Genomic DNA, 72,089 nt, shown 5'->3' on the forward strand with positions numbered 1-72,089 from the left:
TCAGTTTCAACAATTTCAAAAGTGACAGCATAACAGACCTTATCCCTTGCCTGTCAGTGAATAGGTTAAATATGGTTGGCTGTGAACGCCACAAACTGGAAGTGACCAATCACATAATTAAATTCTTTACACTCATGAGAATGCGTTTTCTCGTTGCTGGAGAAATTGAAGTTCTTGAAGGTGAGACGTATGACTTAGCTGCCATAATATTAACACAGCGAACAAGGTTTTATTTTATGTTATTGTGTACTACTCACACTGTGTTGTTTCTTGTGATTTTAGTATTGTCTTGTTCACATTCTTACAAAACCTCCATTAACAAATGTGATGTCACTGTCTGGCTGTGTTTCACATATGCAGAAACCATTTTTTTTTTGTTAACTGGTTTGTGGCTGTATCCATGTTTGCCAATCAAATCTCAATTTCATGTGTGTGTGTATGTCCATTGTATCATCGTATATTTACTGTTCTTTTTAGTTGCCTTGTTCACTTGCTTTAGCTGAGTTTTGTATAACTTACAGTTTTTTCCAACTTTAATGCATGTGTTGTGTTTCTTTTTTTTATGTTGTCGTTCGCTTTCGTGAAAATATATGTCTTGCTTGTAAAATTATACTTTGATTGCGCAAGTCATAGAAATAACGGTTGCCGATACCTTCACCTGCATTGAGACTTCATGTAGAACACTGCGGCATCAAAGTGAAAACTGCACGGATTTGCGAGGAAGGTCTCGCTCACTGGATTCCCTGCCGACCGCTTGTGCCCTCGCAATCTCTGACGTCAGCGTAGCTCTGGCCGACTGGGCTCGCCCTACGTCATCTCCTGACGCCGACGACCTTCGACGACAGTGTAGCTCTGACCAACCGGACTTGCTCTGCGCCATCTACTGAGGCCGACAAGAGCTCTAGCAAGTGGTGCCTCGTCCCCGGACTCCTGTGACCGTGTTTCCATCTTTCCTATCTCTCCGATCCCCTCGATATGTCGTCGCTCTCTGGCATACTGTTTCTCTATCTCTCTACACTTTTATTCCTATCCTTTTAATCCCTTCTCACCCCAATCCCTTGTGAGCTACCATTGAAGTGTCGCTCCCTGAAACAGAAAGTTACAGGGCTCACTTTTCTCTTCCTTTCTATCTTAGAACCACTTTGTGTGTGAGAAAAAACGACTGCTACACGCGCGCGGGCACGAGGAGGGGCATCTTGAATGCGATCGCAGCGCCGCCGCATCCGGATGAATTCTCACTCGCTCTCCGGCGCGTCGATGTGACACCTCTCCTTCTAGCCACCATAACACCGTACGTCGTGGGGATGCGCCTGCAGGCAGATCATCCGCGGATTAGCCGTCCGCGTCCACAACAAATCCGGATTCGGTCCGTCGTCTGAATGCACCATAAACGTTCAAAATATACGAACATGACTGTATACGAGGGCATGGACGGGGGCTGTGCAGCATGTTCTGACACGTTTGTAACTCCAGGCCAACTTTATTACGGGACTTCATGATTCACAATGAGCTTGGTCTACAGTTATGTACCCAATCAATGAAGAATGAATACAAGGCCATGGCTTCATCGTTCATGTAGCTTAAAAGGCGACAAAGCAGCATGATTCGCGAACACGCAGCATCCCTTCTCTATCTGTTGCATTGATATGTTTGTGTCCTCAAATGCCGCTTCGTGTTTTCCATGAATAAATGTGGTTTGTGGGAGAGTTGTGAACGCTAAACAACTTATTCAGAAGAACGAGAGAGACAAGACGGGCGATTGTAAACGTCTTGTGAGGGCATTGTTCTGTGCTGAAAATTTCCGATAGCTATGCACCATATTGCCAAATTTTGTTCTGTTAATTATAGAATCGAAAAAAAAACCTCACATTTTGTGATGTCCTTCGCTTCAATTTAAACAGTAGTTGCGTTATTTACGGTACCTTCAAAGTTGTAGCGGCCAGGTTTCACGAAGGAATGAGGTATAGAAACGCAGAGTTTATGCCATACGCGACGTTTTTGATCACTCGCAAAAACAAATTTCTTCAAGCTTCAATGTGGTAAAAAAAATCGGTTACTTTCGGCAATTAGAAGGGTGTTTAAACTTTAATGACTTGTTGAAATTCTTGAGTCACCGTCTGAGATATTCCCTAATTTCCCAACACGTCTGCAGTTCAGTCATACCGACACAACATAGCAATGACCGTGTTTTTGTATTTTTTAATTTTTAAACCCTTTTTATTTATAGTTAGCTTTGAAGTGCCAAAGCACTTTCGATGGTCCGTCACCCATGATTATGTTCATGCAGTCCACCCTGCAAAAAGCTTGGCGGCACAGTCGTTTCCCAGGGTCAAGTTTCTCGTACCTGTTTTCGTGCTCTTTGTGCATCCCAAGAAATACAGGAAGCGTACAAAACAAAACAAAGAGCTCGACACCGCACCGTCGGGACTGGTAGGTTAGTCGTACTGCTCACAGGGTTATGCCATTGCGCTCTGTACGCTGTTGCATTGACGGAGGTCATTTTTTACTGCCGCATTCCTTCATGGAAGTTCGCGGTTTCTTCAACGTACGAAACGGGGCACTCGGCGCATGGGATTTGTCACACTATGCTTTGCGCTTTTTCCGCAGGTGCATGGTCTCTGGGCCGACGGACGAAGCTGCCGATGGTCTCGATGGGCATTCCGTCTCGATGGACATTCAGTCCCGGTTGGACATTCAGGCTCGTTGGACATTCCGTCTCGATGGACATTCAGTATCGGTTGGACATTCAGGCTCGCTGGACACTCAGTCTCGCCCATCACATGACCCATTGGACATTCCGTCTTGTTGGACATTCAGGCTCTGAATCAATTTTTCGCTCTATGTCTTTGCTTCAAACGACCACGAAGTCAGCAATCTTGGGGGAGTCAACAATGCCCTCTCCGAGGCTTCCGCAGCGTCTGAATAGGCAGCTCGAGCACCCAGCGGAAGCCCCGCCGCAGTGGTCTAGTGGCTAAGGTACTCGGCTGCTGACCCGCAGGTCGCGGGCTCAATTCCCAGCTGCGGCGGCTGCATTTCCGATGAAGGCGGAAATGTTGTAGGCCCGTGTGCTCAGATTTGGGTGCACGTTAAAGAACCCCAAATGGTCGAAATCTCCGGAGCCCTCCGCTGCGGGGCGTCTCTCATAATCATATGGTGGTTTTGGGCCGTTTTGGGCCGTTTTGGGCCCCCATATCAAAAGCACCCAGCCGAAGTCTTTCCTTCGCTACCCTATTGTGTATCCCTAACCCCGTCCCTAGTTACCATGCATTATGGCGGGGGCTGCGCTGCTTAGCCGAAGGGGGACAATAGCAGAATAGGGAGCATGGCTGAAAATGAGGTGCAGGTGTGCAAGTTTAGTCGGTGTCGCTGAGTGTTCCTCCAATGTGACTACAAAATTGGCCAACGAAAAACTGTGAGCATGACAAGGCGCGAGCGGGGTCCTCGAGAGACCATTCAGGGACTCTTTGTGTCTTTGAAGTGTACATAGACCGACAACAAAAAAAGACACTCCTAAAGACAGCCCGCAGAGCAAAATTGGTGTCGTGTCTCTCTAATGGAAACGCGCCTTTACTGCTGCAGCCAACGCCAACGTTTCTAGAACTAGGTCTAGAAACGTTGACCAACGCGGTAAAAGAAAAATGGCGGTTAGGACGTCATCATAGCTTGTTTTATTGTGGTGACGTGAGGAAAGAAAGGGGGTCCCCGAGGGTTCCCTTTTGATGGTGTCAACACCTCCAAAATTCAAGCTTCAAAATGACTGTAAAATACTTGAAAAATTACAGGCCGATAAGCTTACTGTCCTTTCTCTACAAACTATTTACAAAAAATAATAGCTAATAAAATAATGTGACATTATAGTTCAATTAACAAAAGAACCAAGCAGGATTTCGTACAGGCTACTCCACAATAGACCATATTCACACTATTAATCAGGTAATAGAGAAATGTGCGGAATACAACCAGCAATCATAGATTACGAGAAACGTTTGACTCAGTTGAGACATCAACAGTATGCAGTTACTACGGAATTATGGGATCGACGAACCCTACATAAACAACACTACAGTACATCAACAGCCACGATAGTTCTCTGTAAAGAAAGCGACATAATCCCAATAATGAAGGGTGTAAGAAAGGGAAACACAATCTCTCCAATTCTGTTCATCGCGTGTTTACAGGAGGTTTTCAGGGAATCAGCGCTGGAGTTTCCTCGACCACCCTGGTGGTGAGAGTGTGCACTTCTCAGCTGCTCCCACAGACGAGAGTGGCGGCTTGTAGAGGCGGTGAGTGCGCGCATCGCCGTAACAAAACCAAAGGGCGTTGGCGGTACTGCTGCATATTCTAGTGCAACAATATATTAAAAGAGGGGGGACGTATAGAGTACAGAGACGACGTATAGGAACTGGAGGCGGCGTTGCATGGAAGTGGTCAAGCGAGTGAAATTCTGCTCTGGCTCTTCTGTCTAGTGCTACCAGGCTCGTTTTTAAACCGAATGGCACGTGTCTGTTACAGTTTTTCGATAGTGAAGACAGTCACCAGTGGAAACCAGGGCCAAACAGTCTACTCTAAACGGCGTTCAGCCAGAAATTAAATGAGCGTATTATGCAACATACAGCATATGGAAACTTTTTATCTGGCCCGCTGAGCATTCAGTCATGCACTTACGAACGAACAAAGTTTCCATGCGTCCATCCATCTGACCATGACTACCATCTGATGCCACCGCGTGAAGTGAATGATACAATAGGCTGGTAGTTGTTTTTTTTTGTAAACAGTTGCGTGTAAAGGGAAGCTGCCTTGTCCACAAGACTTGTGTGAAACCACGTTCAACTACGCCTCTGAGCTGTTATAAAAGATACTCTCGCTGTGAACACTCGATGCCAAGATGCCTCTGCTGAACCTAATTTGTGCAAAAGACGTGGTTATTGTTAAGAACAAAGAGGACTAGTCAAAGCTTAGCTTTCGGAAGTTAGCCGATGCGGTTAGCGTTTTTCTCACTGGCTGCCGTGGCTAAGTGACATCCGAATTTACGCCTTGCTAGAGAAGTATCAAATGTCTTCAATTTTTAATCATTGTTTAGTTGCCCAAACACACATTTTCAGTTTTTCCGCTTGCCTGTGTCGGCCTAAAATTAAGGTGTCTGTTCTGGGAAATGAGTATTCATACCCAGGCAGACATCTGTTGAATTTGTACATTAAGATGTCTGTTCAACATCGATAATTGCTAGGCTTTCATGTGCCAAACAAGATATCATTTTGAGGTACGCTGTAGTCTTCGTATCAAGATTGTGACCGCTTTGGGTTCTGCAATGCGCACATAAGTCTTGGTTCACGGGCGTTCTTTTCATAATTCAGCCCCATCGAAGGGCGGCCGCCGTGGTTGTTAATCTATTCTGCGCCCTCAAGATTAGCAGCGTGACACCACACGTGCTATGCTGCCACGGTGGCTTGCTTGATCAACGCCCCGGTGCATACATGACACGAACAGGGCGTACAAACGATGCCATAAAAAAGAAATGCAGCTACCACTTACTCTGCTTTTGTTTTGTTTTACTGCAGATATTGGCAGCGTGGTATCGTTGCAGCACGAACTTATGAATGACGGCATGTCAGCCAGTACTACCATTAGCCAAACACTCAGCACGCATCCAGAAAAGTTAGGACGATGGAGCGGCCATCACGGCCCAGAACTGTCCCTTTGATACTATATGCATAGACGCAGTCCACTTTGCAGGGCCTCTCTGTTTTTGGTGCTTTTTATGTCATATTAGCCTTCGGATAAAGGTATTTTTTCTAAACCACAGTGCATTATTTCTGGCGCAATGGCTTTTCGAGCTGCTAGTTCCAAAATGAAGCGCGCCTCTCAGAGCGGTACACTGCGGCCGGTCGTCTGTGCGCGAGCAGCTGAGTTGTTTCGCGACTCTCTACCAGGTGCTCTTTTTCAGCGCACCGCCTATTCAACGCTTGTTCGCCATATTGGGAAGAGTTAGGGATGAGAGTTCATAAAGCTTGTCTTACTAACCTGAAATTCGCGGATGACATTGCCTTGATGGGTAACTCAATGGACGAATTACAGCTCATGAATACTGATTTAGACACGGAAACAGAGGAGTTAGTCTAAAAATTTATATGCACAAAACTAAAGTAATGTGCAACAGTCTCAGCAGAAAACAGCGCTTTGCGACTAGTGGAAAGACGCTGGAAGTTGTAAAGGAATATCTCTTCTTAGAACAGGTAGTAACCGTGGAGCCGAACCATCAGAGTGATATAGCTATAAGAATAAGGATGAGTTGGATCACAGTCGGCAAGCATTCTCAAAGCATAAGTGGTAATCTGCCACTAACCCTCAAGAGGAAGGTACATAACAGCTGCATCTTGCCGAGCCTTACCTATGGAGCAGAAACATGGAGGCTTACAAAGAGAGCTCAGCATAAATTGCGGACAACACAGCGAGCAATGGAAAGTAAAATGATAGGTGTAACCTTAAGAGACAAGACTAGGGCAGAATGAGGGAACAAACAGGGGTTAGGGACATCATAGTTGATATAAAAAAGAAGAAATAGATATGGGCCGAGCACGTAGGCAGGATTAGCACTGGTCATAAAGGGTAACTGACCGGATTCTCAGAAAAGGCAAACGCACGAATGGGAGGCAAAACATTAGGTGGGCCAATGAGAACAAAAAGTTTAAAGACATAACATATTAGCAGAAAGCACAAAATGGGGTTGATTGGCAAATCGCGATAGAGGCCCTTGTCTTGCAGTGGGCGTAGTCAGGCTGATGATTATGACCTTTCAAGCTATATTAGCAATTGATATTGCTGATGATATAGCTGTTGATTTACAGACGTATACACATGTTCACGGGAATAGATACCCTAGTCTATCGCAGCTACGAAATTTTGTGTCAGTACTCCTTTAACATTCTTCTGTAAGTGCTTCAGTGTGTCATGCAGTGAGCGTGCCTTGTGCTCCGAATCGTGTCCCCCATACTACATCGTATCCCTTGTGTGTTCTTCCCCAGCATGTCGAGCCTGCACCAGGCGGCGCTGCAAGATTGGTGCACGTGATGGGGCTCCTCCTCAACCTAGAAGCACACGTGCACCTCAAGGATTCCAGGGGCGAGTCTCTTTCGCGCACTTTACTTCATAGCTAAGGTTTCTTCATGAACATCTCAGGGTTTTAACCTGGTTCAAAAATTCAAGGATTTGAGCCCCGACACAGTGGTTTAGTGGCTAAAGTACTCGGCTGCCGAACCACAGGTCGCAGGATCGAATTCCGGCTGCGAAATGGAGGCAAAAATGCTGTAGGCCCGTGTGCTCAGACTTTCGTGCACGTTAAACAACGTCAAAATTTCCAGCGCCCTTCACTACAGCATCTCATATTCATATGGCAGTTTTGGATCGTTAAGCCCCACATATCGTTATTAGGTTAAGGAACAGACTTTGAAAGAGTGTTTAGGAGCCACGAGTGGCAGACAGGAAATGACAGAGCTGCTGCTAGTACGGTATGTGGCAAGCTGAAGTCTTCCCGTGGTGTCAGACTTGTGTCGACCTGCCACTGCGAGGCCACCCTCTGTTTTAAGTTTGTGGTGATAAAAATATCAATGTATTCACAAGCACTACGACACTGCTTTTAGGGTGTGCCACATCAGTGTTTTTATTTAGTGTTACAAGTTGAAAATGTGGAAACTTCGCATCAGTACTCACTTAATTTGTATCCGGCAGATTTTGTCCGTTTTTTAAGTGCTACTTGTCTTTATGCACCACTGATTGGAATTCATGCATCTGATTAAACCTGCCCGAAATTCTGCGCTTATGAATGAAGTACTGTTCTGTCATTATAAGGTACTATCATACTCAATCCTCTTATGCCCGAAGGTAACTAACTATGCCTTGGCGAAATTGCGAAACTCACAATCTTTGCTTTCTCTTGTAAGGTTCATTTCAACAAAAAAATGAGTAAAATTTTATTTGATGCATAACTTAGTAAGCTTCCATTGAATTAGTTACATTGAATAAATATGTAACTAAGTGTAAACTATTTAAAAAAATGACAAATATGCAACAACTGCTTTTCCATGAACTTGTGAGAGCTTTATTACCTTTTCTTTGTGGGCATTACTGTATATTAAAAATATCAAATGTCACGCAGAGTGGGCATGGCAGCGCACGCATTTGGCACATTTAGTGTATCAGCATTCACAACACTGTCATCCGCTGTTTGCTTTTGCTTCACTTGTTCATCAACCTCGTCGCAAGACACCGGCCTCCGAGATTCGGCGTCGGAGATGCGATCATGCAGCACCTTGAGAATGTCGATCTGCGCTCTCGAATTGCTCTTGGCATCCAACTTGGACATCAGGCCTCTCAGTCCGAGCAGGAATAGTGTGTCGCTGTCTCCGGCATCCACTCTCAATTCAGATTTCACTGACGGTGGCTCACCGATAGCAGTTGATGAGGACGCCACCTTGCTGGCAACAGTCGTGAGGAACCTGCACCGTCAAATATGAGAGCGGTTAAGGCCTGAACACACGCACCCGTTGCAGCGCGTCAGCCCTTGAAATTTCGCCACGGCACCGCGCCTTCTCTCTATGGAGAAAGTGAGCGTGCAGCTTCGCCGAGCCAAGCATCCTTTCTCTATAGAGAGAGGGTGCGGCGCCACGTCAGAAAACCAAGGGCTGCATCGGATGCGTGTGGTCAGGCCTTTAGTGCTCCGTAAGATTGATATTGCTTAAGTGGGAGTAAGCTGGGATATATTTGGGCCACAGTTTTTTGTTCAATGTCAAGAACACAGCTTTGTGAGTTCCAATTAACCTAGGAAAAAAATTGGCCATGTATCTGCGTACTTCGCTGGAAATGTCATCGAAGGACGATAGTCTTCTGCCGGCCTTGTTTCGTGCATAGCACCCAATTTTCAGCTCACCTAAAAAAGACTAAGGTTCAAAGAATCGCCAATGTATCTATGTACTTTCTAGTAAAGGCACTCACCACCTATAGTACTTATGTATTGATTTTGTGCTTCAGATATGCGTACTATTCGTTTTTTATCAAAAATGTTCACGAGTATGAATGCAGCAGCAGTTCAGAATACCTGGGCGTTCAGCAAGTGTGTATACTTTAGCTGGGTGGCTGAATCATGTGACAGGCAGACAAACAGAGAGACAGACAGAATGAAATTCTTGTGTTCAAGTATCCTAAGAAAGACTTTTGTCTCTAATAAAAGCCTCGCAGATCCTTTACGCTTTGGCCTTATTGACGACTTGAAGGCGAGAGCCACCCGATGCAGATATTTATTCATGCATGTGAAAATATCACATGAATGCTTTTTTTTTTGCATTTTGTCTCTTCTATATATGCGTATATGCCACAAAGAGAATGTCGACGCGTATGTCACACACCTCTAAACTCGCTTGAGAGGAACGCCAGAGAGATTTTAATAGTTATGGCATAGTAAAGAATAAAAAAATGGGTGAAGAATCTACTTGGCACAGGTAAGCGACATTCGAATATATTCCTTTTCTTCCAGTAGGAAGTTGACTTTTCATCGATTTTAATGGCATTCCATTATAGTCACAATTACTCTACTATGTAAATGAAATGCCCTCTCTGGGTCGTGAGGTTGAACAGACTTGGGATCGAGCGGCGAGTGCTGGAAACTTTGCGGGGTGGATCGCTCCTTGCGTTGTCTGCTGGTCGCACCGTGTTCGCATCTGTGCGTATATGTCGTGCACGTCCTGAGAAGGAAGCTTATTCGGTTGTGCTAGCATGGTGTCAAATGATTGTACATTTGCCTATACAATATACATGAGCCTTCCGCTTTCTAACACTTGTGCACATTCTAATAAGGGAGTATGTGCAGGTATAGCCCTAGGTTTAATTGTCTTACCATCCGTTCGCCAAAATATTTTAATGCGGGTGCTGTTTTGTCCCTCATCGCCTAGTGCAATCGTCATCGTCCTAAAAGAAGAGTACTGAATTACGAGATGTAAATTCAGTTTTTAGCTACACCGTATTGTAAAGTTTTTGATGCTTTCGAAATTCTTGCGGTACCGCAAAGAACTAATAATTATCTGCAAAGCTCGTTCAGTGATAAGAAAGACCTCAAGCTACGTATTTCTAAAGTGGCACACTTATTAATGGAAACATAGTAGCAAAGTGCACAGAATTCATTCAATTACGCAGAAATAAAGACTTCCATCTTTACTATTTTATGTTTGTAGCCACAAGATGAAGAAGTAAATGAATAGTTGTCTCAGTAGTACAACACTATCTTTACTGTTGTGTATGCAGGAAAACACAAGTTAAACATGTGCAAATGAGGCAAAAAAAAAAGCATCGAGCCCTGTGTCATACACGACTATGACCAAAGGACAGTGGCCCATTGATTTGCAGATTGTGCTTCTCATGCACATGATAGGAAAGCTAGCCTGGTTTTGTGCATTAATAAAGCAGTGGAGGTTGTATATATAACCACCAGATTGCGGTCATTCCACTTTACTATTCGCCGACAGTTGACTCAAACCGTGTACAGCAAAGCGCCGCTGTGTATTCTAGCATACACGCCGCTGACTGCCTATCACAAATGCACAGTGGTGTTAACTTTTTTTTTTCGGCGAATAGCGAGGACGGTTTCAAAAGTTGCTAAATTTATCCAAAAGATGCAAAACAATGATGTTAATGATTACAATAACTTTTTTAGTCATTCTTTACTTGATAGAGCACGTGAGGAGAATGTTTTTTTTATGTAACCATTATTTTAAATCAGTTTCTGTACTGATGAATGAAGTTAGACTGCGCTGCTACTTCCTGGCTACACCACTTTGAACCGATGAGCAGCTGTAGTCTGCGTGTTTGCGGTGAAACTTGAGCGATTCACCGCTTTGCTTATCGCTAACTGAAACAAAGAGAGTGATAGAAACAGCCACACAGCACGCTAAAGATCGCAACTTCATAATGAGCTTGGTCCCACATGCTTTGGCTAAATTTAATTGAAGGCCATTCCGAGCAACGCACTGTTTTCACAGTTTTCCAATTTTCTACATCTGTTTTCGAAACACTTCATCTCAAAATATGAGTCTCCCAAAAAGTCGCTAAGACTCCAAAGAGATAGAGTTGTCGCTGGCATGACTGAGAACAGGCTAAATTTATCGACTTTCTCGCTAAATTAACCCACTGCAAACGCGAAGACGGCGCTGCTACTCATAGCCCCATCGTAGCGAACATACTTTCTCTAGCTTCATTATATGTTGGCCTTACCGGAATACTTGTGCAAAGCTTTGCAGTAAAGTTTTTCTAGTATTAGCAGCATTCTCGTCCTATGGTTCTATGTATGTAATATAACATTATCTTGTCATAGGCAAACAGTGGTCAGTAAAGCAATAATTCATCTAGTTACCTTCACAGCGCCACCTCGATAGCCGCTTCTTGGCGTTCTTGCTTGAATTCCTCGCTGTCGCATTGCTTAACTTCGACTTCATACTTCCCGACACCCTCTCCCTCGTCCTCTTCTTCTTCGTCGGAGGAAGATGACCCCTCGGCAGGCGACCTCCAGCGTCGCAGCAGTTGCAGCCCCTTTGGAGGTAGTCCACGCTGTCGCCCCTTGGTCCACGCGGTTAGTGACGCTACTGGCGGTGCTTTCCCGCGCTCGCCTCTCGAAATCATCTTGGATGCCGATCTGCCCCTTTTCTGCCTTCCCCTAGTGTTACTCCTGATGCTGTCAGCGCCGCATCGCCGTAGACCGCTCTTTCGGCGTTCAGACTTGGGCGGCTTTGAAATTGAGGCCTTCCTTCGCGGTTGCCCCACGGCTGCAAACTGCTCCGAGTTGGGGGCCGAAGATGGTGGAGCACCTGCTTCGTCTTCGTCCATGAAATAGTTGTTTTTCTTTTTTGAGTAGGCAGGGCAGAAGGTAGAGGTAGAGATAAAAGATAAGTGAATATAGAAAAATGCAATAGAAAAATTCAGCCAGTTACAGCCGTAATAGCGTCCAGTCGCAAAGCTCTGATGATGAGGAAGAATTTTGGTACAAAAATGTCGGTGTCAACATTTCGTTTTAAATAAGTGAAGAAAATCTCCATCGTTTCGCCGCCAAAATTTTTCGAACATCGTGATAATCATAACTTCATTTTATTTATTTCTTTACTCATTTACCCTTCTGGTCACAGAACTTATGTTGCGCTTACTACTACTACTACTACTACTACTACTACTACTACTACTACTACTACTACTACTACTACTACTACTACTACTACTACTGCTGCTTCTGCTGCTGCTGCTGCTTCGATGACGACAACACATGATAACACAGCTAGGACAGCTTCACTGCAAAACACTTTTTAGTTGGTATGATTCAATTATAAGCTACAGCGCGAGCGAGTCAAGCTCAACATTGAAGAAAACAGTTGAATCAGTGGGTTGTGCGATCACCAGAAAATTTCAAACATCCAATCGAGTTGTGTCCCATTCAATTTTCGTCTCATTTTAGGGACAAGAAACATTTGCACAAAAATTCTCGCTGAAGTCAACTTTCTGAGAAAAAAACTAAAAAGAGAAAGAAGAAAGAAAGAAAAACCTTGCCCGAACTTTGGCTTCAGCGACATTACCTGTGACCCGATGATCAGAGGTTAGATCACGTCTGCGCCGGTCGCATTTCGATTGAGGTGAAACGGCAGACGCTCGTGTACATTGCGATGCCGGTCCATGTTTAAGAACACTAGATGTGATATCGTGGTTGTGGGATGTAAAACCTTACATATTGTTAATACTCTAGGTGATGTTACCTGTCAAACAATTTCTCGTGACATTTATTGCACACTTCAACATGCGAGCTATTCTGATATTCAAAATTTCCCTCTGTTTGTAGATTACGTATCTTCTGAGCCTGAGCAGTAATCAGCGGCAAAATGCTACATAATATTTTTGTTGCTTGTCATTACGTGTGCGCTCTACCACCTGAAATGTTACTACAATAAGTAGCTGTGTTTGCTTCCTAAATCTCCTGAAGACTATATGTATATTTATAGATATATATACATAAAGGAAATAGGCGTATACCTAAGGGCTCGTTTTTCTGTGTTCTAACACAATATTAATGAGATCTAACAGACAATAACGCCAAAGAATGTATCGGGGAAATTATTAGAACCAATGTAATGTAAACAAAAACAAAGAAAAGTGGGTGAAAAAATGATAACTTGCAGTGAGCAGGAATCAAACCTATGACCTTGGAATAACGTGTTCGATGCTCTAACCATTGAGCTATCATGGTGGCTATCCCCCAGCCACTATATTGGGTTTATATGTGAATTGAAACGTCGGAGTGTCAGTCAGCGCTGTCTGTAGCCATGGCGGCGAGTGTGGAACACCCTTTTATGAGCCTGTGTGGCGTCACGTAGCACGTGAACTTATTACGAGCGGGTAACTGGCCAATAGTCCCTCGTATACAACCTAACGGCACCAAGTCTGCCAGCAGCCTCGCCGCGGTGGTCTAGTGGCTAAGGTACTCGGCTGCTGACCCGCAGGTCGCGGGATCAAATCCCGGTTGCGGCGGCTGCATTTCCGACGGAGGCGGAAATGTTGTAGGCCCGTGTGCTCAGATTTGGGCGCAGGTTAAAGAACCCCAGGTGGTCAAAATTTCCGGAGCCCTCCACTACGGCGTCTCTCATAATCATATGGTGGTTTTGGAACGTTAAACCCCACAAATCAATCAATCAAAGTATGCCAGCACGAGACCCTCGTTAATGAATAAAGGAAAGAACTCCCACGTTTAAATTCAAATATACACCCAATAAAGTGGCTGGGGGGATAGTCGCCGTGATTGCTCATCGGTTAGAGCATCGAACGCGTCATTCGAAGATCGTAGGTTCGATTCTTGCTCACAGCAAGTTATTTTTTCACCCACTTTCTTTTCTTCTTATTTACATTACATTGGTTCTAACAACGTCCCTGATACATTCTTTGGTATTATTGTCTGTTAGATCTTATATATTATATATATATGTATTATGACGACTCGGCTGTACCAGGTTTATTGGCGGTGAACTCGGGAACGAACAAGCGCAACGGACCCGAAGATGAGGCGCACGTTCAAAGACGATGATGATTGTCAGCCAGAACAGGTGAAGATTATTGACTGCTGTCCAGATGAGGATGAAGCGCATAGTATATGCCTACACTAATTCCCCCCACGTGGAAGCGGCCAGCCTGGCCACTGCAGGCGAGTAGTCAAGGTGACGAGGAACGTTGTGTAAAAAGCTTCATGCGGGAAATGTGTACAATTTCGGTGCTGTGGTAACTGCGTTCAGTTGGCACGACAAAAGGCGTCACACGATAGTTGAAAAGTGAAGTCTGCTCTAAAACTACATATGGGCCAATAAATTGAGACTGGAACTTGTCGCACAGACCAGGTGTATGAATTGGTGTTAATAGCAGCATCTCGTCACCCGGTCGGAATGATACCAAACAATGAGAGGCGTCGTAGACCACCTTTCTTGTTTGTTGCGTCGTTTCCGTGTTCATACGAGCGCGCTGGCGGCACTGGGCAAGGCGAAAAGTATATTCTTCGCAGGAAGACGGTGATGGAGGGCCATCGCTGGTGAAGAACGAAACGTCGATAAAGAAAGTAGATGAACGTCCGTAAACAAGATAAAATGGTGAGTAGCTGGTTGTGCGCTGAACAGCGGTGTTGTAGGCAAAAGTAAGGAACGGTAGAAGTTTATCCCAGTTTCTGTGATCCGGTTGAATATACACGGCGATCACGTCGGCAAGGGTTCGATGAAATCTCTCGGTCAGATTATTTGTTTGAGGGTGGTAGCTAGACACCATTTTATGTGTAGTACTAGAAACGCGAAGACCTTCATCTAAAAGCTGTGATAAGAACACTTTTCCACGGTCACTTAGAAGTACACGAGGAGCACCATGGCATAGAATTACGGCCTGAAGGACGAAGTCAGCAACGTCCTATGCTGAACCAGTAGCTACTGAAGTTGTCTCGGCGTAGCGTGTCAGATGGTCTAAGCCGGTGACTATCCATCTGTCTCCAGCGCCAGTAACAGGAAGGGGCCCATAAAGATCGACACCGACAACCTCGAAAGGTGTTGTAGGACACGTCATTGGCTGTATGTATTTGACCAGCAGGAGAAGATGTCGGAAGTTTGCGAAGTTGGCACGGAGAGCAGGAACCCACATTGCTACACTGGTGGAAAAACCAGGCCAATAAAAGCGGCTTCGAATGTGGTCGTAGGATTTTGTGAAAGCCGAGATGGCCAGCAGTCAAATCGTCATGAAATGCGTTAAGTACATGATGCCGAATAGCACGTGGCCGAACAGGTACCCAGCGTTGACCGTCAGGATGATAAATGTGACGATACAGCACACCGTCTTGAAGCTTGAAGTGCTCGAATTGTCGAAGGAGCCATGCATTGGGTGGACGCGTAGCTCCTGAGAGGTGGTCTATAATGCGCCGACAGTACGGGTCAGCTTGCTGGCGAAAACTGAAGGGTTGGTCATCGTCGATTGGTGGCTGGTACAGCAAGGCGAGCAAGGAAACAGAACTGGGAGTCACGTCCACACTGCTGCCGTCGGAGATGGCAGCTGGAGTGTCGAACGAAGCCGTAGGTATAGGGCAACGAGAAAGAGCGTCGGCGTCCTGATGTTTTTTGCGAGATTTATTAATAATCTCAAACTGATACTCCTGTAAGCGTAAAATCCGACCCAAGCGTCCGCACAAGTTCTTCATTATAGAAAGCCAGCATAAGGCATGATGGTCCGTTACGATGGTGAATTGACGGCTGTACAGATAAGGGCGGAACTTTTGTATGGAAAAAACTACAGCGTGGCACTCTTGCTCAGTGATGGTATCGTAGTTCTTTTCGGTAGACATAAGCACTTGGCTAGCGTATGCTACGAACCTTTCTCGTCCAGAGTTATTGCGTTGGAGGAGAACAGCACCTATGACGCAACCGCCGGCGTCAGTATGCAGGAGTGTCGGGGCAGTGTCATCAAATTGGCAGAGTACAGGCTCTGACGTGAAAGCTTCTTTCAATAGTTCAAACGCCGACTGACATTCTTCGGACCACACAAAGGGTGCATTAGAAGCAAGTAGTTTGTGAAGTGGCGCAGCTATTGAAGCAAAATTTAGCATGAAGCGACAAAAATAGGATGCGAGGCCAATAAAACTTCGCGAATCCTTAGGTCTTGTGGGGCGGGGAAATGGAAGAACGGCAGCAATCTTTTCAAGGTCAGGGCGAATACTTTTTTGCTCACGACATGACCGAGAACCTTGATGGATTTGGTGGCGAAACGGCATTTCTTGGTGTTCAGCTGCAGACCCGCACCGGTGAGGCAAGTTAGGACGTCATCCAAGTGCCTCAGGTGCTGAGAAAACGTTGATGAAAAGATGATAATGTCATCAAGGTAGCAGAGACACGTCTTCCATTTCAGACCACGCAAGACAGTGTCGATCATGCGTTCAAACATCGCGGGCGCATTACAGAGTCCGAAAGGCATCACGTTAAATGCGTATAAGCCATCGAGGGTTGCAAATGCCGTTTTTTCTTTGTCGTCGTCGTGCATGGGAATTTTTCAATATCCCGAACGCAAATCAAGGCTTGAAAAGTAGTCGGCGCCTTGTAGTGAATCAAGGGAATCGTCAATGCATGGCATGGGGTATACGTCTTTCCGTGTGTTGTTGTTAAGTGCCCAATAATCAATGCAAAAGCGCACGGAGCCATCTTTTTTTCGTACCAAACCAACAGGGAATGCAAGGGCTAGTTGATGGACGAATGATTTCTCGTTGGCGCAAGTCAGCGACGTTTTCCTCGATGATTTTTCGCTCAGCGTGAGACGCGGTACGGGCGGCGATGCACAATAGATGTTCCCTCAGTCTGAATGCGATGCGCTACAGTGGTAGTTCGGCCCAACGTCGAGGAGCAGATGTCGAAAGAATCGGCGTGTTTTGTTAACAAAGCAAGCAACTGCTTTGCCTGCGTAGCTGTTAGGTCATCACTGATAAGTGCTTTGAAGGGGGAGGAAAATCTAGGCTTAACTCATAGAAGGGTCATTGGTAGAGGCTGGTTTAAGTGGCGTGACGCTGACAGGCTCAGCATCCACAACACAGACTACTGCAGTGGCCTCTGGCAGGAGAACTTTCTCCTGTGTAACATTCATAGAAATGACGAGCGCGGAGCCATGGTGAAAATGTACGACACCTGATGCAAGGGCTATGCCTTTAGCAACGCAAGTCGACGAAGGGGACACCAAGACGTCACCGTGGTCGATGTCCTTAGAGGTCAGGGTCACAATGCGGTCTTGATGTGGCGGTAATTCCAGATCTTCGCTAGCGAACAGGCGTAGTGGCTTGTAAGGCCTTCGTCGAACATGGAGTCCGTATTAGTTAGGTGCAGAATCCGTTTACCACAAAATATATATATATATATATATATATATATATATATATATATATATATTTATATATCTATACGTGCTATATGCAACGTGATACCATGTCTAAATTCACATATATACCCAATAAAGTGGCTGGGAGGATAGCCGCCGGGGTAGCTCAGTGGTAGAGAATCGAACGCATTATTCGAAGGTCGCAGGTTCGGTTCCTGCCCCCGGCAAGTTATCTTTTCTCCCACTTTTCTTTATTCACATTTACATTACGATTCGGTCTAATAACTTCCCCTATACATTCCTTGGCATTTTTGTCTGTTAGATCTCATATATATATATATATATATATATATATATATATATATATATATATATATATATATATATATATATATATATATATATATATATATATATATATATATATATATATATATATATATATATATATATATATATATATATATATATATATTGCTTACATGCTTGCGGCAACAAAGACGGTGATAGTTGGGCATGTGCTTGAAGGTCTATGGAAAGGACGAAAAAGAACTGGCTTGCGTGTCCTAATAAAAAGAGAACAACCTGCTTGTGGTACCTCTGTCTCCACAGCAAGACCTCTGTTTTGATGTTGTGACACTGTTGTGGGTGCTAGATCCTACAAAATGATGCAGGGGAACCTTGCTCAGACTCGTTCACCTAAGCCAGAGACTCAACCCCTCATCATCACTCCGGTGCACCGATTCAATCGGTGCCTACTACAGCTCAGCCCGGAGTTCGCACCTGTTCCGCTTCTTACAAGCATGGCAGCTCCTACAACAACCGAGGTTATTCATCCATCGCAGACAGCTTTTCGCTCACGGGTGACTCTTGAACATCCTCGCGTTCCTAAAATTTTTTGTGGGAAAGAGTATGAGTATGTCGAGAACTGGCTCGAACAGTTCGAATTCGTCGTCACATCCAAGAACTGAAGTGAAGAACAGAAAATTGGTTGTGCATATTTCGCACTGAAAAATAGCACTTGCATGTGGTATGAGTACCACGAGGCTACTTTCCAATCTTGAGAAGATTTCCGTCGAAAGCTACTCGACACATTCCTGAACTCGGACCGACGGGATCGCGCACAGCAACTAATCAAAGCCCAAGTACAAAAACCCAATAAAACAGCCACCATGTATGCAGACGGTATGATCTGTCTGTTTCGAGGAGCCGACCTGACATGCCAAGGCGAAGAAGGTGCGCCACCTAATGCGGGGCACTAAGGAACCGGTGTTTGCGGGCCTCGTACGAAATCCGCCTACAACAGTAGACGAGTTCATAAGAGAGGCGACCATCATCGAGTGCGCACTGAAACAACGATGCCAACACTTTGACAGCCTGCCGAACCATACGGCAGTAAATGTGGCAGCTCAGAACTCTGCTGTCTGCGAAAGTTCGCTGCGACAAAAGAGCAGGAAAACACTGCGTGAGGAACTTCAAGCCCTCTGGGTTCCTCCTACACAAACGCCTATCGCATCTGTTGCCGAAATCGTCTGACAGGAGTCGAAGCAAAGCTTTACACAATCCGCGCCAAGTCCTGAGCAACATCCAGCGAGCTATGCTGATGTAGTTTATTGTCTTCCACTGCCATTTGAGGCGACGCCCTTCCAGCTACAACCCGCTGCCGCGGCTTGGTGGCAGCGGGATTTTATGACTACCACCAGTTCGCCGAACTGACTTATGGCGCACGGCCGACCGTCGACCTATTTGCTTTCACTGCGGAGAACCAGGTCACATTGCCCACTATTGTCGTCATGGTGATTCCGGGTTCATCAACTTTTCTCGTCCCGCTTCTTTCTGCTTTGAAGATCGTCGTGCCCACAACATTGATCAACTGAACAGCCAAGCAACTCCATCGCGTCGCTGACAATCTGCATCGCCTGCCCGCCACACTTCCCCAAACCATCGAAGCTACGTGGACATCACCAGAGGCCGTTCGCCTAGCCCACGCCGAGGAAACTAAATGCTGCAACCTCTGGTGGCGAGGTTGCCAATTGTCGAAACACTGCAAAGTCCCCCTACTCCTGCAAAAAGATCTAAGGAGACAAAGAAGACAAATACGATGACCAATACTAATGCCAATGAAGTGGTACGTGCCAATCTTGTTGTTCTCATAGATGGACATCAAGTCACAGCACTGGTTGACACTGGCGCGGATTTCTCGATCACGCAACAAGAGCTTGCCGACCACCTTAGAAAGGTTAAGACACCGTGGACAGGGCAGCGCATAAGGAGTGCTGGTCGTCAGCTGATGACTGCCATGGGTAAATGCACCACTCGACTTCACATAGGTGATTCGAGCTTCGTCGCCACATTTGTCCTGTTGCCAGACTGCTGTAAAGACCTAATTTTGGGCATGAATTTTCTTAAAAATCTTGGCGCTGTTATCAACATTTCTGAACGTATGGGGACATTTTGCCAACATTCGTATGTTGACAACAGCAGTGACGAACCACGCAGCTGTTTTCGAATAACAAAAGATGTGACGCTCCCACCGAGGTCCTGCTGTCTCGTGTCAGTGTCCTACGGGTGGCCTTGCTACAAGGATGTTATAGCGGAGCACATAGTTGCGCTTTCACTTACGCAAGACATTTCCATCGCGAGGGGCGTTCTGGCGCTTAACGATGGACAGGCAGAAGTGCTCCTCACTAACTTCAGAGATGAGCGCCGTCAAATCTAGAAAGGCACCGCAAGTGCTTGCTACGACGATGTGGACCAAGGCGGGGATTGTTTTGCCTTGCAACCGGATGACACGACTGTCCTCGCTTCGACAACTTTGTTGGCAGACATCTGCTCCTTGTTGCCGCCCTCTGATAGAAAGCGCCTGCTTGCACTGATACACTAATTTGAAGAATGTTTTTCGTCTACGTCAAAGGTCCAGCAAACACTATTGACCAAACACAGAATCATTACTAAAGACAACACGTGATCGATTCGGCAGAATGCCTACCGTGTAGCTCCGAAAAAACGGGAGGAGATTCAGAAACAGGTACAGAATATGCGAAAGCATTACGTCATACAACCTTCTAAATGTGTTTGGGCATCACTTGTGCTTTTGGTCAAGAAAAAAGATGGCAGCTTGCGCTTCTGCATATATTATTGCACGTTGAACCAAGCCACGAAAGAAGATGTCTATTCACTGCCTCGCATGGACAATTCACTTGATCGGCTTCGTCATGCGCGTTATTTTTCATCAATGGACCTACGAAGCGGCTACTGGTAGATAGAGGTCAACGAGTGAGACCGTGATAAAACAGATTTTGTGACGTCCAATGGCCATACAACTTTAATGTGCTTCTTTTTGGGTTGTGCTCGGCGCCAGCCACTTTTAGTGTCTCGTGGACACCGTGCTATTAGGCTTGAAGTGGCAAACGTGCTTGGTCTATCTGGACTATGTTATTGTATTCTCAGAAACATTTGAGGAATATCTAAGCTGTTTATTCACTGCCCTCCAAGCCATACGTTCGGCCAGCCTTGCTTTAAAACTGAAAAAATGTCATTCTGCTTTCAGTGAGTTCAACTGCCGAGGTCACGTTGTCAGTCGTGGGGGTGTTCGACCTGACCCGGCTAAAATAGACACCGTAGTGAAATTTCCTGCCCCACGCGACAAAAAGACCGTAAAGAGCTTCTTAGGGCTGTGTGCCTATTACCAACGATTTATTGAAGACTTTTCACCTACTGCGGCACCACTGACACCACTCATACGTGAGGACGTCTCCTTGCTTTGGGGCGAACAGGAGCAAATGACATTCAATGAAGTACGGCATCGCCTGCAAACACCTCTAGTTCTTGCACACTTCGGCCAGAAAGCCCCTACAGCACTTCACACTGACGCCAGCAATGTGGGTCTGGGTGCCGTTTGGCTGCAGTGGCAAGACGGCTGTGAAAATGTAATAGCCTATGCCAGCAGAACCCTCTCACGCGGAGGAGAACTACTCAACTATCGAGAAGTGTCTCGTCGTGGTGTGGGGGCTCATCGAATTCCGCGCATATATGTACGGCCGCCCATTCAAGCTTGTCAGTGATCACCACTCTCTGTGCTGACTCACTAACCTTAAAGATTCATCTGACCATTTGGTGCACTGGAGTCTAAGGCTTCAGGAGTTCGACATGACCATCATCTATAAATCTGGGAAGAGACACACAGACGCCGATTGTCTCTCACGGTCGCCTGTTGAGCCGGTCACTCCAGATGACGAGAACTTCGACGTGGCATTTTTGGGAGTTATCAACACGACCACTATTGCAAAAGAGTAGCGCAGTGACCCTGAGCTATTACCACTCATTGATTATTAAGAAGGACGACGTCAAGACGTGCCATGGTTATTTGCTAAAGGACTGCCATCTTTTTGCTTGTGGAACGATATTCTCTATAAAAAAAAACTTCTCTCCAACCAGCAGCATCCCCTTGCTCGTCGTGCCGGCATCCCTTCAAAAAGAAATTATGGAAGTGTGTCATGATGAAGCCACTTCTGGTCATCTAGGCTACACCCGAACATTGTGTCAACTGACACCCAAGTACTACTGGCCAAAGCTACCTGCTGCTGTTAAACGTCACAAGCAAACATGCACCGACTGCCAAAGATGCAAAGTGCCTTCCAGTAAGCCAGATGTCTCTTACATCCAGTCTAATCCCCAAAGCTGTTCGCCCAGATTGGGATGGATTTCCTGGGCCCATTGCAACTTCCACTGCAGGGAACAGATGGATTATTTTTCTTCTGATTGCCTCTCTCGTTATGCGGAGAATAAATCTATGCAGGGCGACACAGCAGCAAAAGCCACTTCAATTCTTCATCGAAAACATCGTCCTTCGACATAGTGCTCCAACAGCAGTGATCACAGACAGAGGACCTGCCATCACCACACAACTTTAGGAGTTGGCTTTCATACTCAGTGGTAAGGCTCACTGAAAAACAACTGCATACCATCCGCAGACAAACGGACTGACGAAGCACCTCAATAGGATCCTTACATAGATGCTCTACATGTACGTTGACACGGAACTTAAAAACACAGTCTGATTTATGGTCGCGAAGTGACGACAACATTGGACGCAACGTTGCCGCATGAGTGTGACGACATCCATACAAACGCCGATGAATTCACTCAGCGCGCCGAGGAAGCCAGACAGCTTGCGTGCGTGCACATATCTCATTAGCATCATAAAGATGCACAACGGTACGACCACCGACACAGGTTAATTAGCCACACACTAGATGACAAGGTATGGGTTCGAATTCCGATGCGTTGACGTGGACTGTCTGAAAAACTACTAAGATGGTACGTTGGGTCATACAGAGTCACCCGACGCCTCAATGACGTGAACTACAAGGTTGTTCCTGACAGTGATTATAGATCCAAGCACCGACAGCATTTACACGAAGTTGTGCACGTCATGCGTATGAAACTGTATTTATCCTTTCAGTTCCCAATGGCCATGTTGGTGCGACCACCCCAAACGCCTAGTAGAGAGGCTAAGTTGCATATCCGGATGATGCCTCTTTCAGAGAGAGGCAAATGTCATGTGCTTGCGGCAGGAAAGACGGTGATAGTTGTCCATGTGGTTGAAGGTCTACGGAAAGTACGAAGAACTCGCTTGCGCGTCCTGTTTAAAAAAGAGACCAACCTGCTTGTAATAGTTCTGTCTCCGCGACAAGACCTTTGTTTTGACGTCATTACAATATAATCACAGTTTAGACACAAGGATGAAGCAACGAATGCAATAGCCAGAAAGACATTGGACAGTTATACGAAGTAAGGCTAGTAAGAGATTTAGGAACGATATGAAATGTAGTGAACACGGTCGATTGTGTTTGAATTAGGTGTAATGCAGTTACCAAAATATAACACATATTTGATGCGAATAGTTGCCTTCATGACATCTGACTGAAGGCGAACTCCACGATCAGCACAAGGGAACGTGACAAGCCACTGTTTTTCGCACTGAAGTACATTACCGTTGATGTCTCCAGTGACTATCGCCAACACATCCTGTAGGCACAATGAATGGACTTCGTGCAGAAAGAAGTGCGTGACGTCAGTCCGCAAGATTCCTGGTGAGATATACACTGTTGTGACAATGAAGCCGTGAGATGTTTTAAAAGAGCACTGAAATTAAATTTCAGAATCGAGAAGTGGCCTTCATTCGATTGCTTGGTGTGTATAGGTCCTCCTAGCCAAATTCAAATCACGTGTGCCAAGCGGAGGTTATTTTATTTGGACAGCAAACAACAATCAAGACCCTAATAACAGTTCGAGGGTCGCTGCGACATCAACACAAGTGCTACGTGTTCGGTGTGATACATTCCACACATACCATCCTGAGTGACGATGCGCCCCGCCGCGGTGGTCTAGTGGCTAAGGTACTCGGCTGCTGACCCGCAGGGCGCGGGTTCGAATCCCGGCTGCGGCGGCTGCATTTCCGATGGAGGCGGAAATGTTGTAGGCCCGTGTGCTCAGATTTGGGTGCACGTTAAAGAACCCCAGGTGGTCTAAATTTCCGGAGCCCTCCACTACGGCGTCTCTCATAATCATATAGTGGTTTTGGGACGTTAAACCCCAGATATCAATCAATCAATCTGAGTGACGATGCGCTAGTAAGCAATACATGTACGTTCAGAAAGTTCTTATCCTGGCACCGACTGGCGGCGAAGCCTGAAAATGCACTCACTCTTCATGTCTGATTTTTGTAGCATCACTTTGAATGATTTCATGAAATTACCGAGATGCAAACCACCCATAAAATATTGGCAAAATATAAGAGCCTAATTCAACGTGTGTTTGTTAGTCAGCACGTTGGTGAACTGTTGTGAGTTTCAGTCGTATAGTTCGAAGAGCGGAAAAAGCACAATGAGGGTGTTTTCGCGTTACAAGCATGTTACACACCAACACAACCACAAGCTATCAAAGCGGAGTAGCGAATAGACAGATATCATTAGTCACAGGTAGCGTGCAGGTATCGTTATTAGTAAATATTACTCCATCCATAAACTTCTTTGCGTAATACCGGGTTACTGCCACCGCAACTGTGAGAGAACCTGAGAGGCAGGATAAATGAGGCCATCTGGCGACGCAAAGAACGTGGCAAGCAGGAAACATATGCTATTGCTCCGCTGGTACCCATTCCCTATACCGTTATTCCATTGACCCCTTTGTGTATACCTGAATGCTGTCCACGCGAAAACACACCAATATAGCTAATCGAGACACACGGCCGAAGCTTGCAATATATCTAATAGGCAATATAGATGATTTAGTGAGCACGGCCGAAGCTTGCATCCTAGAGACCTCCTCAATGCTGCTTGGAACTAGAGCTGTGTGCCGCCGCGCCACTCCACCACCCGCTTTTGCTCAAGCCGGTGGCACCGCAGCCGAAGTTCCAAGAGAGGCCACGCTGCCACTGCCGCTGCAAAATAATTGCGGCGCGCCGCCGTTCGTCTTATTTTTACCTGAGCAAAGAATCTGCACATAAAATGCATCACTTCACCTTTTTTTTCTCCAGCTTTAGGATTTTTGAAAGCAGCATTTGCGGTGTCTTAGCTGCTGTCTTGTTTTCGTGTTTACATGCCCTGTTTATATAAGGCACTAAAACAGCTTCTGAGGATACACAACCGAGCATCAATTGCTCCTCAACCAAAAGGGAAGTCCCGCCAGTTTTCTGCTGTACAAAGGAGTATGAAGAGTTACTCAAGTAGGAAGCTGCGTGGCTCGGTCCACAACTGTGAATTTTGATTATATAAGCAGGGTCGCGAGTATTAGCGCGCTTTTTCATCGGGCATCAGTGAGCGACTCATGCACTCTTTTACGTTATAGATATCAGTGCACAAACACTTCTCTTTCCCGTACGTGGCTGTATTCTTATGTACCAGCGTTCTGCAGCTTCACGAGATCGGATGAAAAAGAGTTAGCTGCAGCCTGAGTTGGTTATGGGGCTGCGTGCTTATATCACATGGTGTAAGTCATCAAACCTAATGAGATGGTAGTCCGCTCTCATATATCGCTGGGCAAATAAGTGTGCACTGGGGTAATATATTGTGTTGACGAAGGAATTACCACCTCGTACCTACCAGTTTTGATCAAGCTGGCTTCAGGAGATATTGTTACGGATGTAAAGGGACGTCGTATTGATGGATTAAATATATTTCAAACCAGCAGCACCGGCGTGACCGGTAGGCCAGACACCGAGTGGAGACCACTTTTCGTCCTCTTCGTCAGGCACACACGTGCATCATTCCACAAAATGTCAATATGCATGTAGCATGTTGCATAATCTAGTTTTCCATCCGGGAAGATCTATAGTTAGGTGGTGATGGATAGCAATGGGGTTGGGGCGACAGAGAACGGCGGCGTTGCGGTGACGGTGAACGAGTGGCTGTTAGGTGCGTCAGAAGCAGGATACTCAAGGCTGGGCGAATACCGAAGGGGGTCTGCGTATGGCCGAGGAGAAGAAAATTGGCTCCAAAGAGGGGGCGTCCAAGCGCTACGGCATTAGGGGGAGACGTGGCCAACTCGGTGACAGCGGAAGAAGATTGGCTTGTCGTCTGCTGTTCTCCATTCTGTGAGATTGCGGGATCTAGGCATAGAGTATGGGTCATGGCGTAGTGCATTTATTGGCATCGGTCTGTAGTCCAATCGGGAGACGAAGCAGGTGACAGGAAAACCAAGGTTAGCAATTTCTTGCCGCATGACTGCCTGAATAACTGACACCACCGGAGGTGTCTGCACGATCCCCTGGTCGACTGAAGGTGGATGAAGCGGCACCGGACGGGCCACCTCAAGCTCGTTCTAAGCGATGCGTGTAACATTTTCGTGCAAGGGTGGTGCGGCGCTGAGATCGGTACAGGTTGATGTTAAGGAGCTGCAAAAATTGAGGCCGAATCCGGCGGTTTTTGGCCATTTCGAAGCGGCGGCATTCCTTAATTATAAGATCGACGGTCGTGACTATGTTGTACACGAGCAAGTTAAAAGCGTCATCCGCGATGCCCTTGAGTATGTGGCCCACCTTGTCGTTCTAGGTGATTTGCTCGCCCACTTTGCGGCACAACGCGAGCACGTCCTGTAGGTACGAGACATACGACTCAGTTGATGACTGTACACGGGTGGCGAGCTGTTGCCGTGCGGCCATTTGTCGACCGGACAGGCCCCCAAAGATGTCGCGTAGTCATTCCTTGAAGATGTCCCAGCTGGTGAGCTCGGCCTCATGAGCGTCGAACCATACACGCGGGGTGCCATCCAAGTAAAAGATTACGTTGGCGAGCATCATGGTAGGGTCCCATCGGTGAGACAGGCTAACGCGCTTGTACATGCGGAGCCAGTAGTCCACGTCAAGGCCAGGCTGGGCGGAGAACGTACCGGGATCACGGGGATGGGACATCGCAAGGTACGTAGTAGCTGGCGCTCCAGCTGAAGGCGGTGACGGGTTGTTATCATTGGAATCCATGGCCAGAGGCTAGATGGTGCGGCCACTGCGAAGCTTCGTGGTGAGGACTGGAAACGTTCCACATCAACCAAACATGTTATGGAAGAAAAGAGACGCCGTATCGACGAGGCTGTGGATGAAATATATTTCGAGCCAGCAGCAGCAGCGTGACTGGTAGACCAGACACCGAGCGGAGACCACTCTTCGTCCTCTTCATCAGGCACACACGCGCATCGTCCCACAAAGTCAACATGCATGTAGCAATAGCATTATTGCAATTAAATGTCATATCAAAACATCACGATGCGTAAGGATTACATTTAAGGGCGAAGCACTACCATCGCACATAAAAGTGGGCCACTTCTGGAATGCAGTTCGTCCTTGTGTGCCGAAACTGCTTTATTGCTTGAAGTGCATGAAGGTAGGTCACGTAAGTGGTGTGTGCATGAACTCCACCGTCTGCACTGGGCACCAATAATACGGACACGAACCAGGCCACGATACTGAAGTGCTCTAATTGTAATGGGCTACATGATGCCACTTCGAAGGACTACCCTTTTATTCGAAGGGAGCTTACAATACAAAAGGGCTAGAGATACATCTCACACCAAGAAGCAGCTGCACCTAATGAGCGACAGCGGTCCCGTTGCCGGCACTGCACCAAAGCCTCCAAAACCTGGTCGCCTCACGAAGCACGTTCAAAACCACCTCCAACTCTCCAACTCAGACCAAATGCTGTTAATTCTAAGGACAAAGGCGCTTTTGCCAGCAGTGGAGCTGACGCCCCATTCTTAATATCCAGTCCGAATGCAGCCATCTCAAAGGACAGTGATGCCTCTACTAGCAATGCAGTTGATGCTTGGCCTGAACTCCCAAAGACACATGCACCTGATGAGAGGCATGAGACTTCGATAGTGAGGGACACTTCATCTGCACCTCACTACCTGACAAAGACGGACAAGTTATCGGCATGGCCAGCACCTCACCAGTGCTATGCACGTGCCGCTGAACAAGATGCAGACACTGACACCTCGAAGCATGTTGCAACTACTTGACACCATCACTCCAGTTCTTGCAAGCCATCAGAAGTCTGCTGCTTGAGAAAACAAGGAGTGCCATCATGGTTTCACCATCGGCAAAATTTTGGTTGCATGGGACCGCGCATACAAGTTACGTAATGCAGCAAATGCGCTCATTTGTGCCTCACCATCTGTGATACTAAGCACAGAACTGCCATTTTGTCGACAGCATCAGTGACTTTTCTTTCCTTCTTTCTCTTTTAACTTTTATTTCCCTTACACACTTCCAAAGTGCAACATGGCCTAACAGGTTCAGTCATGGTTAACCCCCATGCCTGTTTTCATCATTATTTTCTCTTTCTGAAGTCGTCGAAGGGTTTTCTGACCAGTTTTTCGAACTGTTGAAGCCGCCTGAAAGCTAGCGTGGTATTCTCAATCACCTGAGATAAAACTGCTTCGAGCTTTGTTAAAGTTTATGAGACATCTGTGCTTGGCACTTTAGCCTCATCTTTTGAGAAATTTCAAAGTAGTAGCAAATTTTGGAATGTAGATCTGCTTCTTAAATTTTGTGGCTTTATAAAACAGTGCCTATAAAAGTACCTGCATAAAAATATATTAAAGAGAACCCATGACAACCATGTTACTATTGATTGATTTGGGGGCTTAACGTTCCAAAACCACTCTTTGATTATGAGAGACACCGTAGTGGAGGGCTCCGGAAATTTTGACCACCCGGGGTTCTTTAACGTGCACCCAAATCTGAGCACACGGGCCTACAACATTTCCGCCTCCATCGGAAATGCAGCCGCCACAGCCGGGATTTGATCCCGCGACCTGCGGGTCGGCAGCCGAGTACCTTAGCCACTAGACCACCGTGGCGGGGCAACCATGTTACCATAAAGATATAATTCATCTCACTCGTTGCATAAAGCGCTTAGGTAATAGTTGTCATTGTAAGCTTAACGATATTGCTTCTTCATTTATTGAATTGAAAATTAAATTAGAAAATAAAATCAAAGAGGCTAATAACTACTAATTTAACAGCACCTTAGCCATGTTTACGAAAAATATATTGAGGTTTTAAAGGTCCATTACTCCTGCATCGTCTATGCCCACACCGTTTATTATTGTTGGCCAGTCCTCCTCGAATTGCACAACTGCGGTGCTCTAGTGGCTAAAGTGCTTGGCTGTTGACCTGCAGATCGTGGGATCGAGTCCCGGTTGCGGCGGCTGCATTTTCGATGAAGGCGAATATGCTGTAGGCCCATGTGCTAAAATTTGGGTGCAGTTGGAAGAACCCTAGGTGGTCGAAATTTGTGGAGCCCTCCACTATGGCGCCTCTAATAATCATATGGTGGTTTTGGGACATTAAACCTCACATATCATTAGTCTTTTTCAAATTCTGAAGATATAGCAATAACTTTATTATTTACTTCAAATCTTTATTTCGTGCCAATAACAACATTACTTCGTCATTTTCTGTGTGAAGCAAACTACCTGCTCCTTCTAACCTTGAATAAAGCTCTAATGGAGTACATAGCCCTCTTGAGGTTTGTACTCCAAAAATGTCATACCCGTATTTAAGTGCAGAAACAAGCAATATATACCTTGCCTTCTACCAAATTTAAGATCATATTATTAACAAGTACATTTTAGAATACCTAAATGCACACAACATGCCTTCACTATCACAGCAGGGCTTTCGTGCTAGCTATTCTACTGTTACATAGTAGCTTCAATTTACGCATGTCATTAACGGCCGAAAATAGGTTGGTGTCCTATTTATTGACTATTAGAAGGTATTTTACATGGTTGGCCATGCTAGACGTTTAGCGTTTTCCCAATTTTTTCGCAACAACAAGCAGGTTGATTGGATAGCAGAATATTTGCTGTCAAGCTGAAAATTTGTTACATTTCACCACGCTAAGTCATGTGACGAACATATCTCATCAGGAAGGGGTCTCGGGTTTGATGCTTGGTCCGCTTTTGTATGTGTTTTATATAAATGACGAAAAAATTATTGGTGATACTCAAATTGAAATTAGTATGCATGCAAATGACTGTGTTGTTTGTAGAACCATCTTTCTTACTCAATCAGGCTGGGCTGAATAGTGTTTTTTTTAGCCGTTTTGTAATGGAAGTGAAATTTCAAAAAAGACTGTACTCAAGACCTCTTCAAATAAAAAACAGTTTCTTCATTTTATGTATACTGATGACAGTAGAAGTCGAGTGGGTGTTACATAGCTATAATACCTTGATGTAACTCTCCCAGCAAATCTAAAATGCCCCACGCATGTAGAAACAAACTGCAACAAGCTCTTTGAAAGCTTTGGTGCTTCCGACGCATGTTCAGCAATTTTACAAAGGAATGCTGACTGACAGTGCATAAGACTGAAATATGCTTTGGTTATTTGGTTGCCTCACCACAAACGCGACATACATATGTTGGAATATGCAAAAAAAAAGAATTACTGCTTTTATTTCATTGCTGACCAGCATTTCCTACGTACCTCGCATGCGAATGATTGCAAGTTAATCTCTCTAACATTGGCGCACTTGCAATAGTGTCATCTCCCTGCATAAATAAGATAATTTACACTGCGGTTCGAGGGTTCTAGCACCCGCATCCTTCATTGCATCTCCTTCACACCGCACCCAGTGATCTGATCCTCTATATATTGTGCCCGTTAGATTGATTCAAAATTATTTTATTTTCCTTTGTTTTGTTTTTTTTTGGTTTTCTGCAGAACCTGCTTTATTTTAATGAATTGGATGGGTACCTGTACATACTCAGTGTTGAGCAATTGAGAAAATACAGGTGCGTAAACGTGTATTTCATTAAATTGTATGTTTTCAAGGAGCTGAAAATTTTTATTTACACTTGCTTTGTCTGGAAAACTGACACTGCAAGGTTTGTAAATCAAAAACATTAAAACATGCTGATATCACATTACTGCTTCGCCCTTTCGGGGAAATAGTTTTTTTCGAAATTCAAGAGACAAGCTTCTATCCCTACCAAGTCTTGATTCTTGATTCTACCCCCCCCCCCTCCCACGTGCAATGCCGCCGCCGATCTGATAGACCCCGCACCGCTACCACGCCGCCACCGAAGGTGGAAACACTGACGCGCCGCAGCCGGCAATTTTAGTACCGGCGCACAGGTCTACTTGGAACGGCGTTCATTTTGAAATCGCTGTTCTGCAAAAGGTTGATCGAAGCAAAAATGATTCGCGACGTTGCAAATCACTGCGATTTCAAGCTACAAACTGTCATTATCAGCCATAGTCGACACTTGGTACGGTGACGACGGCAATGCAGGTGACAAGGTCTGACTGAATGTGTGTGCCTAGCAGACGAAGTGTTTGCGAAGCAGCTGAGCCTCACGTCACTTTTCTGTGGAAAAGCGGTCAGGTGTGGCGCGACCTGGAGGTGACCGCAAGATAGCACTACTGGTAGCGTTCTCAGCGCTACGAATGGTGGGACTGCTGGCCGTTTTGAATCGTGTGAGGTAGCAATGATATAAATCAACAAAAATGATAGTTACTGGGCCCTCACTTGCGTTATAGGTCCCTTCTAGGAGACCGATAGTTACTCGTTGAGGCGAAAATCTTGACATGAGTATACTTGATGCCAGTGCTCCTTTAACGCCGCAAGCGTCACAACTCACCTGGGGCAGTGAGTTCAATTTTTCCATCTCAAGTGACACTGGTGCTGCGCACATTGATGCGAACCGAATTCACAGGCACGACAGGACCAGCAACTTCACGAATAGTTCTGGCATTATTCATGCAAAAAAGTTTTTAGCTCTTTCAGAGTGAAAGTGGAGCCAGAGACGTTTTGGAATACCCTTTTCATCCAACTGTATGTGCTTCAGTGAACCCACGCCTCCTTTGATCAAGTCATCGCAAACGTCAATGTTTAGGGAAAGCATGTATGGCTTGTTCAAACAAAGTAAATGCTTTGTTTAGGAATGTTTCAAATAAGTCTTGGCAGTAAGCCAGTAGTAAATTGTGCATATACATAGCTCGCCGTTAATTACAAGGGCACTATGACCGGCGTGGCCTAGTTGGTTAATGCAGTGCGCTGAGGAGCGAGAAGTCGCTGCTTTGAATCCTCGGTGGGGGGCTCGCAGTTTTTAAATGCGGAGCAGTTCTGAGCCGCATGATGCGGCGCGTCGGCGTTGGTGGTGGCACCATCCACTTCGGTGTTGGCGGTGGCACCGGCGTATTTCATGTCATATAAGCCTGTGGTGATTTAAAAAAAAAGCACCATACATTGACGCAAGTTATCAATGTGATTACCTCGGCGTCGCTGGGTACCAGTGATACGTAGATCTCAAAGTCCACTGGCGAATCCCAGCACCCTTCTGCACTGACGTCCTCCACGGCTGCGTCCTGGCACGCTGCAGGACACACGCACAGAGCCGAAAATACAGATGTTGACTGGTTGTGACTGTTCAATGACGCATGTTTATGACGCAGCCAGCTGTATAATTCAAGGTACTACCTAAAAGAAGACTGCAGTTAACCTACAAATCGGTTTAGATGGATAAGTTGCGATCTGAGAATCATTAATTTCATCAACATGGACGACGAGAAAGTCGAAGTTGAACATTTGTGTTTAAATTTCGCGCGGAAAGCTCCATGCGTAACACCATAGATTTCAGCATCGATTTCAGCTATAGCGTCGTTGCTTTCACCACCAATAATTTATCATTAAATAAGGAAGTCGAAGTAAAGAATGCCAATTTTCCCGCCGAAATCTCATTGTGACGTCAGGAATTTCAAGGTTATTTTTCGTAATAGGGCGACACTGGTTCAACGATATTAACTGCCACTCAGTATGTTAAATATATAGGGCCTGCGGAGGACATTATTCTTTAGTATCGTCAATTAGGAATGACGTATGCTCCAATAGATGCCGTGAAAAACCTACGACGTCACAAGGTTTGGTGCAGAAATGTCAAGGTGGTGTCAATAACCCGCACTCTCTTTTTGCACATTTTCCAGCGTCTTCTCGCGGCGAGAGTGGTGATTTCGGTATATTGTGGCAAAGTAATTTACCAATACAAAAAAAGTTTTTTCTTTAGTGCCCTTTTTTTTTTAGTGCCCTTCAATATGCTGACGACCAGTGGAATGGGTGGAGCTATGCAGTTGTTTAGTTCTAATTGATATTCAAGAAGTGCAATAATTGAACTAAGGCTAATATATTTATTCAAAACTTTATTTCATTATTATTATGATAGTAGGGTGACTGATCAGTTTAAAATGAATGCGAAATGCTTTAGTGGTTGGAATTTCGTGCTGGAACTCGATTGCTCATTTCTGTCTCAAAGTCGCCTGCAGCAGCGTCAAGGCTACAGCACCCCTTAGCCAGTGAAAAGCGTGATAAGCCCCTCCACATGTATTCATCTGCGTCGCGCCGTCTGCTGAACGTCCTCCTGGCGTCTAGAAGCACACTGTCTATGAGCAGACGGAAGCACCAAAAAAAAAAAAAAAAGATGAAGAATATGGCTGCACCTATCGACCTATAGTGCCATTCACTTCGAGTTCATCAAGTCGTCGCCATAGACTCTGGGGCCTGAAAGATCCAGACTGACGCTCGTATTTGCTACATATTTATGTCTTGAAGCTTAGGTAGCGCTGTGTTTATGAGAATTTATTTTCTCTTTCTCGGCGCGTTGGGCTTAGCAGGCACAATAAAAGACACATCTTATCTCGCGTATAACAAAAGAGTCTACCTCATACTTTGCCCTGATTGTGGGATGCACAAAGCAATAGCTAATTAGACCATTCATTTGTTGCTATGAATGCTTTGGACAAGCTTCAAGGGCGAGTTCGGATCTAAGCGGGTAGTCGAGTCTGCATGGGCGCCGCCATGTCGATTTTCTTAACCACATAAAGTTACTAACAATTACTGATTAAACAATTAAACAGTTAAATAAATTACAAATAACAATTAAATAACAATTAAAGAAATACGACGTACATGCAATAAAAAAATAAACATATTAGTTATTGATGGGCAGCAGCAGATGCTATAAACCAGGGCAAATGTCTTAACTTTCCCAACTGCCAGGCAATTATATTTGGAACTATGTTTTCTAACAGTAAGCATGTGGCTTGCTTACACCCTGTAGCCTTGGCAGTACTGAATCGTATTAAGTGGCCGCCCCGGCAGGCACGGTTTCGAGCGGAGTGGTGAGACAGAGTATATGTAGTACGTTTTCTTACTGAAACCGCGTGCGAGGACGTCATTCGATGTTGATTCATTGTTGTTGACGCTGTCGGCTTCCTCCCCTTGCGACACTGCCCCGATTGACCTGGTAATTTTGATATAATTGGAAAACCTGGAAAATAAAAATCCTGAGCTCACGTAAATTTAGAATAACAGAAAGAGGGTTGGTTCGTAAGTATTTAATAGACCTTTACTAGTTTTGATTATAATAAGCACAAAAAGGTCCATTCGATTCACCCTGCACTTTCAAAACAAGTTCATGGTGGTGTCGTCTGGGTGTCGTCTTCGTGCAGGTGACGTTTCAGTAAGTGCAGCAGCAACGAGGTGCGGAATAGAATACGAGTGCAGATCTTGTGCAAGCGCTATGCTACTCGTTGGTCTATATCATGGAATTTCCTAAAATGGACTAGAGGGGACTTTGGTGCTGCGATTGTTTAGAGACCATGGCAATGATAGGTAGTACACGGATTTGCCTAGTCTTCATACTTGGTGGCCTCAAATCGCACTTGTGGCTTCGTTTATTAATTTGGTTTGGTTTTGTTTCCTAGAAAAAACGAACGGTTATAAACTTAGTGGGCCTATTTGAAAGAGTGAGCCTAAAATGTTAAAGTGGTGAAGCATAACTAATAAACAATTGCTGACTGTCATTTCATGACAAAGCAGCTTCAAGGCACACGAAGCCAACCGGAGTCAAAAGTGTAAACATTAGAGAAATCTATGTACTACCTATCATCCCCATGCTCGCTGAAGCACCGTGCATGGTAGCTGCCATAAACGCTAGCACCAGAGTTCCTTCCCTGCAGTGTATTTATAGGAAACTCTATGGTTAACATCAGTTGGGTACATAATAGTGCGAGCTTGGAAAAATACAGATTCTAGAAAAGAAGTAGACGGGAGCAGAAAGGCCATTTCTGGTATTTATGTTAAAGAGACAAGGAGTACAAACATGGACGCAAGAAAGAAGTCAAGACGGCATTTGCCCCCATGTCTCTGTTATGTTGAAAAAGACGTCGGATTTTCAGGAAACCTTGAAAATATTTATTCATTGTGAGAAATGACTTACTCATTAGCTGGCCTTGTAGCGAGTTTGTGTCGCTCGAATACTTACTGCACCCACATGCGCGCTCAGCTGCACATCAGTGTTGGATACCTTTGCTTGGTTGATGGCACTCCTCTCAGCCCCCTCTCTGGTCTCTTCAGAGAGTGCATCCCTCGCGCAGATTGTACGATTTCTTCCCAGTCAATGCTTAAAACATCAATTTTAATACTATGCGTCACTTTCAACGCTGTAGGCACGTCAAGTTCTCTGCAGATTGTGGTCACGTGACCTAAGGAGAAAAGTCAAGTGAGAAGTCGTCGGTAAATATGAGGGCATGCATGACTACATTGCTGTCACCTCTGTTTACGGCAGTGATGGCGCTTGGCCAAATGGAACCGCGAAGTGGCAAGGCGTACGTTACTTGCCCCCCTTCCCCCAAATGATGTGAGCCAGCCACTGAAATCGGCCAAACAAAGATAGTACAGACAGCCGCGAGCTAGTTGCTCATGCATTGTAACACAGTGCAAAAAAACAGGAGCACACAGCAGCTGAGAGTTACCGCCTCTGTGATTTTCTTCTCGTTCCTCGTGTTTTTCTGTATTTTCATGCTATTTTACATAACAAACAGCGATGTCTATGACGCAAAGTTTGCTTTTCGTTGTGATGTCATGAGTGACGCTTCTGCTTGATCAAGTGATCGCAAACGGTTGAGGTTTATGGACATAGTCCAATTCTTCTACTGCTCAACTGTGATTGACCAAAGAAGCTGTTTTAGTTTATTGAGTGTATTTGATTAGGGGGTTACGTATAGGGAGAGGTATACAAAAACAAATCCTTAAGTGCCAACACTGCAAACGGACCTCTTGCTATGGAATATATAAAGAAAACAAAAACAAGAACACAATAGCGACAAACCAGCATAGTATGCGTACAAAATAATGAAAGTGGCGTTATGGTATGCAATGACAATTTGAATATTTGACACCGAGATACACAGAGAAAATAAATTAGTAAAATTAAATCTGACAAAGTGCAGTAACATAATCGTTAGGAGTGTACACTAATAAAGAAAAAGAGAGTATTGAATGTGCATAAAGAAAACATGAGATGCATTTTAACACCGTCAAAAAAGCAACGACAGTAACTACATGATTCAGAAAAAATAATAGAATGATTAAGATAAAGGCGAACTGAATGTTTGAAGGCATTTAATGAGGGTGAAGTTTTAGCCTCCAGAGGTATAGTTCCATTTGTTGAATGCAGAGAAGCTTACTGTTTTCAGCTGTTGCGGATCGTCCCGAAATTCAGCCACTACCGAATTTGACAATATGGCAGAATTCAATAGAGTAGCTATGTAGGTGAGAATCAGTCTATGAGCGCAACTCATCACTTTCCGCATGTACAAACCTTACCTGATCTGCCTCTTGGGTCGTATGTGCTGCCTGAGGAAGTCTAGGCGTCGTAGAAAGGGCCACTGCGATCGCGTCGGGAGAACCATGCTGTCCACGTCTCGCGTGCTTTTAAGTTGGATCTCGCGTACGTATCTGCCTCGCAGGCCTTTCCAGACGCGTCGGCAGTCGGCTTCCGTCACGTCTGTGGCCACGTGAGAAAAGGCTGCTCGTTAGACGAGATATCCGTGCGCAGGATACACTAGAGTAGAACGCACAAGGCAACGATATACACGAGGCAAATCTGCACATGCCGCTCCGCCGCGGTGGTCTAGTGGCTAAGGTACTCGGTCGCTGACTCACAGGTCACGCGATCAAATCACAGCTGCGGCGGCTCCATTTTAGATAGAGGAGAAAATGCTGTAGGCTCGTGTACTCAGATTTGGGTTCACGTTGCAAAACCCCAGATGGTCGAAATTTCTGGAGCCCTCCACTATTGCGTCTCTCAAAAACATATGGTGGTTTCGGGACATTAAACCCCACATTTCATCATAATCAAGTGTGCCCACGCCAAAAGAGACGTACTCCCACATCCGCTTCTCATAAAAATGAACGTGTCAGAAGGCTGACGTAAGTGCGCATTGATAGAAGCCTTCAAGCACACCACGACTCAGCAATGTTTTCCGAGCGCGCGAAGGACACACACACACACGCGCGTGCGTGTGTGTGTGTGTGTGTCATTTGCATGGAGGAGGAAGAAGGAGCTCCCCCCTTAGTTACCAATGAGGATACGGGTGCCCAAAGTCTGCTCCCATACATGGAGCAGACTTTGGCTGCTTATGGGGGCACTGAAAATGGCTGCCCAGAATGCGGTGCTGGAAAGAACCATCCACCCCCACCTGAAGGGGAACCTTGAGCACGCCTATATGCTAGCCTACCTAACTGTCCTGTTAAAAGGTATGAAGTCGAAAGATACAATGAAAAAAAATTCTGGCATAGGAATGTCACTATGGAAAAACAAAGGTGCACACTCTCTCAATAATAGTAGCACCATAGTCGAATAAAATAAAATATTGTGATTGTTTCAACATTGTGATTAGCATTGTTTCTCTTGGAATTACAACGTGTTTTGACCAACTTAATCGTCCTAAAGGAGCACTGAAATCAAATTTACTCATGCCAAGATTTTTGCATCAGCGAGTAGCTATAGACCCCGTAGCAACGATTCGCGACCTAAAACGCAACTGACAGATGAATAACTATCTCCTTAATTGATTTATATTACTAGTATTTAGCACTAATCAAAAACGGCCGGCAATCCCACCATATGTAGCGCTGGGAGCACCAGCAAAGGCGCTACCTCGCGGTCACCACCAGATCACGCCACAGCTAACCACTTCTCCACAGAAAAGAGTGATGTCAGGCTCAGCTGCTCCACAAATATTTTGTCTGCTAGGCCAACGCATTCAGTCATGCCTTGTCACCTGCATTGCTGTCATCGCTGTACAAAGTGTCGACTTGGGTTCAATACTACAGCCTGGACCTTGGAATCCTCGCGATTTAAGACGTCGCGAATTATTTTTGCTTCAATCGACCTTTTGCAGAACAGTGATTTCGAAATGGACGCCGTTCCAAACAGCACTGCAGAGGTGCCCGAGGATGCACGCTTCAGCCATGTATGCTCGTGTGTCTCAGCTATTTTGGTGTGTTTTGGCGTGCACAGCATTCAGGTATACGCAGAGGGGTCAATGCAATATAGCTATCGCGAATAAGCATCAGCAGAGAAATAGAATACGTTTCCTGCTTGTGAGGTTCCTTTTTGCGCCTCCAGATGGCCCCACCTATTCAGCCTCTCGCGGTTAACATAATATTATCACTTTTACGTGGACGCGAAGTCTACAGATGAACTAAAGCTCAATGACACCTGCGTGTTACTTGTTAGCGATGATATCTCGCTACACGCTCTTCCACTTTTAATAGCTTGTGGTCATGTTGATGTATAACGCATACGTGATATGAAAAAACACCGTCATTGCGCTTTTTTCATGCTTCAAGCTATATGACTTCAATTCACCTGCAACTCATGATTCCCCGACATGCTGACCGATAAGCCCACGCTTAAGCATGCTCTTTTCTTTCGCCATTCTTTGAAATGTAGTTTTTATCTATATAATTTCACGAAATCATTCAAACCGGTGCGATGAAGATCAAACGCGACGAGCCACGGCTGGGCTAGACTGTACCTGAGCGGGTTAGCCCGGCCGTGGACGAGCGAGTGCGTTTCTGCACTTCGGCGCCAGTCGGCCCCACGATAAGAACACTCGAATCGTACACGTCATCGCTACTAGGGCATCGTCTCTCAGGATGGTATTTGTGGAATGTATCACACCGAACACGTAGCACTAGTGTCGATAACGCAGAGCAGTCTATTTTTCGTTTTTTCTCTTTAGCTTTTCTACGCTATATGACATCGAATTAATATAACTTCCATGCGACGGATGCCGTTAAAAATTGGCCAAGAAGAACTACGCATACCAAGCGATTGATAGATGTGCACATCTCGATCTTGAAATTTGATGTCAGTGCTCCTATAAATATTGTATAAATGTTGTCGGGCCGATGGGCTCTTATCTGAAGCAAGCACGGCGGAAGCAGGGCGAGGAGAGTACATGCGCATTGCACATGCGCGGGACGAGCGTCACCTTCCAAAAGAAGCAACAAAAAAAGGGGGCGGAAAAAGCTGGCGGAAAAGGAGGGGTGTGACACGAGCCCGGCGGCTTTTTCGGTGGCAGGCCAACGATGGGACGCAGGGTCGGTTGCGCTAGGCATGATGGGTTTTTTGTCCCTGTGTGCTACAGAGGAGAGGCTATGCTGGTTTGGGTGCATCGGCTAAGGCGAGTTGATTTATTGATTGATTTGTGGGGTTTAACGTACCAAAACCACCATTTGATTATGAGAGACACCGTAGTGGAGGGCTCCGGAAATTTTGGCCACCTGGCGTTCTTCAACGTGCATCCAAATCTGAATACACGGGCCTACAACATTTCCGCCTCCATCGGAAATGCAGCTGCCGCAGCCGGGAATCAAACCCGCGACCTTCGGGTCAGCAGCCGAGTACCTTAGCCACTAGACCACCAAGGCGGGGCCGGCTAAGGCGAGTTGATGGCTCGTATTCTACGGCACGCTGTGTGTGAGTTTGACTTCCTGCTTTTATGTTTCGCGCTGGCTTTCCTGCCGTTGTTTCGCTGCATATGTTCCATTGACAGTCTGTGGGGACTGTTTGCTTCGGGTTTTCGGTCTTTCTGTGTACGATAGTGCCATGTTGAGCGGGTCTGGAAGGCTGTTGGCTGTTTGCGTTCATTTTGAGTCGTGCATTAAAGGCGGTTCTGATTCCCAGCGTTGCTGGCTCGTGCCTTGCGAAGTTTGGCTCACTGACCCTCCTGAGCAAAGGCAGAGCCTTCAATGTATTCTTTTTTTTTTGCTCTCTTTCTTTATTGTATCTTCTTGCTCGTGAACGTTCTTATCTGGCACTCAAACCAATATAGTCTGTATATATTATACACCCATGCACTAGCCATTTTGCTCATGTGACCCTCTGCTATATCATCGAATGAGAATTGCAGTACTTCCAAATAAATAAACGTTCGCCCCACCGCGGTGGTCTAGTGGCTAAGGTACTCGGCTGCTGACCCTCAGGTCGCGGGTTCGAATCCCGGCTGTGGCGGCTGCATTTCCGATGGAGGCGGAAATGTTGTAGGCCCGTGCGCTCAGATTTGTGTGCACGTTAAAGAACCCCAGGTGGTCGAAATTTCTGGAGCCTTCCACTACGGCGTCTCTCATAATCATATGGTGGTTTTGGGACGTTAAACCCCACAAATCAATCAAATAAATAAATATAAATAAATAAATAGTATATTTATTGCCCTTTCATCGACCACGTGAGAGTGCCTCGATCAAAAACGTTACCGTAACGCAAACAGCTGATTATTATTATGCTCATATGTTCTGAAATCATCAAAAGAAAGAGAAAAACTGAACTACAGGGCTCTGCTAAGCTGTCTCAGATTTTAAATTCAAAGTCATATATGCGCCTTGCTATGTATTAATATGCGTGAATGCTGGGAAAGCAAAGTCAACATGCAGTCACGACGCAGCGTAAATGCTACACGTGGGATCGCTTGTTACAGAATGCCTTGCGAAGATGGGGGTCTGCGAAGCCATTTCGGGCAGTCCACGAAGCCTATCCTTGAATGCATTATTTATTTATTTATTTATTTATTTATTTATTTATTTATTTATTTATTTATTTATTTATTTATTTACTGAGGTATACTATGCAAGGTCAATGTGAAGGGGTCGCAAAACAGCACAAAAAGTGGTCCGAAACCTATTCAGACAGACATTAACAACCGTGTGACGGTTGAAGCATGACTATGTGAAGAAAGGACAAATAATGAAAACAAAGAATTATTAGACATTCAGTTTTAATAATTTTATTTTAATTAATACAGATTAAACTTGTAGATTACTCTAGTAAAACTTTAGTCTTCCATATGTGGTTGAGTGCCTAATTTTTTTGTTATTTTCAAAAACAGTGGGCGCACGCAGGCCGTCTGGTAATATGGGCCAAGGATTTTGCACAAGGGCAATTTGCTATCAACGTGCTATTAGACCTTGTGTTTAGTTCAACGGGTTTTTTTTTTTTTTTTGTCCAGCGCATTGCCAGGTCAACAAGGCATCGCTCACTTTTCCGTGCGGGTTCCTGCGTACCTTCAGTATTTTACTTATTTTTTATGTGCTGTTTACTGGTGTGACATTTGAGAGCTCAAGTATCTCACAAAATGTGTAAATAGCCACTCCTGTGATTGCCGACTGCTTTCGCTGGCGCACGGCCGGCGTTCCCTCACCTTTCGTGATGGTGAAGGTGAAACGCTGTACTCTACAGCTGCCAAAGCTATATTTCCAAATCTGCTGTCTCGCTGCAGTGGTTTTCAATGATTGGCTAACGTGAGTTTTGGAACTGTTACGCTGCTGTGCTTGTCAACAGTTGTCTCACAATTGACTCTGCCAAGATTCTTGTGCATACTTCAAGTAGGTCATTTGAATATTAAAAGAAACTTGCTTTCTCAGTTTTTTATTTGTTTTTTACTCTCCGAAATGCAATTAGCAAGACACAAGGTGCAATAAAATCACGTGGTATTAACATCATGTAAAAAGACAGCAATGGAGAAAATTTTCAATTTCGCCCCATGTATGGCAAATGCGTGACGCCGCTATTGTTTCTGGTTGTGACGCAACATTTTATTTTTATTGCATTAGCAATTATATGGACTCTTGGCTGGATTTTGCCGCCGGCGTGGGCGTGGGCGTCACTGTCACTCGCCGTATACGCATCTATATATATGAAAACGCAATGGATGATGGATGAAAAATTTTTATTTGGGTTCTGAAGGATTCCACCCTGTTTTATATGGGCTGTATCGCGGGCCGCTCCCAAATTGGGACGGGGAGGCCCAGCCTCACCACCGCATCGTGGGACTTCTGGACAGCCTTGAGTTGTTGTATGAGAACCGGACTCATGAGCATTAAGTTAAAGGAGTTCTCGGAAAATTCTTTTTTTTTCTTTGTAAAGGGGGGGGGACCTCCAGAGCATGTGGTTAACATCACTGCGATTGTGGCAGTCCGGACAAATTTCTTAAATAGCAGAGTAATGACTATAGGTTACGAGGCTAGGATATATTCCCGTCTGAAGCATGCAAAGAGAGATTGCCTGTGGCCTAGACAACTTTTCGTGTGGCAACGGAAAGGACCTACGGCCTAATTGATAGTGCTTCGTGATCTCTTTGAAGGTAGTGAAAATGTCCCTAAAATGAAGGTTGGGGGCTGATTCCTCTGTCTGAGAGGCACAAGTCCCGGCACGGTAAGTGAAGCCTCACGCCTAGGAGTGGGCTAGCTCAATGACATTGAGAAGGCCCCCGACCTTCAAGCCAAGGTGAGCAGGGAACCAAATAATAGTGTGGTGGGTGAGTTGTTTTAAAAACTTCCTTGCACACGGAACCAGAAGTGAAGGCCCTAGCAGCGGATTTAGAGTCTGTTAAATATCAGTCCTTTGTGGACCAAGGACAGCTAGTGCAATGGCCATCTGTTCTGCTTTATAAGAAGTGAATCGAACTGACGCCGAGGATAAGATCTGATTCTCAGTACCTACGGATACTACTGCAAAGCGAGCTGAAACGCCGTACTGGGCGGCATCAACAAAGCATGAAACAGGCGAGTGTTTGTGAGCCTGAGCTAAAAGAGAGGAGGCTCGAGCGACACGCCTGCCCACGTTGTACTGTGGATGCATATTTTGTGGAAGGGGGAACACTTTGATTCGAGAGCGTATTAATCATCGAGCGGCGTATTTTGCACTTCGAGCGTCAAGGGGGTTGCCTCCAGTGTCAACTAGAATCGTTCTCCCCGCTGGTGTGATCGAAAGCCTGGCAACCTATGCCGTTTGTTGATCCTCGATAACTTCTTCAAGCGTGTTGTGGACTCCATGTTTCATAAGGTTCTCAGTGCTTGTACGCATAGGAACTTCAAGAACTTTCTTGATGCTTTTCCTTATGAGGATGTTCAATTTATTTCTCTCATGGAGTTGCCACCCGTGCATAGATGCGACATAGCTGACGCAAGAAAAGAAAAATGCAGAGAAACACTTCGGCACGCGGAATCGAACACGGAACCTATGAAATATGAGTGTGAGGCGTTAATCACTGTGCCACGGAGAAGCACGTCTATCAACGTACAAACGGCAAGCTAATTTATCTACCACTTACCGCTGGTGACAGGCATATCGAAAGGGAGAGGGAACTATCGTGTTTCCAGCTTTACCAGCAAGATGGCACAATGAGCGCGCGTTGCCACATCAACACGACTCAGCGACGCGCACGTATGTCCCACGCACATACTTTGTTCTGCGGAGAGGTCTGCGCTCACTAGCGCACCCTGATTTCGCTGTGGGGAGGATCGCATGTCTCAGTTGACATTTTGTTTTCACCGGAACGATTGCGTTGTACTTACCAAGTGCATAACGGTCACTGCACTCGCTGCATCGTTCGCGAAAAGAGCACGCTTTTCAGACACAGGGAAGTATCAATCGAGACGCTTCTTCGAATTCATCTGTACTCGTTAGTATATTTCCTGCGTTGTTTGTGTGCGAGAAACGCGGGGCACGTTTCGGTCTGCTTGCCAATATGCTTGTGACCTTCCAATTCGTTGCTATCGCGTTTATTGCTTCGCCTTTGTGATGGCAAAGCCCCGCCGCGGTGGTCTAGTGGCTTAGGTACTAGGCTGCTGACCCGCAGGTCGCGGGTTCGAATCTCGGTTGCGGCGGCTGCATTTCCGATGGAGACGGAAACGTTGTAGGCCCGTGTGCTAAAATTTGGGTGCACGTTAAAGAACCCCAGGTGGTCGAAATTTCCGGAGCCCTCCACTACGGCGTCTCTCATAATCATATGGTGGTTTTGGGACGTTAAACCCCACATATCAATCAATCAATCAATCAATCATTTGTGGTGGCAAAGCTTTTTTTGCTGTTAGTTGCCCCTCCTCACGTGTGTGCGTGTACATTATATATATATATATATATATATATATATATATATATATATATATATATATATATATATATATATATATATATATATATATATATATATACATTCATACATACTCGGCGTTGTCGGAATATAGCATATGAGTGTTTTCGTGCTTGTCGGTTGATTTTATGCGGTGACGTGAAAACAAACTCCGGCCCCACCCAGAAAGAACTATATGAAGAAGTGGTCAACGGCCAAGCGAAAATTCACGATGAAGTGCTTGAACTAAAGAAATAGTTTATTGAATTAAAAAGTATGGTACATGATTTCATTACGCCACAAAAGGATGCCCAAGAACGCAGCATTTCCTGTGAAAGGGTGGGATATACGTTACAATCACTGGAACATATTGTAAACTTTCAAAACAAAAAGCTTACCGACCTCGAAGACCGTTCCAGACGGTCGAATTTGATCATTCACGGTATTCTCGAGTGCCTTAATGAAACTGATGCAACCCTGAGGGAAAAAGTGGTTCAGGAATTATTCACAGAAAAGCTTGGTGTGACATGTGATTCCATCGAACCCATACACCGACTAGGAAAACAAACTGGTAAATCCTCCACGCTCAAAATTTTAATGAAAAAAAGTAATATTAGAAAATGCCAAAAAACTGAAAGGATCGACGGTATCTATTCAGAATGATTATTCGCAGTTGACACTTAGGAAACGAAAAATGCTGTGGGACAGTGCTAAGAACGAAAAGCGACAAGGAAAAAAAGTATTCTTAGTACACGACAGGCTTATAGTAGATAAAGGTAGATTTTATTGGGATGAATTGCAAAAGAGGCGAGTAAAAGCAGGAGACCGTCAATCTTCCAAGCCGCACTCGTGACCTATTCCAGCACTATGAAACAAACAGTTAAGGCTACTAAATATTATTACCCAAAGCATAGTGAATAAAACTGAAGCGTTCGAAGTGCTTCTGCTGCCACATGACCCACATATTACGGTTGTTACCGAGACTTGGCTACACGAGAATTTGCCTAATGACGACGTCTTCCCCCCATCCTATATATACAGTTTTTCGTAAAGACAGGAGCACTAGGGGAGGAGGGTGGCTATATTGGTAAAACAGTGTATCGATGCTGTTTTGTTGGATGATCTTGTTGACATAGAATGCTTATGTATTAGGGCTACATGCTGGGGTCATTGTCTCGTTGTAATTGGGTTGTACAGACGCCCAGACGTTACTCCAGAATATCCTAGCACACTGAAAAATTATATGGCCAAATTTGAGAGTAAAGAGGTCTTACTGATTGGTGACCTGAACCTACCTGGAGTAGACCGGGAGCGCCTTGACTTCGGCATTAACACTTCAAAACATGTTAACATAGTGTTTGACATCATGCTTATACATGACCTATTGCAGGTAGTTCAGGTACCTACGCACGTACAGAGGGATTCCAACTCAATATTAGATCTTGTGTTTCTGAACCGCAATTTCTCCGAATATACAGTAGAGGTAGGACAAGGTCTTTCTGATCATAGCTGTGTCATCACTTCCTTTCCTCTTGTTTCACTAACTGGCCATAAAAACCCGGTATTTCGCTGCTTTAAAGACTTTTCCAGGGCTAATGATGCACACATAATTGAACACCTAGAAACATGTCTCACAAATTTTGATGACGTAAACGTTAGCGTGCTTTGGACACGATTCAAACAAATGTGTCATTTTTGTTTAGCTAATTTTGTGCCTTCCAAGCACGAAAAAGTTAACAAACAAACACCACGGATAAATCGCAACATCATTCAGATAGAGCGCAAAGTTAAGCGACTGAAAAAAAGGCAGGCAACGGCTGATTTGATACATGATACGCACAACAGTCTCGCTCAAGTTGTCCGCAGCTCTAGGGAGTATTACTTTAAAACCGCATTACCTAACTTTATTGCAAATGACCTCAGTAAATTCTGTAGTTTTATCAGTGAAAAGAAGAGACCTGTATCCCAAATATCAATTAATGGAACCAACGTCACCGATCAGAGAGACATTGCCCAGCATTTTAATCAATATTTCCAGAGTGTGTTCAACACTTCTGATTTCAACTGTATATCTAATGCTACAGCCTTTCTTTATGCTGAAACACTGTTTATTTCTTATCCAGGCGTGGTGTCTATATTCCTAAATTAAAAAAACTAAGGCCTGTGGTCCTTAGTGGTCCTGTGCTCCTGATAACATACCAAACGTACTTCTACAACGATATGCTTTATCTCTAGCAATGCTTTTGGTTATTATTTTTCGCTGTTCTTTGTTGTCTCCCCAGCTGCCCAGTGACTGGAGGACAGTCCACGTTGTACCCATCTTTAAAAAGGGGGACCGCTTAGCACTACGAAATTACCGCCCAAGCTCACTAACTTCACAATGTTGTAAAATATTGAACACATCATAGCTACTAGTATTAACAAGTATATTGACGAATGCTCTATATTAACCATGTATCAACATGGTTTTCGGAAAGGATTATCTACTGTAACTCAACTCGTCACACTGTTTCACTCTCTTGCATTAAACATCGATAGACATGGTAGGACAGATATGCTCTTCTTAGATTTCTGCAAAGCCTTCGATAAAGTTCCCCATAGTAATTCATTTCCAAACTTAGAACAATAGGTATACCCGAAATATTCGTTTGTTGGATTTCTGCGTATTTAAATAATCGCGAACAGTACGTTGATGTAGAGGCCAATATTCGGACTGTCTTCCGGTCACATCGGGCGTACCACAGGGCAGTGTGTTAGGCCCTTTGCTTTTTCTATTGTATATCAATGATATTGCTGATGTTATTCACCCTAGTGTGGAAATAGGATTGTTTGCAGATGATTGTGTTTTGTTCAACGAAATACGTTCCACTAATGATTTAAACGATCTGAGCACTAGTCTTCGCAATATATATGAATGGTGCAACAAGTGAGAAATGTGTCTCAACGCGAACAAATGTATGTGCCTTCCAGTGACTTGCCAAAAGAATCCACAATCGTATACATACATATTAGGGTCTTCACCATTGCAACAAGTAAACTCTTACAAATACCTTGGTGTGACACTCACTTCCAACTTATCCTGGAATCTCCATATTGATAATGTTTGTTCATCTGCCTTCCGTAAACTTTGTCTTCTTAAACATAAACTTCAAAGTACTCCCACGAATGTTAAGCTACTTTGTTACACAGCCCTTGTGCGGCCAAAACTAAAGTACGCGAGCATAGTATGGGTTCTTTATACAAAACGTAATATATACACTCTTGAGCGCATTCAAAGAAAAGCTGTTAGATTTATATTCAACAAGTACTCCAAGTTAGACTCAACCTCAGATTTAATGCTAGCCAATAACATTCCCTTACTACAGATGCGAAGACAAAAAAGCTAGATTAGAATTCCTTGATCAACTTTTGAAAAAAAAAATAGCTCTAGACCCATCCCCGTATTTGACTCTCCTAAGTAGCCGGCCCACCAGACACCACCACCCAAAGGCTTTGATCCCATATTTTGCTCGCACAGACCTACTGAAGTATTCGTACTTTCCAAGAACCATATGTGAATGGAACTTTCTTATTAATACATGTGATGAATGAACTAACCTACCAAACAACCTTCTTCGTTCTTTATTGTTTCGTTTCACAATTATTTTATTTGCATGTGTATTACAACCCTGCTTGGACCTTGAGTCTGCAGTATTGAGTAAATATATATAAGGAAAAGAAGTGTATACCTAAGGGCTCGTTTTTCTGTGTTTTGACACAATAATAATTTGATCTAACGGACAATAATGCTGAAGAATATATAGGGGGAGTTATTAGAACCAATGTAAAGTAAATAAGAAGAAAGAGAAGCGGGTGTAAAAATGACTTGCCGCGAGCAGGAAACGAACGTACGACCTCGGAATAACGCGTTCGATGCTCTACCACTGAGCTATCACGGCGGCTATTCCCCCAGCCGCTTTATTGGGTTTATCTGTGAATTTAATTGTGGGAGTGTCAGTCAGCGCCAGCTGTGGCCATGGCGGCGAGTGTGAAACACTCTTTTTATGAGCCTGTATGGCGTTACGTAGCACCTGAACTTATTACGAGCCGGCAGCTGACCAATAGTCCCTCATATACAACCTAACGGCACCAAGTCAGCAGTACCAGACCCTCGTTAACGAATAAGGGAAAGAATTGTACACCTAAGGGCTCGTTTTTCTATGTTTTGACACAATAATAATGAGATCTAACAGACAATAATGCCGAAGAATGTATAGGGAAATGTATATATACACGGAAATGGTGACGGTGGCAACGAGCCACCGACTACTGGATCCATGGGTTTTTATGGAAGGTACGCTACCAGCTTACATATACCTTGCACTATGTCCTCTCACAGCGCTCCTGTCAGATTTTTGGTATGCTTGACCGCATAATAGTTTTGTATCGCGGCGGAGCTGACTTATGCTTCCCCTGCTCCATCAGGAGCGAGTTTCCCACGACACAGTAGACGCTAGCCTGTTTATTTTGTGGTTGCACATTCGAAGCGGAAACATTGCTATAAAGAGGCTTCATGTTCTCTCAAAACTTCCACCTGGGGTCCCCGAAACATCCGTGACAGAAATCCTATGCTCTAAATCGTAACGAAATGGTGGCCTCATATATATAACCAATCAAATGCAATATCAAAAATACCTAACGATTGCCACATGACAGCAATCCATGTGACGTGGTTTCATTAAGTTTCGGTAACTCATTTTAAAGTATTTGGTCTAGGTACGTGAGACACCCTCCTAGTGGTGAGGTGGTATGCAATATTGCTGTCCACTGCAGAAAGCAACACCTTATTTCTTCTACAACTCAACTAAAGTGTTGTTTTCCAACACTTCAATCGAGGCTTTACACCTTCCTCATGGGGCTGTTAAGGGGTCTATTTCTGACTTGTCCTGGATAATGAACTTCTTACATACTCTTTCTTAAGTTGTAACTGATGGATTTGAAATCTCCGCCAGCCTAAAAGAATCGGTTCCGCCGCGCGCGGCACGTCCTGGCGAATTAATCTCACATTACGATGCATCTGAGATGATTAGTTACTCAACGCTAATCTAGCAGGTCATCCCTTCTCTCCCTTGGTTGACGGCGCTTGCCGTACGCTGGTGCGTACGTCTGCGGGCGGCACTCCCTCTCTACCTTGACGGCTGTGGGCACGGCCCCCCAGTAGGGTGCCCGACTGTGCGCATTCCAACGGCTGATGAGGTTCGAGTTGTACACGCACGGATACTTCTCAACCTCGTCGATGACGCTGGTCTGCAGCTGCCTCCAGTCGACCTCCATAGCCGCCACGATTCGTCGTTTTCTAGGCAACCTAGTGGGATCGAGAAAGACAGGACAAAGTTACGGGCGCGTGGTTAGGCCATCTATCTTGATTTAGTTGCATTTGTTACGAGCAAAGTGTTTTAACGGCGAGACAAAGACGCACCGGCTTCGGTTGTGGACCTTCCCTGCTGTGACGCGAGACGGCGCAGCAACATTGGACACGCTTGCCATCTGGCGCCGGTTGCAAGAACGAGCAGCGGTGAACGACGCGCGCCAATCTTAAATTGTAGCAAATGTCTAAGTATGCAGCCTACGTTCGGCGCGGTGAGCATTTGGGCCAGGGTGGGACAACTCTGTGGCAAGCAGAGGTTAGAATGCAAAGTACTGCTCACGAATTTAACACGGCTTTGGAAAAGCCGCTTTCGAGTTCTCTTAGAAGCACTCATTTCAGGGCTAGAGTAGGAGGAGAAAAAGTATGTCATAAAAATTGACGCAATGCTTACTACGGTTGCCAAATAAGTTAATAAAGTTAACACACACGCCACGTTTTCTGATTGATTGTTTGATTGATTGATTGATATGTGGAGTTTAACGTCCCGAAACTGCCATAAGATAATGAGGGACGCCGTAGTGGAGGGCTCCAGAAATTTACACTATCTGGGATTATTTAACGTGGACCCAGATCTGAGCAGACGGGCATTTTTCGCCTCCGTCGAAAATGCAGCCGCCGCCACCGGGGATTGATCCCGGGACCCACGAGTCAGCAGCCATGTACCTTAGTCACGATAGACCACAGTGGCGGGGCACTTTTCCTGAATGATATGTGTGGCGTGGTTTATTTCACGTATCGTGCACTGATATAATGACAGACGGAAAAATAAAAGCCTTTTTAGGGAGAATTTGTAGCAGTCACGGGCCGCTCCCACGTAGGGAGCGGAAGACCATGGCCCTCCGCCCTCTCGCAGGCTCTCTGGACAGCTCGAAGTTGAACCGGGAACTCACCGGTGTTTAGGGCTTCCTTCCAGTCCTCTTCTTTGTTATACTCGGCGTCATGTAACGCAGGACATTGTCAGAGCATGTGAGGTAAAGAGCAATACGCCTCTCCGCAGTCCGGACAAAGCAGTTCGATGGTGGACGTGAAATGACCGAACCTGCACCGCAAAAGGAAAGACCCCGTTTAGAGCATTCTGACGGCCGATGATTGCGGTCGAGTAAGTTTTGGATGATTAAGTGAAAAAGCCCTCCGAGAGAGATGATGATGGGTCATGAGCTCATGGAAAGCGAGTCTCTGCACCTTCCGGCGTCCCCGCCTGCGAACCGGAACCGCCGCGGTGAGCAATACCTCCCGCATGGTCATGGGCAAACTCATTGGCGTTGGAGATATCAGGATGTACGTTGGCCCCCATGTGGGTCGAGGACCATGTTATGGTTTGAAATCTGGAAGCCCCCTCGCAGCCAAGGATGCCGGCTGCCTCCCGCGAGATCAAACCCGAGGCGAAAGTCATATATCTGCGGAACGCAAGTCTGCAAAGACATTTGGACGAGATGGATCCTTTATGCTATGGCAATGGTGATTTGCTCAGCAACCGTCACCGAAACCTGCCTGAGGCGGAGCATAGCATAGTGCTACTGTGATCGACTGAGATCACGGCAAAGCGATCAGGATGCTCACAATGTGCTGCATCGACAAGGGTCAAAAGATCCTGACTGTGTGCAACCATCTTCAATAAAGAACGTGCCCGAGCTATGCGGTGCCCTACATTGCATTGTGGGTGGACATTTCTAGGAAGTTGAGCTACTGCGAACGTGCCTCAGGAACCTTTAAATGGCAAAAAAATGCGAAGTACAAATAACCGATATTCAGAGTGACGAAATGGATAAGCAGACACGGGAAACGTGCATCCGAGGACAGCGGAGGATTATATGACGGGAAAAAATCTGGAAGTTTTGCATAAAATGACGAGTAGAGGATTGAGTATAACGGTAAATAATTGGAAGAGGCTTCTGCACTGCAGTGGACATAAAAGTAGGCTGAAAAACGAATTTATTATCGCCCTCGGCTTATGCGGTCTGTTTAGTTGCCGTAAATACGCATATTTCCTTAGTAATAATTTTTGTTGCCTCAAAAAATGCCATTTCCGGACACCTTACCACCGGGATAAGAGCTCAACATAACATTCCGTTATATGATATGTTTATAAAGGTCCTAGCCGATGATTATTCGAAGGCGAAAGCCATCTTTTTCTCCTCTACAGCAATGGTCTCGCCAACCCTCCATGGAAGCTTGCACCACGCACTAACATAGTTGTGCACTGCTTCTTAGAGCTAAGGTGTTTTAGGCTCCAGATCTGCTTCTCAGAACGATGGCTGCCATTTGCCGAGTGATGATGTCATGTAATGAAGTCATCACGTCGCGTTATAAGTTTTCCTTTGACGCAACAATATAGTGAAAGCAGCAGATGAAGGAAGAAAGCCAACAGTAAGAACAACAGACAAGGGAGCTAAACAGAAAGATTTCTGGGAAAGGTAATAGAAATATCAGAAAGAGAGACGAAAGAAGAGAAGGGAAAAGAGAGAGAGAGAGAGCTAGGCAGTGAACTCACTGGAGTGTGTGTGGAACTGCAGCGCAAGTTAGATCCGACGTCCTCCGGGAGATAAAGAAACCAGGAAATGTATGTGGACGCGAAGACGTTAACTGGCGCGGAAGAAGTCAGTCAGAAGCCATCGTCGCCATGATTGAACGTCGTCAACTTCTTCTTTTTTCTTCTTTGCCTTCACTGGCTGGCTGCGTTTATTATATTTTTAACATCCTGCCCCGCCCTTGAAGAAGCACGAATCAAGTTTAGTCGACGCAGCTTGGTGGGACCACTTGAGTACAGTGGGTGGCTTGTGTTTTGGTGGAGGTAGACCATACTAGTCCCCCATAACCAGGATCCGCCTGCGTTACTTGACAGACTGTGGCCAAAAAGATCGATTGTTATACTGCCGTGTACAACACTGTCTACCATCCTAATTTGGTGGGAACTTTCAGGGTACCCACACGGAGGTCGCAATACTTCCTTTTCCATGCCTCCAAAATTTGAGGACCCTGACGGTAGCGTAGCTTCACGGCATATTGACAACTCTGATGCCAAGTTTATGTGCCACAGGAGCTACGATAGTAACGCAGTGACTTCCCAAAGAGTAAGCGTGAGAGGAATCAGATATCCTGGAGGGTTTCGTCCCCAGTTCATTCCGGAGTCGCGCACATTTGTCCCTGTGTTGTACGCATCTTGTCTTGCTTCAAAAGTGTCGGTTCCTCGTGGTAAGTCCTCGACATAGAAACTGTGCTTCGATGTTCAGGCGGCTGTTTTGTTTTCACCACGTATACGCTATTCAAATCGTGGCGTATTGTCTCTATGCTGGAAAAGCCCTTGCCGCTGCCGCAAACGGCACGCATATGTCACTCGCCGTTCGATTAGGTCATCGCCCCGATTGCGGTCGCCTGTCCACGGTAGTACTAAGGAGCGTCGGCCAGCAGACTGCTTGGTTTCGCTAAAAGACTTTCACTGGAGACAGTTGTGTCCATGGAGTGATGCTTCGAGAAAGACTGTAGGATCTCTATTGTAGATTCCTCCTGTGCGGTATACTCCCAAGAAACTGATAACATGAGTTGCACAGGCTGGAGATACTGTTCGCAGACTGGTCCTAGTAAAGACAAGTCGAAGAGGGTGTCAATTGCAACCAAACTTGGGACCATACAGTTTTCTCAAATTAACTATAGAGTGACACTGGCACTGCGATCGTTCAGCGACCATGGGGATTATTGGCACGACATGCATTTGCCTAAATTTCCTGCCTGCGGGTGGCGAACGCACTTGTGGCTGCACTTATTCCTGTGTTTTCGTTTTGTTTTGAAGGAAAGAACAAACTTTTTCACTTCGCCACCTGATTTGAAGTTGTATGCCTAAAACCTTAGGGTGGTGACGCGCAACTGCTGAACGTTTGCTGGTTGTTGTTTCGTGACAAAGCAACTTCAAGCCACAGGAAACCAGAACGAACATGCACTACATAGACTAGGCAAATCTATGTCATACCCCTAATTCCCATGCTCACTGGAGCACCATGCGTTAGCTCCCATAGACACTGGCTCCAGATTTACCTCTAGTGTATATTTAGGAAACTATATGGCTGGGACATGGCCTCCGAGAATGCGGGCCCACGGTGGCTTTTTCTACGGCCGTCTCAATTGCACGCAGACAGCATGTTTCCAGAGGAAGGCATGGTCTACTATTTGCTCCCCACCGAGGCGCTGCTTCGTATGGTCGAAAAGGCTGCCGCGCTGTTGGCGAAGCTTGCAAGTGGCTAGAAAAAAAAATGGTTAAGCACTTTTATATAATATAGTAACTTCGCATTCACTTAAGAATGTTGGACCAAAGTGTACGAGAGACAAACTCAATGCTTGGGCGTATATATCTCAAATGGTGTTTTTGTTTGCTGTAGATTTGTGCCACCCATGTTAGAGCGCTTAGAATTGCGATGCATCTGCAACATATCTGCATGGGGTAGAAACTTCCAGTATTTGCAGGCTGTATAGTATAGAGGGCACAGGCGAAGGAAAAAAATGACAGACCGAACAAAAAGCGAAGCCAACAGAGTACCGCATTCTACGCTCACGGGTTACACTCGATTAAAAGAGTCTTTTTCTTTCCTTTCATGAAACTAGCGCTGCTTCTCATTGTAACGCCGTTTCAAGAATACTCTTGTCGAGCCGCAGAATCAGGATACAAGAAGGAGGGTGCAGGCGGTTGACATGCATCTAGAATATATCTAGACTGAACGTCGTGGGTTCTGTGACGACCACGGCCTGATACAGGCACGTTTAAGTCACTTATGGTCGCCCATTCGCACTGTAAATTACGGTGTTCCGAGGATACGTTGGGCAATGTAAGAATAAACATCGAAATGTTTTGCTTGTTCAACGAGTACGCAACATGCGTTCACAGTTTTGTGTTCCTGTTATGAAGCAGCATTACGTAGCAGTGACAATTTGCACTTTTTCTTTTTTTAATACCCTACGACGAATACTTAGTTTTTATTGGAAAGACCCCGTTAGACAACATGTGGGACCCTTCGATGCAGTCGATAGTACAGTAAGAGAACATGACACTGATATTGTCATTGTGCTACTAAAACGTAATCGAAATTCAGATGACGAAAAAGGAGACAATGACAACTCAGGCACGTGGGGAGTGAAGCAGGTCGGCTGATTGAAGCCTAATACAATATTCCGGTGAAATTACTTCACACGTACCTTTCTTCAATGAGATGGCCAGGGTACCCAGTTATTCAGACCGTAACTGCGCTTCGGTTGACCAACTCATAAATATCCGTACACTAATAAAATAGTAAATTTATGAATCAGGATAGGAAAGCAATATGATTCAATGACGATAATTAGTCTACTTTTCCCCCATACGATTCTCCAGAGGAAAGTAGTAATACTAGAATGCTTCTAAATTTCTCAAATCGAGGTATTTAGCACCAAGACAAAACAGGCTGTAATGAAAAAAAGCAATACTGCCATAGAGAAAATAACTTCTTATGAGAGAAATGCAGCAGTTCCCATGCTTTTTTTCGGACATAGAAAAAAAACAAATGCTTTACCAGAAAAAAAGTACTTTCCTTCAGTTGAGCCAGAAGATTCTGGCGGTCATTCTTGCTCGTAGGCGAAAAAAAAAACCATGCGCACGCTAGGATCTCCTGCACTTTGCTGTATGCCATGCTCTTTGCTGCCGCCGGGAACCTCACTTAATGCACCCTCTCACGGTAGCTTGGCGTGCGATGCGATACTCATTGGGTTTGCTGGGGAGCGTGGCGATTGTCACGGCCGGAGAGAAACACACTGCGCTCCCGCCATCTCGGAGGCCGTACCTGGGACAACCGAGCATCAGATGACTTCGCCTGTGATTGCTCGCCACAGATTATCAGATCGAACAAGCGAACCAATCACAGAGTCCAGTGTGTGAATTGCAGAGTAATATTTTGCCAGCCACTTGCCTTGATTTATTGAATAAATTCGTTCTCAGCTAATGGCACAGTGAGATCTTGCTACAGCTTCAAGCGAAACTCAGCCTTGTTGGATCTGTAACGGAGCCGTATACTTCGGTGACGTTGTGGTTTCCTGCATCAGAAGAACATGTGCTTCCTGAGATGTTCAGCTCTAGAAGTTGAGTTTGCCAGCTATGTTCTCTTGAGTTCTTTGGCCATGCGTAATACCACGAAGGCACTTGCCATTGTTTATCGCGTCAGCGCAAAATGTCTGGAGGTACATCGCGTTCTCTTTAGCCTGTTGGTCAGTGCTTGACTAGTCATTGCTGGAACAAAGTGCTCTAGAAAAAACACTCATTGTGGCACTTGTTAGGATTCTTGTCACCATCGAAACCATCTGTGGTAATTGGGATCGCACATGCTTGAAGCGCGTGTTCCGCGGCGGAAACTACAAGGAAGCCTGAATTGGCACTTTTTCGCTCAATGTGTGGCGGAAGCACCAGTTGTCTTTCTTCAGCTGCTCCTTCTTAACCGCAAGAGGAATATCGGTGTCAAATATGTCAACCTCTCGATAGGCGTAATGTGCATCATGGATGCTGTAGGGACAAAACTATTCGCTTCATCTGTGCTATCGTCAGTGGTTGGTCTTTGACTTGGGAACGCATGCTGTTCCCTACTTTGAAGTTGCAGCCGCATGGACAATAAAAAGTCGTTCAGCTCATTGTCGAACGCTTCTGCCACATCCGCTGGTGCCCCCGACGAGGAGGCTTGAGCAGCACGTACGTCTTAAGGCCATGTCAAGACGCGGTGCCGTTCTTCTCGTGTGAAACGAAGACTGATATCCCTTGAAGGCACCTGTGCAAGATGTTGATAAGCATAGCCGAATACGTCAGTGTCAACACGTTCATAGCTACAAAGCGAATATTCAGCTCAGCTGCGTGGCGTCATACAGTTTTCGTAACCCATGAATGTCGTTAGCCGCCGTCACCCTTGGGAGATTTCTCAGCGCCGTATGATGGTGCTGGATAATCATCTTTCTATCGCCGAATCTTTCCCTCAACAAACCTATGGCGTCGGCGTACCAAGATTCAGTCGTGAGCAAGCCCGCGATAGCTGTCGCTGCTTTACAGGATACAAAGCTCTTCAGGTAATACGGAACTTTGTGGATGGCGTCAGACCATTGTCGAGGTGAATGAGCTCTCCAAATATCTCCAAGAAGCCTGTCCACTGTGAGATGTCGTCTATAAACGTTGGAATCTGCAGCTGTGGAAACCGGGGTGCTACAAATCTTGCGGGAGCTTCGTTTCTGAAAGCCGTTGATTCTGTGTGACTGCGAGCTTGAGCATGGCTGTTATGCTCCCGTTCCAACTGACAGTGATTTGGAAACGTAGCTCGGCAAGCATGTTGACAGTCATCTTGATACTCCGCAGTAGCCTCGATATGTTCTCTCAGGATATACAGTTCTTATGGCTAGTTTATCTGGGAGAACTCGTCGTTACTGCAGGAGATTTGCTGCTGTACAGCTGTAAGTTTCACGATGTCGACGCTAGCGGTGTCAAGCAAGATCCGCGATTCCTGAATTATCGGCGTATTTTTCGCGCGTCGTGCAGATCAGTTGCCTTACAGACGAGAGAGCACCGCTGCTGGCTGAGGTCGTTGCACTTATTAACGCTGCTCCTCGCATCCACGATCCGTCGAGTCCTCATCACCCGCGACGCGAAGTAAAAGTAAAAGCAATGTTCGTGCGTAGAAGGAAGGCTTGTTCGCACGGGTGTTCTTGGCACCAAAATGTGTGGACGCTAAGACGTTAACTAGTGCGGAAGAATTCAACCAGAAGGCATAGTCACCATTGTTTGTTTGTTTGTTTGTTTGTTTCCTTGAAAATAAGGCTCGTACCCACTTAGGTGGATAGGCCACGAAAGCTAAGAGTACTTTTTCTGTTAGCGTTACAACTATGTTGAATATTGTATTTAAATAAAAACACAACTAATGCAAGAGGAACCACACACACACACACACACAGAGAGAGAGACAGAGATACCGAGAGAGAAAGGGCGAAAATATAGAAGAATTTTTTAGAGGTTTTGATATTTCAGATTTTCTGATGACCACACAGATGCGTTTACTTTACCTAACCATTCAGAATCTATGTTAAAAAACTTTTTGATGAGACACAATACTTATTAGATTGGGGATTACAATGGGAAACGTTTCGATGCCTGAAAAAATCGCAAACTGCATTGAATCCACACCAGTGGCAATGTCCCAAAACTGAGACACCAAAGTTCAGTACAGTTTCTGCCATCTACCTAACACCTATCTTCAGAAAGGGAACAACTAGACGTTTTTAGGGGCAAACCTCTGCTTGACTTACAGCACAAACTTCCCCAATGTAAACAAAATCCTTAAACGACATTACAACATTCTGGAACAAAGTGAACGTCTGAAACGCGCATTCCCATCCACTCCAGGCGTCGTTTACCGACGACCACGTAACTTCAAAGACACCCTTGTCCCCTCCCAAATTAACACATCACCCCCCAATAATTCATGCCGCCCTTGTTTAAAGCCACGATGTTTTGTATGTAAGGCGATGCGAGAAACAGACAAAGCAACCAGCACGCAATCCAAGTTTTCGATTAACATACGAGGAAACCTAACATGCGATTCCTCTAATGTGGTATACCTACTCGAATGCAACGTGTGTGGTATGCAGTACATCGGAAAAACAGAAACACCATTTAGGATTCGCTTCAATAATCACAGAGCCCATGCGAAATCAGCCCCAAGTCTACCTCTATCAAAACATCTCAATCTTCCCGACCATGCATTCGACAAACTATCAGTAACGCTCTTAGAGACGGGATTTAAATCAAATCGAGAACGTGAACAACAAGAGTCATACCTTATCCACCGATTTAACACCCTCGATAGAGGAATAAATGAGAATCCAGGTACACTTGCAGCAATTAAAGCATTAGAAAACAATAACAGCAACAATGAAAATAGTAACTGAGTTCACGGCACTGCAGCTGCGAAGGGCACTGAACAACCCAAAACAATTCCAAGTGTAACTACTCTTCCTAAGTGCAGCTGTCGTCTGTTTTCTGTTTTATTTTACTACCCAATCAATTGTGCCATGCATGACATGCCCAACAGCAACTCTGTGCACAGCCGGGAGGCCCCCACTACACGCGTAATCCAGAAGCGGGCAAAGAATTCGCATTACACCCGCTTGCACAGCCTACCGCAATACGGGGCACCCCTCTTTTTACGACGAAATGTTGACAGGGTGTGGAGTAGTTAAAGGCTTAGAACTTCCTAAAATGCCCGCTTACCAGCCTCTGCCACAATACGCGGCACCCCTCCTTCTACGACGAATCGTTTACGGGACCCCGAGTAGTTAAAGGCTTAGGACTTTTTGAAAAGCTCTTTTTTGCCCCACACCGAACCGCCAGTGCCAGGAGGGGCCGTCTGATCGGGAGGAATGCGTTAGTGAACGGAAACATACACAGATCGCTGACATCAGAAAGGTGAAGGGGAGAAGGGGGAGAGAGATGAAGGGGGAAGTGGAGGGAAGAGTGGAGGGGGAAGTGGAAGGAAGAGTCGAAGGGGGGCACCCGAGGGGCGTCCACCGGATATTATTTTTCTCTTCTTCTTCTCTTTTTTCTTCTCTTTCTTTCCCTTTTCTTTTTTTTCTTTTTTTCTTTTTTCCTTTTTTTCTGTCTTTTTTTCCTCTTTCCTTGCCCTCTGATTTGAGATTATATAAAGCTGAGCACCAACAAACTGTATCTTTAATCCTGATGAAGGCCAGACTCCAGGCCGAAACGTCGAAATAAACCACGTTGTGACCGCTCACGGAGGATCTACTGAAATATATATATATATATATACATATATATATATGGCTGGGTCAACAAGTGACAGCCACGTTTCATTGTTTACACATCGCAAAAGCATGGCTGCTGTAGGGCAGTCGAGTATCGAGTATACGTGCCTTCGTTTCAGCGCGGTGAGCAGAGGTGTATTACGATACATAATAGAACTAATAAACTGTAATGAATGAGAGAACCACATGACGGAGACAAGCACGTTGCAGTACTATCGAGATTCGCCAGTGCCCATGGAAAGGCTAATATGAAAATACCGAATGGATGGTTTTATTGTCAATAGACACATAAGCCAAAATTTGGGTGATCAAGATGAAGGCGGAACGAAAAAACAATAACAAATAACGAGAAAAGTAAACAGAGACGATTAGAGCAGATCGTTTATGCCATATTTTTTTTTCCTACCACAGCACTTTCCAAAACAACCCTTCTTGCAATGTCCCGGCTAGAGGCTCTCATCGTGTGTGTCGGCTAGAATGTCACGCCGGTTTGGGAGCATGCGGCGGGCCGTACTCGTCCGCTCTTTCATCCGGTAGCCGTGGCCATGGAAACTTGAGGTGGGTATACTCTGTCCATGTAGTTATTGTTTTTGTCATATCAGTGGAGATTGCCGATTTTATATATCTTATTGCTATTATATATTATACTTCTGGCAGCACATATACTATTGGGCCATCAAGCTCGGCTCGATCATGCTAAGGAATCGGCCATTTTATTCAATCTTCATCCGCAGTGACCTGGAACCCACAGCAACGTCAGGTGTCTCAACTGTGGCGGTACTAATGTTTGGAATGTCCTTAGAGTTCGAGAGTTCTCAGAAGCTGTAAGACAAACTGAAAGATAATCTGTCATTGTGACAGTGGTGTTTTCGTTCGACATAAGTTTTTGAAGTGCTTAAATAGCCGCCACGAATGAGCTCAGCTTCAAAAACTGCAATAAAATCAGGCAGACTCACTGAGAATGACCAGTCAAGTAAGTCAGAGTCAATGCCTACGCCTGCTTTTTGATCATTCACTGAAGCATCTGTGCCTATTATATTATCTCTTTCTTCATGCACCAGGTATCTATTATTATACTATTTAAAAATCAGCGAGACTGCAACTTTGCTTTTGGGGGAAAGTAGTACCACATTCTATCATAACTTTACACTTCGCGTCATTAGTCGCAATTACATCTCCCAGTCGCGTAGAGCGCCACAGACCATTGTTTTGCCTTGGAGTCTAAACCGAACTTCTATGCTTCTGCAAGGACAACCAGCATCAAAAAACAGTGAGCGAGTCCGGCTGACGCAATAACCGGCATCAAGGCAAGCTCCTTCCACCGATGGGTCCAATTCCAGCCCGATGATGCAGTAGACGGCATCTAGCCCGGTGCGTCTTACGCAACGCGTGACAATACCACTCACCCTTAAGTGCAATGCATCGGTGATTCCTGACTTGAGGCTGCTGACGCAATGCAGTGGCGGTTCCTGATTGGTGGCTGCTGACGTAAGGAAATCCAAGGGTTCATAAAAGAACTAAGCGGCGCGACGACAAGCGGCAGCGATAGCGTGAGAGCAGACGAAAGCGTCAGTGCGTCAGGGCGTCGGAGAGCGTCCGAAAAAATCCCCTGTTCACGGCGCACCTCAGTGTGAGCTCTCTAAGCTGCTAGCCCCAGAGCCGAATGTGCAACGCCTCTGTTTATGCTGCACATAAATGTTGCCTTCACTCACCGTCGCCTTGTCCGCTCCGTCTATCAGCTCTGCGCAGAAGCAGTTGCAAGCTGAGACACACGTTACCCAATAGTGGTGACAGCGGCTCGTTACCCATCATCATACACCGCAGGTTTCAGGCACAACGCAGCGTAAGCTATACGTGTTCACGCCAAAGCAGTGCCGGAAGTACAGAGGCCAGTTTTATTTTTTGCGAAAAAAGATCGTCGCCATGATCGAACGTTGTGTTCTTTACCTTCACTGGCTGGCTGCGTCTATTATATGCTTAACAAAAGGTGAAGATGACGTTAATGGTGTACTGTTTTAAGGGTATTGTAGTAATTGTGATATAGATGTGAGAAAGTGAAGAAAATGAAAAGACAACTTGCCGCCGGCAGGGACCGAACCTGCAACCTTCAGGTTCCCTTCCTTCGGTGATACAAATGTTGATAATTTGTGACGTAATGATGACGTTGTGGAGAAGAATCACCATCCGGTAATGATGTAATCGCCATGTTAGGCAATCTTGTGATGACGTAATCGCAGAACGATGATATTCAGAATGACACTTCGTGTTGACGCCACCAATGCAGGCTTTTCGTGTTATCGGTGTGGGATATGTGAAGTTTTCGCCTTGACATTTCCTTTATTCGTATTTCTGCAGGTTTGCTGCCCCTTCCCTACGCCGTGTAGCAGGGCTAGTCCGAGTGCGTGGCTCTCCTCCTGCAGTACAACTCATCTGTCAACGCCGCCTCCAGAACAGTAGCCATGCCGCTACACCTGGCGGTGCAACACGAATACGTGCTCGCGGTCAGTGCATCTTGAAGCACTTGAAGCACCCCAAAAGACAACTCACAATATCCCAAACGGCTGACGCCATCCGCAGCACCCACCAATAGTGCTCGAGATTCACCATTTATGCTTGTGCGATTGTCAATTAAAAAGCAATTAGTGCGCACATCTGAGGCACCATAACAACACGTCAATATTCTGTATGTGTGTCTTTTACTAGAAAAAGCATACATAAGTAACTCCTAGGACTGTAGCGTTTACCACGCTGCGCTGACAATGCAACGCTTGCACGAAAAGGCAAGTGTTTCCAAAGCCACGGTGGTGGCACCTACCCATTGCCTTGCGTTCTACATCTTATGACCTCCGAGATGGGCACTCACGCCGCGCACTTCGTTTTTCAAGATAACTGCCAGACAGCGCTTATGTCTCACGTGTGACGTAACTTGATGCGCTCGTGTGCATCCGCTTCACTTGATTTATTTATTTATTTATTTATTTATTTATTTATTTATTTATTTATTTATTTATTTATTTATTGATATGTGGGGTTTAACGTCCCAAAACCACCATATGATTATGAGAGACGCCGTAGTGGAGGGCTCCGGGAATTTCGACCACCTGGGGTTCTTTAACGTGCACCCAAATCTGAGCACACGGGCCTACAACATTTCCGCCTCCATTGGAAATGCAGCCGCCGCAGCCGGGATTCGATCCCGCGGCCTGCGGGTCGGCAGCCGAGTACCTTAGCCACTAGACCACCGCGGCGGGGCCACCAAATGCTTCGCGTAATGTATTACATGTACTAGCAAATTATATGGAAGCTCATTTCACGCAGTCTACAAAGATAATTCTTACGGGGGATTTCAACTTCGCTGGTATAACATGGGATTTCCTTGAATATACTGCCGACACTAATAATCCAGATGAGCCGCTTGATCTTTGTTTTAACTTTAGCCTTAGACAGCTTATTCGGAAACCAACACGTGTTACAACAAAAAGCAGAAATGTACTTGACTTGATATTTGTGAGCGATATCATAGCGGAAAACAGGATTTCATGGGAAGTTGTCAGTGGAATATCGGACCACAAAGCGACTAAATGCTCCTTGTTGTTGGGCACACTGCTGCCTAAGCATTAAGGGAGTACACGAATTTTCGACTGGGTGAATGCCGATGACGTGAGCCTTCTTGACTACCTAGATGAATCCTATTCCATCTTTAGCTCAGTCTCGCAGGATGATACAGTTTCAGTAGAATTATGGACAACCTTTGAAACAATCGTTCAGCACTGCTTATCAACATATGTTCCCACAAAGGTCAAATCAGTTCGCAAGGCAGACCCTTGGATAACAAGAAAAATTATACAACTAAAACGAAAGCTTGCCAGATTAAGGAAAATGAGAAATAAACTATTGTTACCAGGCTGCAAAGGATAAATAAGTGAGCATTGTTATGCACTAAAATATACGGTAAAAATGGCAAAGGATGAATATATGAATGTAACCTTAAGTAAACCTATCAAAGAATCCCCTTCTAAGATATGGCGATACCTTAATTCGAAGCCACATCAGATCAGTAACCCATACCCGGCTGAAGCTGCTGAAAAGGCTACACAGTTTAATGATTACTTTGTTTCAGTATATACACGTGACAACGGTAAGAACCCTGACCTCAGTTATTTTCCATGTAACACTGCCAAACTAGACGACGTAATCCAAACTCAATCGGGCATTTTTTGCCTATTACTCGAAATAGACCCTAAAAAATCCTGTGGCCCCGACAACATACCAAATGCATTTCTGAAACGCTACGCAGAATAGATGTCAAAGTTCTTACTGATCATATATAACAAAACATTAAAAACTTGTGTAATCCCGGAGAAATGGAAAATAGCCAAGATTATTCCTATCCCCAAATTCGGTGACCGTACGAACACATCAAACTATCGACCGATCTCGCGTACTTGTACGGCCGGAAAAATTCTTGAACATCTAATCCTGAAACACATTATATCGTTCGTAGCAAAAAAAAAAAACAACTTAATTGTCACGAATCAGCATGGCTTTTGGAAAGGACTGTCTACAACTACTCAACTGGTTGAAACTATCCACGACCTAGCACTTACAATGAACAAATGTGGCCAAACGGATATAATTTTTTAGATCTATCCAAAGCATTTGACTGCGTTTGCCACCCTAAGTTGCTTCAGAAACTTACGCATTACCTCGGAAATAACAACATCACTAAGTGGATAAAAAGTGCACATCAATTGTAACGCAACAGTGAGAATGTTTGCAGATGACTGCATAATCTATAAGCAAATCACTTGCCACGAAGATCAGATGATTCTAAACAGAACGCTTGAACATATAACAGAGTGGTGTCAGACGTTGCAGATGATGCCTAACGCAGATAAAACAGTTTGTACGACAGTGACAAATAAAAGAACGCCCATGCACTTCCACTATTATTTAGAAGGACAGATGTTAAGGAAAGTAGAAAAATATAAATACGTAGGCGTTATAATTTTGTCAGATTTCAAATGGGACAAGCAAGTAACATACGTTGTTAACAAAGCACTGACCGTTTTGTACTCATTGAAACGTTCGCTTAGATGCGCATCCGTCGATACTAAACGCCAAGCAGACTTGTCACTCATTCGATCAACTCTGGAATATGCAATAATATGTTGGTGTCCCTTCCGTAAACATTACATAGCAAAGTTGGAGGGTGTACAAAGAAAGGCACTTAGGTTCATCTTTAATAAGCATCGTCGTCACGACTCTCCGACTGGACTATTAAAGCAAGCCGCATTCCCACTATACAAGATCGAGCCAGACTGCTTCTCCTTAAGTTTCTTTTCCTTTTCTTCTTAATGGCAGCATGAAGATCAATGCGAACAACTATTTACTACAGTCGGATACAACTGGTTCCCGAACTAAACATACCAAGCACTTAGCTGAATACAAGTTTCACAACGAAATTTTCAGGTATTCTTTTTCCCGCAAGCAATTCCAGATTGGAATGGCCTAACAAACGATGCTATCAAGTGTATGTACATCACTCGAAGCTTCTATGTCCAAGATATCAGGCGATGCTTCATAGTTATCATCTTCAAGCAAGAATTCTGCGTTACGCAATAATAATATGTTTCACTTCTCAGTATCTTTTTTACTGCCGGGAAATTGCGCTACTCATGAGTTATGCTGTAATTGTCGGGCCTTACACTGAGTGGTTGGATGTTTTTATTATTATTTGTCATTTTTGTAGCGATGGTACTATTTGTTGCCTAGTGCATATGTACTGTCTAGTCGAACCTAACCTATATTAGTGCCTACTTTAACTGTGTTCTTTTGAATATGTATCTCCATTCTAACATGCTGTTTATTACTGCTATCATTTAGGAGCCCTTGTACAGTTAATGTAGAGAACATAGGCATTGTCTGATTCAACCTTACCTACGTACACGCCTACTCGAAGATACCACCTTTCCTGCAACAGCCTCAGTTGTGAGGCTAGCAGTATCTTCAAATAATAATAATAATAATAATAATAATAATAATAATAATAATAATAATAATAATAATAATAATAATAATAATTGTCCTCGTGCACAAAGGAGCGGCAAGGCACATTGACAAATTAATGCGTGGAAGAATGCGCCGTGTGTCCAAGCTTTTACGACGTTAGGTTTCACGAGTGACAATCACTGTTCGTGTTTTAACGCACGCTTCTGAGCAGTTGTAACGTTGTCGTGTGTTGCACGAATGCTTCCTGTTATTGTTTTTGCTCTGATGTCGGTAAAAAAAAAAAACACTCGAAAGGGCGACACTTACTTGACGCGCCGAGCAGCGGCGATCCACTTCTGGCGCCAAGTTGCTTCCTACGGTCTCAGTGGGAAGCTATGAATTATGACACCGACAGCCGCTTATTTGTTGTGGCAAACCTTAACGCAGCAGTATCTGCGTTTTTTTTTACACCTAGCTCTGACAACAGAGTTACCAACAGGCTGCGGTAAATCCATTGAAAACGACGCGCTCACTGATATGTTGTTCTGTTTGTTCGCAAGGCGCACAGCGGTGAAATGGCGCGAAGGCCGCCCTGTGGGTTTTAGGGTTTTAACCAGTGCTGCTAGGCGGCGGAACAAGTACAAGCAAACTGCATTGCCGGGTGCCTATGTTGTTGGTGTACTCAGAACTACCGAAAAATTGTCACTTCTATAAGAATTATGTATGATTTTCTATTTAAGTATGGCTAGAAGCGACGGAGACAAGTGGCTTTGAAAAGAGGAAGAAGGAAGAAAAAAGCGCAGTCCCGTTGCTGCGTCTATCAAGCGAGGGCACCTCCACAGTTATGCGCAGGGAAGGGGAAATGGGAATTAAAGAGACAGAAGAGAAGAGGTAAGAGAAGGGTAGTGAAAAGCATTCGATGACTCGCATCACGCACGCACGCGTAAGAAACCAAACGCGGCGCACGCAACCCACCGAAAGACCGCCGAGAAGCCGGAGGCCAAACACACGCACACGCACACGCACACGCACACACACACACACACACACACACACACACACACCACCGGACAGGTAGAAAGAACGATAGTTATAGCGTGAGAACAAAATGCCATACCAACTAGCCCCAAAAAGTTTGGGCGCTCCCCGACCACGAGGGAAGAGGAGAGTGTGTTACTCCGACGAGGCAACGCCCCAGTGGGGGAGGGGTAGAAAAAAAATGAAAAAGGCCGTCAGGCAGCTCGGGGCAGCCTACCTAAGCAAAGTTTCACGTGGGACTCCAAGGAGGCGTGGCGTGCGGCGGGTTGTAAACGACACGTGCGTGTGTAATGGGCCTCTTTAGAGGCGCGTAAAAAGGTCTGCGTTGCCGAAAAAGTCCAGCAGCGCATGGAACGCCCCGCGGAGTGTCGCAACGTTCGCCGAAGGGAACAACATGTGTTCTGGACTCACGTGTGGCAGTCCGAGTTGCGCGTACGTGTTGCAGAGACGGCGACGAATATCCGCGTATCCCGAACACTGCACGCACGAAGGGCTGCTACTGCCACTCTGTCTGAAGAGCCGGTGCGCGGTACGGCTGCATCCCGTTCGGAGGCGCAGCAAGAAAGCACGAGCACGCCGACCAATTCCTGTTGGCGGCAGGCATGCGACAGGATCGGCGGCTGCTGTGCGGGGGTCCGGGTGAAGAGAGCGGACGTGGCGTGCGATGATCTGCCGCGCCACATCGAAGCTGTGAAGGAAGTTCGTTGCGGGTGTGGAGGGGTCGTGCGTGTCCTTTGCTAGCGTGTCGGCTGCCTCGTTGCCGCGCACTCCGACGTGTGAGGGCACCCACTGGAAAGACAGCACACCTACTTGACACGATCACAGTAATCTTGCGCGTGAGGCGCTGCGCGATCGAAGGGCCATTTTTCCCCTTCGCGAGGGAGAGGAGCACCGCCCGAGAGTCGCAGAAGATGACGGACGATGACGGCAGGAGCTCGGCCAGCTGATCGGCCACTAAGTTCAATGCCGCGAGCTCAGCGGTCGCCGATGTCGCCGGGAGTGGAAGACGGCACTTCTCGTCTCCGAGCGCTGGAATGACGCTGACAGCAGCAGCCGAGCCGTCCCCGTTCACCGAGCCGTCGGTGTACAGATGGAGGTGGCCGGAGTACCGCTCTTCGATCATCGTGCAAGTTTCCTGTAGTAGGGCAGCCCGAGGTGTGACCTTCACGTACACCACGTACGTGTGACCTTACGTACATGTGACCGTACGTGTGACCTTCACGTACGTGTGACCTTACGTGACCTTCACGTATAATACCGCCGTGCAAGATACTTCACGATTCATGTCATTTCGGCTTCTCCACGGCCCCGAAGGGCATACTATGCTTGACTCCATGCTACCGTGTCAAGACGACGACGAGTTGACAACTAACGCCGAGCAATTCGCAGAGCGTGCTGAGGATTAAGCTCGAAGTTCGCACGGCTGCACGTCAGTCAGCTGCAGCAGGCAGACGCACGATGCTATAATACCCGTCACAGTGAAGTACTCTAACACCCTGGAGACAAAGTTTGGATGTGCACTGGTTCGCCGCTGAGGCCTCAGAGAAAAGCTACTTAGCTGGTACTTTGTCCCGTACAAAGTGCTACACCACGTCAGTGACGTGAACTACCAAGTGGTCCCGGACTCAACACCACAGGCACGGAGCAGGAGATGACCGACGCCGCACGTAGTTCATATTGTGTGCATGAAACCATTCACTGCGCGTTCGTAACTTTTTTTATCATTCACTGGTCTATGTTATTATTTATGTTTAGTAACTTGATTGTTCGTTCATTGACTTTATTCTTATTTTCACACTCTTTATTTTCTACTTTTCCTTTATCTAGGTTTCTTATTTCTTTTCTTTCTCTTCACGCACCTGTGTTATGGCATTGGGGCAATCCTATTTCTTCTTTTTTTTGCTCTTTTTCTTTTTGACTTTTTTCTTTCTTTGAAAGGTGATAATACCACATGCGTGTAATGATTTGAGAGCAAGAGAAGCTCTAGCGCTAAAAAGAAAAGTAGATCGCAACTTTCTTCTTCGGCCAAGAGCCAGCCGCAACGGACGCGCTTTTCGAGAGCTGGCTACCTCTTGGCTAATTAAAAGACCCATGCACTTCTGAAGTATCGTGACAATATTATGTTAGATGGGCACATATGTATTGCGCGTCTCAATACTGTGTGTCAAACTTCGAGAAATTTAAGACGTATACATAAAAACATTCTGCGCCCTCATAGCAAGTATATCATTGCACCACTTCTCGTTTCGAGTGCCTTGGGTATGACTGAAACAGCTGAAGCGCAAAAAAGGTGACAACAGACTATAACACCCTTCTATTACTGTTTTTTTTCGGATACAAAATAATCCGCATCACTAACTTGCTTGAATAAACATGTCACGCATTCAAAAAGAAAAAACTAAACCACATGAACATACGCACCCATGCAGTGTAAAAGTGAATATTGATGTCTGTACTTTTTAGTGATCGAAATCAGCTCTGCCGCCCTCAGCCACAGCCAGCAGCCCTGTGGCCCAGTCAGTGAGGGTCATTACGTTCTGCAACACGTTCACGCGCGAAACGTTCTATTAGTTGTTGTTATGAGTGCCTACAAACTCATAACTAGCAAAATCAGTGAACGATTGTGTGTTTGTTGAGACAAGACCAGCAGAAATTGCCTTCACTAGAGAGCAAAAGGCTGCGAAGGAGCACGCTGGCACTCGCTCATTCAGGAGTGGGATCACTAATGGCGACCGCTGGAGCAGACTCCACCCGCAACGGAGCGAAGGCGAACGAGCGCATCGAGGCATTCTACGTAGGAACGCCAGACAGTGCGTGCGTGCGTGCGTGCGTACAAACACACACATACACACACACACACACACACCGTATTCTTCTCCGGAATACGGAATGAACGTGACGTCATCAGGATAATCTTGTCGTGCCAGCCAGAATCGGAACAACATGCTTGTTTGCGTGCAGATATCTCTGCTTTTCCTACAGGCTGTGTGAAGAGGAACAGTCGCACAAGAAGAAAGATGACCTAACGAGGGGAAGAAGTGAAGTAAAACGCGAAACGAGTGAGGGCCGCATTTTGATCGTCCGATAACTCTGCTATTTAACGGCACATTTCCAAAAATTCCCGCGGCCATGAGGTCCATGTAAACTCGTGTCCAACTGCAATGGCAAAACTAAAATTTGATCTTTTGGTGGTATAGGGACCCTCCTATAAGAATAGAGTTCTGAAAAAAATGAAGTCTTCAGTTTAAACTCTTTCAGTGTTTTACTTAAGTGTCTGTTTAATTCTTTCAACTCCTGCCAGTCTCGCATGGACGGGGGAGTATTCATCTTTTTATTAGCGGGAACTGGCATGGCGTAAAAGTAGGTAAACGAGGCAACAGATCACATACCATATGTTGCATGTGCTCTGCATGGATCCACCACTTATTGCGTTTATGCGAAAATTCACCATTCACAGTTGATGACTTTATAAGTCGGTAAGCTCTATGTGTGCAGGGAAACATATACACACATGACCACGAGCATACAAGCTTTCATTTGTCCATTTCCCACGTATACTATTGCTTGCCGTACCTGACCTCTGGGAGGCATTCTCTAGAGGTTATAAAGAAAATCTATGTGCTGTTTACTTAGCAAGATTCTGCAACATATTTTTTTTACAATTGCAGTTCGAGTATGTGCATCTACGGTCAAGAGAGATAAAGAGGAAGAAGACGTGTCTTGCGATATACTATCAAAATAATTGTTTCTGCCATTATCATCATCATCATCAACATGGTCATCATCAGCATCATCACATTCATCATCAGGATCATCATCGATTGCAACAGTCTCGGTTCGGACTCAAGGCCGCTGAAGCTACCGCTGTGTCGCGTCTCAATAAACTCTTTTCGATGGCGTGACAGAGTAGTGTAGGTGCTAAGTACACGCCACCAACGCCATGGAGCCACAACCTTTTCAACTTTGCTGGAGCCGTCGCTTTGCCGGTTTCTCACCGACGACTTTCACTATGCTCCATGACGGGAAACAAAACGCAGGGCCATCTGCTATCACGCCTAGATCCATGCCAGATGCACTGTTGGGACTCCGGGTTCTGCCGGTCTCGTTTTCGGTAGCTGGCCCCGTCGCAGGATCCATCGTCCAACAATTCAGCGAGAAGAAGCGCCCGAACGAACAACAGAGATTTATTTACATGTGGAGAAGTGGTCAACTGACCCAAAGAGAGAAGAGTGAGTTACAAAACGTCTTCGGCATTTTATAGCGCCACGTTGTTGACACTGGGCGCCTTGTCCGCATCGTCAGCCAATACGGTGTCCCCGGCACCTCGGCCACGAGGGAGGGGGAAACACCTCTCACAACACATGGAGTGGCACAACCTAACACGGAGTCCATATATGGTCACGGTGCCCTAAAATGTTACCAAACATGGTCACGAACGCACAGCAGAGTCCGGAGTTCTCCCGGTGAGAGGAGGAGTCTGAATGGGGAGGTGGGGGTGGACGACCCCGTCGGTCAAGAACCGGTTCTCCCACAAACCCTTCTTGCTTGGTTCCCTAGGGCCGGTCGTAACAGCACCTATTCACCACTACATGGAACCACGCCCGTTCGATGGAAGAGGAGGAGATGTGAACGAGGGCCGGTCGTAACAGCACCTATTCACCACTACATGGAACCACGCCCGTTCGATGGAAGAGGAGGAGATGTGAACGAGTGGCCCAAGCAATATGACAGGGTGAGCCGTTACAGCCACTGGAACGTCAACTCCAAGCCGTAGTATATAGCGTTATTTTTGACGGAAACCACTCTTATGTGGTATGAGAATCACGAAGAGTCGTTAACAACGTGGTACCCTTTGCTTAAAAAGTGAAGAAATGTTTCGGGGACTTGAACTCCAAGAAGAAACGCGCTGAGAGGACACTTGCTCAACGAGCTCAGACTCCTGTGTGGACTTGCACCACGTATACCGAGGAAGTCCTCAGGCTGTGCAAGAATATTGATACAAAGTATCACTACCAAGAAAAACAAGGGAAGCGCGGATAGAGAAGGAAGACGACGTTGCCTCCACTGCGATCCCCCTGAGTGGGTGCGAGCCATGATGGTGGAGATCATCATCATTATACCGTGATAGCGGACTCACGGCCAATTAAAAACCCCCATTTAAGTTACCTTACCTTGTTTAACAATTTGGTGGAAGGTGCTGGGTAGGACGAACCCAAAGATGGGAGCTTCACTACCAGGACTTCGTCGCAGCCGCCACCTCGCCGGACTTCCACCTTCGCCGATCGTAATGGCCCAATAGCAGCCATCCAACGCTTCGAGGCCAACTCCGATGGGTTCGGTGCCGTACTACAGAGTGCCACCAAACTTCGGCGGGACCTCAGGAGAAGACGTCGACGTGTGGCTCAAGAACTACAAGGAGGTGAGCAGAAGCAATGGCGGGGACTTGAACGAACAGCTCAATCATGTTGTATTCTCGTTAACTGACACCGCCCTCATATGGTACGAGAATTACTAGGACAAGTTCACGACTTGGGACCGTTTTGTTGAAGAAGTGCAGAAGTGCTTCGGTGATTCGGACGCAAAGAAGAAACACGCGGAGCAGACATTGTCTCAAAGGGCACAGCTTCCAGGAGAAACATGCACGACATACATTGAAGAAACATTAAAGCTGTGCAAGATTGTGAATAGGAGGA

The 72,089-nt window shown here is 45.5% G+C and overlaps 1 protein-coding gene across 1 annotated transcript; it reads right to left on the minus strand.

Annotated features, from left to right (window-relative positions):
- Nucleotides 1–8,072: 8,072 nt before the first annotated feature.
- LOC142776146 (uncharacterized) lies at nucleotides 8,073–36,804 on the minus strand. Its single transcript, XM_075879251.1, has 5 exons — nucleotides 36,559–36,804; nucleotides 34,104–34,219; nucleotides 32,172–32,272; nucleotides 11,396–11,880; nucleotides 8,073–8,492 (listed from the first exon to the last, which is right to left on the minus strand). Exons 1-4 carry the CDS (start codon nucleotides 36,642–36,644, stop codon nucleotides 11,398–11,400), a joined length of 786 nt encoding a protein of 261 aa, XP_075735366.1. The 5' UTR covers nucleotides 36,645–36,804; the 3' UTR covers nucleotides 8,073–8,492; nucleotides 11,396–11,397.
- Between the last annotated feature and the right edge of the window lie 35,285 nt (nucleotides 36,805–72,089).

Source organism: Rhipicephalus microplus, chromosome X (assembly GCF_043290135.1).
Source record: "Rhipicephalus microplus isolate Deutch F79 chromosome X, USDA_Rmic, whole genome shotgun sequence".
In the NCBI taxonomy this organism is placed as follows: Eukaryota; Metazoa; Arthropoda; class Arachnida; order Ixodida; family Ixodidae; genus Rhipicephalus; species Rhipicephalus microplus.

What these genes read in the sequence shown, in the direction of transcription:
- LOC142776146 (XM_075879251.1), bottom strand. Translation starts at nt 36,644, where the DNA reads ATGGTTCTCCCGACGCGATCGCAGTGGCCCTTTCTACGACGCCTAGAC. An exon ending in CGACCCAAGAGGCAGATCAG is followed by an intron (nt 34,220 to 36,558) that starts GTAAGGTTTGTA and finishes TTTATTTTCCAG; the next exon opens with GTTTTCCAATTATATCAAAA. An exon ending in TGGTACCCAGCGACGCCGAG is followed by an intron (nt 11,881 to 32,171) that starts GTAATCACATTG and finishes TACTCAAAAAAG; the next exon opens with AAAAACAACTATTTCATGGA.